The 60,948-nt window shown below is 43.0% G+C and overlaps 1 protein-coding gene across 1 annotated transcript; it reads right to left on the reverse strand.

The window, feature by feature from the left end:
* Positions 1-835: 835 nt before the first annotated feature.
* JTB (jumping translocation breakpoint) lies at positions 836-42,196 on the reverse strand. Its single transcript, XM_078669413.1, has 6 exons — positions 41,999-42,196; positions 39,871-40,094; positions 34,071-34,111; positions 27,578-27,663; positions 26,112-26,191; positions 836-1,588 (listed from the first exon to the last, which is right to left on the reverse strand). Exons 2-6 carry the CDS (start codon positions 39,990-39,992, stop codon positions 1,432-1,434), a joined length of 486 nt encoding a protein of 161 aa, XP_078525539.1. The 5' UTR covers positions 39,993-40,094; positions 41,999-42,196; the 3' UTR covers positions 836-1,431.
* Positions 42,197-60,948: the final 18,752 nt, after the last annotated feature.

Consider the following 60,948-nt stretch of genomic DNA (forward strand, 5'->3'; position numbering starts at 1 on the left):
GAACAGCATGTTGGCCTAAAACCTCTACAGATCACATTCAGCCAAATTAAATTTGCAAAGCCCTCCACATAACATGGGCACATTAATCACCCACTGAGTGGGAATTAACTGGAATGCACAACATCAGGATAGATTCCACCAAGATTATTGGACCACTTCTTATCAAGACTCCTTTCAGGCGCGGTGTCCGTATTAATACAGGTCTTTTAACAGCAACAGGAATAAAAACACTTGAGTTATAGCGGTGGGCTTTCATCAATGAACGGTTCCAACCTAGGGTTACAGAAATATTTTTCCATGCGAACGACGATAAATCTTCTGCATATGGAAACCATTATATTGGATTATCATTCTGGGAACATTACTAACTACTCCATATCTTCATTCCCTGCCAATTGCCTCCTTGCACAAAACTTTCTGAAAATTGAGGAATAATCTGGACCAGTGCAAAATTAATGTCTTTGTGGGCAGCTTCTTCACCAGGATTAAAACAAACCGGCACAGAAAACACCTTGTCGCAGTAGGAGGTGCATCAGAATTGCAAAAATAATTTTGCCTGTGGCTCCGAAAAACCTGGCGCCTTAGCTAGTGATATTATGACTGGGGATAAAGCGGGGTTTGCTTTTTTTTTTTTTTTTGCAAACATCAGTCAATCGACTAGAACCACACTGACCTAGCTGGCTTGCAGCACATACGTAACAACGACTCAGACACATGGTAAATGAAAAGGAAAGAAAAAAAACACAGCAATCATGGTCAAGAGACAAATGTAAAGAATATGTCCTGGACAAGCTTCTCTATATATCATTCACCCAAATGAAGCACATTCTACCAATTCTTTTCTTCACATATTTATTACATTACCAGCTTAACTGTGCAAAACCCTCTTTGAAATGTTGAGCAAGACAGATGCACAGCAGTTCATAGAGACTTGGTCCACCTAGAACAGGAAGGGAGAGTTACCAAACGCTTGGAAGAAACTGGTGAGGATTTCAGAACTATTGGGTCTTAAACCTAATGTCTACAAGACGCGTAGGGGTAGAGAAGAGTTAAATGTTGGACAAGGTCATTGCATGCATGTGACGTGATGCATCTATTCTTTCATCTAAGTCTCCATTATGTCACTGCACAGTAGGGACGGTGGCTCAAAAAGCTTATAAACAAGTGGCTCAGAGAACTAGTTGTCTGCTCTGTATGTTGTTGCTTTCAAAGTCCACATCCAAGGTAATCAGTTCAAACAAAATTTAAAATAACAGGTGGGAGAACTTCTGAGGAGGGGCTCCAAGTATTCCATGTGAGTTAGCACTTTCCGATAGCCTTTTTTTGGTTCCATGTGAACACTCCCAAAGGAGCACTGACGAGACAAAAGCAGCACCATCAGGACCACAGGGTTCGGCCAGCTGCCGCTGGGATTTGGAAACCAATCCAATCCTAAATGGATTCTATCTGCTTGCGCACCTTCTCCAGGGCCCGCCCGTCCAAGGTCCGCTGACGGTAGAGCACCACCAGGGCAAAGGCAACCGAGGCCCCCATCATTCCGCCAACAAACTTCCAGAAGATGGCCTTTTCCATCTCTATGGATCGACAGCTGGTGATAGTCGTGGAATAGAGGAGAGAGAAAAAACAAGGTATAAGACGAATAACAAGAAACAGTATTACAATGCAGTTTGTGAATTAAGGCGATGATACAATAAGACTACACAGTGAGTCAATCAACATTATTTGGTCGAAAGCCCATAAAAGTAAAACATAAAAACACATACACAGCTTAACAATAAATATACATCATTCAGCAGCTTGATGGGAACGTTACAGATTGTGTTCATGTTGTAATAAAATTAAAGCAAGAACAAAAGGAGCTCAGATGAGCATATTCAACCTAGCCCCCAGACAACAAAGTGCAGGCAGCCTAAGAATATAAGTCGTGAAACACATTTTCAAAAAGCAAAGGCATATTATAGCTAAAAACAATTTAAAAGCATGTGGAAAATGGCCTGGAGCAGGAGTAGATTCTATTATGATACAACAAGCGACTGGCCAAAAAACATTAGGATTAAATGGCCTATAAAAGTGGAGCTCAAAGAGAACAAGCATTTACAATGCAACGGTTTCGCTTTTGTAAAAGTTAGAGCTTTTGTTGTTGCTTTCGACAAATTTTTTTGTATATGTGGTTTTAGAAATCTAGTGAGTAAAAGTCATGCTGGTGGCATTAGCATTTTACAACATTCTATTACAGGCTCTCTCCGTGAACAGCAGTGATATCCCTCCTGATCCCAGACAGCACACATATCTCTCTAGATCTCATGGGCTCTCGCAGTTAATGGCATTGGTGTGCTCACAGAGTCTCATCACAGCCAGCAACCTCACACCAACAGATCTTACAGGCTCCTAACAGTAGTAGATCCATCTTTACTGCTCTTACAGGGTATAACTAAATACAACAGTGCTATCCCTCCAGGTCTCACAGGCTCTTGAAATAGCAGTGAAATCACTCCAGTCCTTACAGGCTCTCACTACAGACAGCAGAGCTACCTTCTCTGCTCTTACAGGCTCTCTCACTGTGGAGAACAAACACTATCCCTCTAGATCATACAGCAGTCAAAGCGCACCGACTCTTACAGGCTTCCACCATCGCTAACAGCTCTGTCCTGTCTGCTCGTACAGGCTATCTCACAGATGCCTGGTCAAGGAAACAGACACTGGGACAGGGAAACGGGCGCAGGAATACACAGACACCAGGACAGGGAAGCACAGACAATGGGACAGGGAGATGCGAACACTGGACAGAGAAACAGACACACAGGCACAGAAATACATAAACCTGGACAGTCTCCCTGCACCCTCAAACTCTGAGCAGTCACGCCCGGCTGCTGCTGGTACTCACATAAACTGGCAGCGGCCAGGGGTAGATGGAGGGCTCGGCTCCCACCGGGGACTTGAGCTTCAGTTCCAGCTTCTCACCCATCGCGCTAGCACCATAATACTGAAGATCCGAGGGGAAGGGGCAGCCAGAGCTCAGACACACATGGAGGGGGTGTAAGGGGCGGCCCGCGCGCTCACACACAGAGGAGGGGCGGTTCACATACCGGGAGGGGGGGCCGAGCTCAAACAGACACTAGGGAGGAAGGGATGGCCCGGGGTCACACTCACTCATACACGGGCGGGCGGCCTGCGCGCTCTCCTACACCAGGGCGGGGAGACTTCACTACTGCACCCTCCTCCTACTCGCTGTCCTCCTCCTCCCCCTATCCGCCTCTCACACTCGGCGGCTCCCCGACGCCATCTTGGAACCGGCGTGAGGGAGGCGACAGCACAATGAGCCAGGGACTCGGGCCAAACCAACGGGCGCTGCGGAGAGAGCGGGATCCGGCAGTTCCCAGCGCAAAATAAATAAATAATCCCGCCTCGATGTCCTCGCATAGCCCCGGCACAGACGTCACAGAAGACGCAGCGCAGGCCATGCGAGGTGTGGGGAGCTAACTGTGGGAGCTAGAGGAGAGAGGTTCCCCCCGTGCCTCGCTCCCCTACTCTTCGGCTGCGGCGCCGTTGGGTGACTCCAGTCCCTGACTGCTGAGGGCAAAAGCGGTGATCCAAAAGGAATGTTCTAAAGCAGGCGAAACCAACTCCACAAGGGGGTGTCCTGAACAAACGCCAGTACAACGAGAAATGCACGACATTCACGAATTATACAGTGGGCGGTTCTGCCTTATAACAATACAATGTGACAGAGAGCCCATAGTTTCCGAGCAGGGACTCGGAGGTAAAGCTTTGCCTTAAACTGCAGGTCAATTGCAAGCCGTACCAACTTATACACACGGGGGTGTTTCCTGTCATCGTGCGTTCCGTGCAGAAGCCTGAATTGAAAGCGGAGCCTGGAGACGAGCCAGGGACGTGGAAATAGAAGAAGGCAGTGGGAGGGGTGGCAGGAATGGGCTCACGGACAGCGGGAGGGGGGGCGGGAACGGACAGCGGGACATCGCGCAACCTACCCCTGCAAACGACACTTCCAAAATGGCGAAAACAAAGCTTTAAAAAAAAAAAAAATAAACACGCCCACAGCCGCATGACGTGGGCAAAATGCAAAAAACTGTCGGGAACGCCCACGAATCTGGTCCGGCCATGACGGACAGATCTCTGTTCCAATGGCTAGCCTCCATTTATGGAGCTAGCCAATGGAACAGAGAGGCGGTACAAACATCCATACTGTAACTCATAAGATTTTGCCTGCGCGAAAGTCTGCTGCGCAGCTTTCAGCGAGGCGAAACCTAAAAAGGAAAACAAAGCAAAATACAGGAGCACAAAAACCTCATTTAGGGGTAGCTATGTGCTCCCATCAATGGATTTGTTTATTCTCAATATCTCGGCTTCACCTAGATAAACACTGTTCTATTAATCGGGGTCAGCCAATATGGTTACAAAAGATAATCGCAAAGCGCAAAAGCTACAATAAAACATAAGGTCGTCCAAACTCGGTGCTCATAGGTAATTAGTCCTAAAAAATAATACAAATTTTTAACATTCGGTACCTTAATGATAAAAAAGCAATTAAAAACAACTCAGGTATTCTAAAAATCATCTATTGAAATAATACCTTGGGTTCCTTAACGTTTCCAGATGTAATAAAAAAGCTCATTTTATGAAATGTAATAATGAAAAGCACAGATCCCTTGAGCCCAAAGATTGCAAGAATATGAGCCCCTCTTCGAGGTTCATAAAATTTGACTTGCGGAAATTCAGCACTAAAAAGGAGCATCTAAGCCCCATGTATAAAGTGCAAAATAAGGTAAAGTGGCAAGTGCTCTGTATAGAAAACCTGTCATAGCCACACGGCGAAAGCTCCCATTTCCTGAAACCTGGAGATGAAAAGGCAAATTTAAGGTGCAGAGTGCCTAATCTTAGAGTAGTTAACCAGTGTCGATATGTGGGATTCTCAATCCACCCTAAATAGGGCTCAATGCTGCGTGTTGTAGAAACAGGAGTATCCCCAGTAACAAAATCCATGGCCTGGGCTCCTTCCATACGAATGTTCATAAAGTGATTCAGGTAAATTGTTTGACAATTTATGTTTGGGTCCAAGCAGAAAGGGATTGTCAAACAGGTCCCCAACGCCTAATGCTTTATATGTGTTTTTATGTAGGAAAGCCATATTATCTGGGAAGCTTTATCGAATAAAAAAAGCACACAGCCAGGCAAGTCCTGATCAAAACATTCTCCGGTGTAACCCACATTTTAATCCAGAGTAATAAAGGCCAATGAGGTCTCCCAGCTATGCCTGGAATAGAAAACAGTCTTCGAGTAAAACAGTTTTGAGCTGTTTGACGAATCCCAGCCTTGCTCAGACCCCACATCCTGGCACCATATAAACCAACTGAGGTGCACTTGGACCTGTAAAGGCTCAGCATTTCTACTATTGGTTTATTCTCTAGGTTTCTGGCAAATCTAAATAAAGCTTCAATGTTCCTATTAAAAAGCTGCAGCCTTAAGGTTAAAAGGGGCACCCAACTAAGAGAAGCGTTCAAAAAATTCCTAAGTAATCAAAATCTTTAACCTTTACTAAAGTATGACCACCCCATGCTAAAATTCTTATACTTAGTGCCTGGGCGACCACACATCATTATGAAAGACTTTCTGTAATTAACTTGAAGATCGAGGTCCCTCATGAATTCTAGGAATAGATTCAGTCAAATCTGGAGCCCGTTTGCTGTGTGGGCGATCAGCACCGCGTCGTCCGCATACAATAGAACAGGTACCTGCTTTTTTCCTACACACATCGTCCACACACATCACCATCAACAACAACAACAAAACTGCTATAACAAAACAGCCAATGGAATACAGTTTATCGATATACAACTTTGGCGAGCAGTAAACAAAGTCACTTAAACGTGTCTTCATCTCGACTTGTTTAATAGTTACAGATAACTGCAGTAGATGCAGTATTATCCTTCGAACACATGCAGTTTGCAAGCACTGTGCTTGCTCTTCATATGATTTTTTTGCTAATTTCCTGGTTGCATAATCAAACCAATGGCGCTTTACTCTCGCTAGATACGTCTTCTCCCACACGAACAGAAGCACCACAAGATCTGTGTTTTCTTTAGCTACAAAATAGTGTATACCTTTACCCCAAGCATCCATTTTACCATTTAGACCAATGTATGCATTGCGAGATTTATAGTCTGGTAACCTTTTCTTCAAAAATTTTCATATAATGTTTGTCGAGTGCTGCTGACTATTCCCACACTCGCTGAATATATACTCCTTATTTGGAGCTTAAAACAAGCATTGAACAAGTCAGAAGGTCTGACCTTGGCAAGTAGGCGTGCCTGTTAATTTAAACAAATATTGGTAAAGCCAATAGATTTCACCTATTCAAGAGCTATTGGCATTGCCAATGTGTTTTAGACATTAAGTACACCAACGTGCATTCTGTTCAGCATGGCTAAAAGTTAGTGGCATAAATGAGGGTGGTGTGAAGTGTCATGAAGTTGAGTGGAGTGGCATGGAGAGAGTAGAGGGGAAGGGAGTAGAGTGTTGTAAAAGGTCAGTGGAGTAGAGTAGAGTGGCATGGAGTCCTGGAGTGACGTTGTGTGTGGTAAAGTAACGTGGAGTGGTATACAGTGCGAGTAGATTGTCGTAGAGTGAAGTAGCATAGAGTGGAGTAGTGGAGTCGAGTGGAGTAGTGTAGTCGAGTGGAGTAGTGTAGTCGAGTGGAGTAGTGTAGTCGAGTGGAGTAAAGTATGTTCGAGCAGAGTTTTGCAGATTGTCAGAAAGTGCAGTGGCATAGAGTGGAGAGGCATAGAGTGGAGTAGTGTGTCAAAATAGAATGGAGTAACATGGCACAGAGTGGCGTAGAGGGAGTAGTGTAGAGCACCGCAGAGTGTCAGAGTGAAGTAGAGTTTAATTGAGCAGAGTGTTAGAGTGGAGTATTGTGGAGTGTCGTACAGTGGCCTAGAATAAAGTGATATAGAGTACAGTGCTGCAGAGTAGATTGGTATAGAGTGCAGTGGTGTAGAGTGCATTTGGGGTAGAGTACCTTAGCATAGAGTACACTGGTGTGGAGTGCAGTGACAGAGTGGAGCGGCGTAGAGTAGAGTTGATTGGTCCAGGGTAGAGTGAGGTAGCAGAGTGCAGCGGTGCAGAGTAGAGTGACAGAGTGCAGTGGTGTAGAGTGGAATAAATCAGAGGAATAAAGTACAGTGGTGCAGAGTAGATTACAGTGGCATAGAGTGCAGTGATGTAGAGTGCACTTGTGTAAAGAGTGGCATAGAGTGTAGTGGTGCAGAGTAGATTGGCATAGAGTGCATTGGTTTTGAGTAAAGTGGGGTTGAGTGCAATGGCGTACAGTAGACTGGAGAAGCGCAACAGTGGCTGCAGTAGTGTCAAGTAGAGTGGCATGGAGCGCAGAGGCATAGAGTAGACTGTTTCAGAGTAGAGTGAAGTGGCGTAGAGTGGTGTGTGCAGGGTAGTGTTCAGTGGCAGAGAGTGCAGTGGTGTATAGTAGAGTTGCATAGAATACATTGGCATAGAGTAGAGTGGTGTAGCGTAGAGGACGAAGAGTACACTGATGCAGAGTAGGATAGAGTGGCATAAAGTGAAATGGTGTAGAGTGACGCAGAGTGCACTAGCTTGGAGTAATGTGGCATAGAGAAGAGTGGCAAAGAGTTCAGTAGCGGAGGGTGCAGTTTTGCAGAGTGGAGTAGCGGAGAGTGGAGTGGTAGAAGGTAGTAGCATACAGTGGAGTGATTCAGAGTGTAGTGGTGTAGAGTGCAGTTGCATAGAGTAAAGTGGCATAGAGTTCAGGGGCAGGGAATACAGTGTTGTGCAGTGGCGTAGAGTGCAGTAGAGTGCATTAGTGTAGAGTTGTGCGGAGTAGAGTTCAGTCCTGCAGAGTAGTATTGTAGAGTGCCGTGGTGTACAGTACAGTGACACAGAGTGCATTGGCCTTGAGTGGCGTAGAGAGCATTGGAGAACAGTACAGTGATGCAGAGCAGAATAGAGTGGCATAGAGCACAATTGAGTAAAGTGTAGCATGCGGTTTTGTAGAGTGCAGTGGTTAAAGTAGAGTGGCTTAAAGAGCAGTGGTGTAAAGTAGAGCGGAGCAAAGTAGAGTGGTGCAGCATGTATTGCAGTGGAGTAGAGTGCAGTGGCATAGAGTAGATTGTTTCAGAGTAGAGGGGGGCACAGTAGCGTGGAGCGGTGCAGAGTAGAGTACAGAGGCGTAGAGTGGTGTAGAGTGCAGTGGTGCAGACTAGAATAAAGTGGCATAGAGTGGATTGGCGTGGAGTGCAGTGGTACACAGTAAAGTGCATTGGTGTAGAGTGCAGTGTTGTAGAGCAGCGTGGAGGAATCCAGAGTAGAGAGTGGCATGCACTAGAGTGGTGTAGAGTGCAATTGTGCAAAGAAATGTGGAGTAGAGAGCATTAGCAAAGAGTGGAGTGGGACAGAGTAGCGTGCAGTGTGGAGTGGTGCACAGTAGAGTTCAGTGGCGAGGAGTGGAGTGGTGCACAGTAGAGTTCAGTGGAAAGCGTAAAGTGGAGTATGCATGGTGTGGTAGCGCACTGCCATTGGAGACAATACATATTCATTTAAAATGATCATTACATTTGCACAGACATACAGTTTTCCTACAAAAAGTATTGTCATCACCTAGTGTATTTATTGGTTTTGATCATATTAACATATTGGTTTCCACACTTCAGAATTCCCCATTTCCTTATTCTGATATATTCTGAAATATCTACCCAGTTCATTTACAGACATTTAAATGTTGTTGATTGCTAGAGAAAAAAAAATGGTATAGCCTTCCTATGGCATACCCCCAGTAGCCAGCATGATTGTCAAATAAATCCTCTCACTGTGAATGCAAAGAAAGAAAAGTAAACACCAAGCTGCCTCGGAAGACAGAGCTGGACATGTGACCTATGTCGCCGGCCGTCCGATGTCACTGTGGGCGTGTGCGGAGGACGGCCGGGGGCCGTCCGAACCACGCCCACGCTATAAATCACCCGCACCGCGGCGGAATTTCTGCCGCGGTTAAAGGGTTAATACATGAAGCAGGCAAAACAATGAAAGTAGTCTCTAGGCACCTTGTCACACTGTAACCTTGATTTACATGTCGATAGACGTTTACAGGAGCTGTGAGCCACAAGTGAGAAGTAAAACTGTATTAAATAAATCCCTACGAAGAATTGTTTTTCTTGCAATCAAAGGCACATAAACAGGCTCAGGTGATCTAATTCCTAAAGTCTAAAACACTCATGCACTAGGTAGGATAGGGCATTTTGCCCTGAAAGTGTTCCTACAACAGTGTTGTAAAGATATTTTAAAAAAAACATTGCTCAAGAGTCGAAACAAACATGCACGACCACACATTTGGGATTGGCAAATGTTAAAGCGTACGCAGTCCTCAAAGACTGTGCACACCTGGGAGCAGTGGAAATGCCTTCTACAACCTTAGTGTACATCAAAAATAAAATTACACAAGTTGGTGCATTGGCGCCCTAGAAGCCAGTATCCTGAGAACATTTATTCGCTTTTGGTGTGGGGCAAGTGCCCACCCATATTTAGAGTCACTAATATTTACTGAGTCAACAATTAATACCACCTAATTTATGGCCAGTGTCCAAAGACACAATGGTTTCATAATCAGCCATCTTGGCAAGGGGAACAACTGATCCATACCGTTGCCAAAGTAAAAACAATGTACGCTATGTTGAATAGGAAAAAAATATCTTCCTGCTTGAATTGCTGCTGCAGCCCAGGGGGCAGGCCCATGGCCTGCAAGGCAAGGTGGAGCTCTTGTTAAAGTCCTCAGCATTGCAGGCATCTGAGCAGAAGCAAGAGGTAAGCTGCATTGATGCTGTGCATGCTTTTTGTGCCCCAACATATCTGCTTAGATCTGGGGTGCAGAATGAGAGCAGCTGGTGCCTTTACAACATGTTAGCGATCAATGACAGAGAGATTGGTGCACAAGGAACCCTGCAATGCCACCATTTCCATTATGGTACTGGGGTTACACATGGCACCAGCTTCAAACTAGACAGGGGCTGGTGAATAGGCGACAGGTGGACGATAGCGCACAATTGCACTCAACCTCTCCGAACCTGGGATGAATGCTTCCTCGTGGTATTTGATTAGCAGCTCTTGTGAGGATGCACACTATCGTACACATACTTTGTATTCACAGACCCTGCCTCCTTCAACATACGGGTCTAAGAGGAAGCCTCAAACTCACAGGAGACAGGGGCAGGTATGTATGCAATGTGTGTTCAATACAGCACAAGCTTATCCAATCTGCTTTCCAAAATCATCCATCCCAAGATTCAGAGAGATAGCAGGTGAGCATGCACACTGACATATGCATACCGTGTACAAGCCCGCCTCGATCGCCTTGTAATCAGTTATAAGAAGCCTCGCAGTATCAGAGAAGCAAGGGACTTGTGACAAATGAACATATGAAATGTGTACACGATACGCCACGCCTCTTTCCAACACCTAGGACCGATAAGTCTTTGCTGATGCCTGGGTTAAGGAGAGAAAGGATGAGTGAACATGGCACTCGTGTACAAATGCTGACTCTTTAATTTGTGCTGGCACCTCTCCAATTTGCGCCCTCCATAAAAAGTGATTAGGACTGGTTTTTGCTTTCCTTACAGTTGACCGATTGGTCAGTCCGAAGGGCAGACACATTTAGGCACTGGGAGGCGTTAGCAGGTAAGCTGAAGAGATGTCTATAGGGTTCTGAAATGATTGTATCAAGAGTAATGGCATCCCACCCGTGAATGACTTCGCGGACATATTTTAATGCTGTACCAGTTTGGCAGCAACAATCTTTAACGATGGGTCAAAGCTATGGCCGAACAAGGAATTTTTTAAGGTTTGAAAGGCAACTATTAAGGCGCTACTTTTTTGTTGCAACTCCTTTCTGTATGGAAAGAAGGTTACTCTGTCATCAAATGAGACACCCAGATATTTGTACTCCTTTGCATATTCGAGCTGTTGGTTGTGCAGGTACCCATAAAAGTTGTTCCCCTTGCTGTTTATCACCATGATCTTTGTTTTTTTGCAATTAATTGCCATACTGTTCTCTATTGTGTATCGTGAGAGTTCATCAATAAGGCATTATAGGCCGTCTTTTGTTTGACTAATAAGATTTTAGATTAGGAGACGTCCTAATTTTGGCAGATGTGCGTTGACTGCATTAAGTGCCTCGGACATGTCAGCCAGAAATAAGTTAACTAGGTAAGGGACCAAAACACATCTTGTTTCAAAGCCTCTTGGATGTAGATCTTCTTCGGAAGAGTGGAGCAGTCACCAATTTTTAGGCTTACCCATGTACCCGAGTAGAGACATTGTAGTGCTTTTAGTAATGTCGGTGGAATGCCCCAAGAAAATAATTTTGCCCAAGGAAGGCTGCGTCGAATGCAGTCAAATGCTAACTTAAAGTCAACAAAGCAGAGATGAAGTGATATTTGATTAAGTTTCATTTTATCAATTAGGAGAGAGAAAGTGTCAGGATATTTGTTGTGGTCCCTACTCCGCAGGCGAAGCGGGCTTAAGTCTGTGCTCAGCTGCCCTTTCAGTTAGCACCTTTAAAAGCAACCCGGTGAAGAACTTGGCCTTGTTATCAAGGAGGGCAATTAGTCTGTAGTTTTCTGGTTGCTACCGGTCACCTCCTTTGTAGATAGAGGTAATCGCTGATCCTCTCCAGGGGTCTTGGATTGATTGTAGTTCCTTGGCACAGTTGAAAACTGAGATCATTGCTTTGGCCCAAAGAGTGTGATTAACTTTGTACAGTGCCTGCAGGATGCCATTTGGACCTGGCGTGCCATCGCATCAACCGACCTATACCTCTTTTAGGACTTGGTGTTGAGTGAAAGGTAGCTTGTTGCCCGAAATGCTAGGTTCTAAAGCTTTAAAATTGATAAATGCAGAGAAAGGTGCTCCTGCGATTGCTTGTCTTCCTGAAGCTAGCAGTAGGTTGTCTGTTGTAGGACAAAAACAATGTGCTTAAATAATGTGCCCAACTTGATTCTGAAATAGTTGAGATTGTCACATTTGGAGCTCAGTTTAAGCCATTTACCATTCTCCAGACGTCCCTAGAATTTGACTTCCTTCTAAGGAAAAGAGTCTTACCTGAAAACGCCTCAACTGAGGAACAGTTTCCTACCACAGGAGTTTTTTGTATACATCTTTTTTGAATGTTGCAAACTTTCTAGCCTAGCTTTGTCATTTAAGCCTTGCCTCAATATGTGCAAGGTTCTTTGCAGCTTCTTTTTGGGCTCTAGCAGTCGGAGATAGGAAAATATTGTTTTTGTAAGCTAAAGAAGAGATTATAGTCCTATATTGCTCGAGGCAGCTGTGTTATGAATAAGAATCTAGAAGGGTGGTAATGAAAAAGTTCCCAGTTAATAATCGGAGATTGCTCATAATTGTGTGACCATTGTAAAATTCGTACCACAATACTTTCAAATGAGTCGATTGTACTCTCGCTCCATCGGATCCTCTTGAGGTTGATTGACTCCAAAATGCCAGGCAGATTATTTGCGGGCTCATGCGTGGAACAGTTAATGGCGAGCGTAATAACCTGTGGACGGTGGCCGCTTTCCAGCTGATCTTCAATTCAAAATGTATTAAAGAAAAGAGGGACAAGGATGCCATTGTGAAGTCAATAGTGGAGCATGTGGTTGATGACTGATAAGTCCATGCCGGGGTTGATCCGAGTGGAATCGTCGGTTTAAAATTCGCAGGCGAAGCGCTTACATTTCAACATTCAGTGTAAGTGTTTAATCAAAAGTCACACGCTTGTCAACACATTCCCTAAAAATCTCGTAGGTTCCACTCTGCCTTTATACTTCAGTTACTATTTTATCAGCCATTCAAGCCTACAGATCCAGGTGATTTTGATACAGAGGCCTACTTAGGCTGTCCAGTTTCAAACCTGCTACTAGTCTGACAGTGTACCCGCATGATTGTTCTTCCTCTAAGTCTACATTGCTTTTTTTTTTATTCTACAGATATGTGAGGAAACCATTTTTTTACCGCTGCGAAGGGAACCTGATTTTAGACACTGCAGACAAGCCATGCTTTAAGTACAATTGCTGCCTTCAATGAATGTTTGCCTGGCAGGTGTTAACTGTATCTAGTGTGCAATTAAATGGCAAAACATTTGGGGACTTTCTGCACTTCCCCAGCCAGGTGCACTTCAGCCCCAATATGACAGATATGTGACGATTTTACTATGCCTAATAATTGCGATCTGTACTTTATTTAGGAGATAGGTTTTTAATATCAAATTATTTGTCCGTTTAATTGTATTGCTTTTTATTCGTTGTTCTTACAAGATGTGGAATGTTTATATTACGTGTTTTTATCTTTGTGTCTTTTATGGAATATTTATGGTCAAATAAAGAATTGAATTAAATTGATTACCTTAGGACTCCACCAGGTGGCCCGCCGAACTTGGACCAATGCTCAACGTCCACCAACCAAGCTATAAACCTAGGCCTCATCCTGGACACCAATCTTACCATCAAGTCCCAGATCAACACCATCACCTCCTCATGCTTCCACATCCTCTGCATGTTACGTAAAATCTTCAAGTGGCTCCCACTGGACACCAGGCATGATTAGGGCCTGTATGAGAATACACGTAGATTGCACTCTATGCCAACATCTCAATCCACTTTCTTCACAGACTTCAAACCATCCAAAACACCGCTGTCACACTCGTCCTTGACATCCCATGCCAAACGCACTCCATACTGCTCTTCAGAGAGCTCCGCTGGCTCCCCATCCAGAAGCGCTGCCAATTCAAACGTCTCACACATGCTTTCAAGTCACAACAAAGGACCTGCATACCTCAATCACCACCTTCCTTTTCACCAACCTACCAGACAACTTCGCTTAGCATCACACACACACCGAAGCAGAACAGGAGGTTGATCATTCTCCTACCAGGCCGCCAAATCCTGGGACTACCTCCCCCAACATATCAGGGCCTCTCCTCACTTCTTGAATTCCGCAAGAAGCTGAAGAGCTGGCTTTTCAGTTAGTCTTCTTGCAGGGCCATCGAAGATTGCGTGTACTCTATCCCATCCTAAACCACATGCCTACACTCATTACTGAATACCCTCACTGGTGACAAGCAGCGCTCTATATATCCACCTTACATTACATCAACCTACATAATTGAAGTGTGATGCCAAAAAAGTACAACATAAAATCATAAAACTGGAAATGTTGCAGTGGATGGTGAAATTCTCAAAAGGCCCAAAAAGGATAATTTGGTCAATAGTCCATCACAGAAGAGCTACACATCTATTATCATCCATGCGATCTGTTAATGACAGAACCATTGTCCTGATCAAGGTGAGGTGTCAGGGAGAAACAGTAAATGACATAGAAAATAACGCCATTCACACAGGTCATTGGCAAATTTTTCCTCAGTGCAAGTCCTGGTCATATGAACTTCAGTGAGGATTCATAAATAGCTTTAAGTCATAGGCCATTAAAGACTCAAGTAATCAAGGAGTGGTGTGGCTCACTGGTGGAGTGGTGTGGCTCACTGGTTAGAGGCGGCAGACCCGTAAGCAGAGGACGGCCCGGGACCAGGGTTCGATTCCCGACGCGGCAGGGTCGTGGACCAGGGTCAGCGGGCTCGATAATTCTCACCTCAGTGCCTACTCCAGTCAGGGACCACACTCGGCAACTCTGGGCATTAGCTTGCCTCATCTTCACAACGGCCCCCCAGACCGCCGGGGATGCTTGGTCGCACCTTAGAGATACCCATTAGGGACCATCTCTCAGGGTGAGCCAGGACGGGTTCCCCAGCGGTCGAAGCGCGGAGATACTCCTCCGGGAGTTGATTCTAGCGCTATATAAACCCACAATTAAATTAAATTAAATTAAATTGTACACTTTCAAACCACAAAACGGCATCTTCAAATCCTAAGAACTTTTCACAAATCATATATTATAAATCATATATATATTTAGGGGAGAGGAGTTGGCCTAACGGCTAGGGTGGTCGACCTCGAATCTGGGGAACTGGGTTCGAGTCTCTGCAATGACGCCGAACATCCTGGGATTCTGGGCTAATCACTTAATCTCCCCGTGCCTAACAAAGAATGAATGTGTCCTCATGTAATGCAACTGGTGCTATGTAAAGCGCTCTGATACCGAATTTGGATCAAGTTTGCGCTATATAAAATGCAGTAAAAAAAATAATATATATATATATATATATATATATATATATATATATATATATATATATATATACATACATATATATTCACTTCAAGACCCCTGGTTTCCATCCATCTTAACACTATCACCTCCTCAAGTAAACTCCGGAAATCTGGTAGCACCCAAGATGGCATTATTGTGTGAAAGGGGATTTTCATATGATCGCCCTCAAAATCAAAACTAATTCAGACCACCGTCAACACCCCTGCCACATCCCGGTACCACCAGTACCCCCCCTTGACTACATGACCCAGTTCATGGCTTGTGGCACAACGTCAGCTTTGGCCCCCAGTGGCTGCAACCAGGGGAGGAGCCTGCGTTCCCTCACAATTAAGTCGAAGGACCTCTGGTACCTGGGATACCTTTGTGTCTTAATTGAATATTAAGGCACACAAACATCATCGGAACTGTGTTTCCAATAATATCTGCAAATAATGGAGTGATTGTGGACTTAAGACTAATGGAAATCACATTTGCTGTCAACATTACCTAAAGATGATCACAAATATCTCTTTATATGAACGCTGAATGTAAGATTGAGGAGGGGTGAGGTCCACAAAGAAACAACAGTTGTCCTATCCTACGCGTCTCCTTGTGCCTTATTGTTCATTTGTCCTCACGCCGTGTCTGAAAAGTGGACACAAGGTTTTTCTCCTAAGCAGACTCGGTGACTATCTACATGGTGGCAGGTAGGCACTGGCCATCACAATGCACCCTGGGCAATATTGCAAGCTGCTCTGTCCAAAATCCTCTTTGTGGATGGAACATCTGCTCCAGCCGTCTGATCTAATGAAATGAACTTGAACAGAGATGCAGTAGGCTGCAGGTCAACTAACTAGTACTGGAATAGCGACTAGAAAATAACCCACTCTGCGGTTCATAAACAAGGAACTGAATGTGGTCTTTTCCACAAAGCCAGAATGAAGCCCTATACTCTGCTGAAGCTCCACTGGTCTGCCCTGTTGCTCATTGTGCCTGGCTGAAAGCTTGAGCCAGTTAAAGGAGTAAACTGCAAAAAACAGTGTGCCAAGCGGCCTTCTCAAACCCCACCAAAAACCGAAGGTGGGCTGTACAAGACACACCCAGAAGTACAGATGAGCTGAGTGGCTACTGCTGGGTCAACATACTGCTCCCTTGTGACCATATTTTGCTTGTTCGGCTTTGTGAGATCCTCCGACATCCTTTTCCCACAGGCATCAGTCTGATGTAGCGTTGAGCACAGGCCCAACACTATCCTTGTGGCACGATGAGAGAAGAGCCACTGAGCCATATGTGGTGGTCCTCTGATCCTGCCTTGCTGAGTAGTAATCCAGTCCCTAACAGGGTTGCCTGCTAACCAGATCTAAAGCTCAAATAGATCCTTCGAGGTCAATGTGTGTGCCCCCTTGTGCCAGTGAGCCACAATCCAATTTCTCCCAAAAGTCAGAGTTCACTTTCCCCTCTACTGCACATAAACTGTATTCCCTAGCCCCGTGTTCCTTCATTCAATGCTGCTAATGCCATTGGATTATTAAGGAAAACAATGGTCCTTAGAATAAAGAATTACTAACAATTCAAATGGCATATAGACTCCAATCAGTACTATATCTGAGAGTTTTTCAGTACCCAGCCGGGCCTGAATTTTTATTCAAGTATAGGAATAAATACAGCGACCAACCAAGAGGTCTGATTTAGAAGTTGATAGGGTACAAGCCTGCACCTATCCAGAGCACACTCGAACAAGGTTCGGGGGTGGGAAATTAGGAAAAGAAAAAACAAAGGTAAAGAATTTCAGGCAAAAAGAACGTGGGAGCCAATTGTCCCTTGCATCATTAATACAGTTTTCAAAGCAAGTTAAGACAAACAATAGCTGCAACAAAAATAACATAATAGACAGGTTACAGAATTGTAAAAAGTGTCGACGGCGTTTCGATCCCCTGGCTCCTATTGAACTGGGATCATCATCAGGACTTTCTAATTTTTTGCCTGTAAGAACTTTTGTCATAAGCCTGTTTACAGTGGAAAAAGTGGGAGGAAAAAAGAGAGATTCTTTTTATATATAAAGCACTTTTGTCAGGTACTTTTTACATACAGACAATTGTATTTCTTCCTACTCATGCCATAGTCTTCAACCGACAGGGCACACCATTCATGACGGCACCCCGTTTAAAGTGTGTTTTCGCCTCATGCACTCACGGTGTGTGTCCACAGATTTGGATATCGCATCAATCATAAAGGATTTAAAGGATAAAGGTGAAGTTATCACAAGATCGCGTCAGTGAGACTGAAGTGATGGTGTCAGTTATGGATCCAGGAATGCTACCGCGTGTGCATACAGACCGTGAAGCGACCGTGGAGAGATCGGGTTAGACTGGCGTGTGCCCCGTGAAGTATCTAAGTGCCTATTGTGATACAATTCTGTGCGGATGCAGGACCAACCTTTCAGAGCCTTGATTACTCTGTTTCAGCGAGTCAAAATCATGGGAGAGTACGATGCCTAAAGAATGGAAAAGCGGGTCAGTTCCGAAGTGTACCGTTTCAGGCGTGCCGGGCAGTGTGTTTTTATAGTGCCTATAATTACCTCGGTTTCTACTTGGTAAACATAATATCACCAGTCTTTTAGTATTCTTCCATGCCACAATGGTACGAATTAGTTCCGGTCTCACGAGGGCGGATTTTCAATTTTGGCACACTCTGTGAAAAACGAAGGTCTAATTAATTAATTAAATGAATAGCATGCTACGAGCGATGCATGGGGAGCCTAATTCCGCTCTTACCTTTCGTGCGCAGACGATGCTGCCTTGCTCCAGAATCGAGCAGGAATCACCCGGCGTGCTCAATGGCAGTGAGCCGACTTCACAATGGTCCGGAAGTGAGGTGCTAGCCGGTTTGGAGTGTTTAAGTGAGAAGGAGTGAGGGCACGTATTTCTATAGCGGCCATCTTGGAACGGTATTCGGTATATACAGATATGGGCTGTCGGAGTGCCTAAGTGCCCGTCATCATGCATTTTGAGTGACTTTAGATTCATTGTAAAAGAATTCACATTTACAATTGGGTCATATTATTTCACCATCATTATACACAGTTGAAAACTTTCTGAATGGTTCTGATTTAAGGTACAGTGTCAATAACTACCTGAGATCTTCAGTATTGTGAGCAGTGCTAGGCATTATTTCAAAACATCGTGATAGTGATTTATCTGCATCATTCATTGATTCAATACTCGTGCATTTATGATTCTGTATTCGCAAAAAGTTTTAAGTACAAGCTGTCCAAGCAGTTTTAGAGCAATCCAGCCCAGTCCTCAGTACGATTCAGGCCGTTCTGTATCGTGTCCAAGAGTATGATGCATTTAAGTTCCTCCTGGTTGAGAAGTTGACTCATGTTACCTCCTCTAGCCGGTAACTTCAATGACTTTAGTACAGTCCAGCGGAATTCGTCTTCCTTGTGCTTGGCATTAACAAAATGTTCCACAAGTGGGGCATTGGGAGTTTGGCAGCGGATGCGGCTCCTGTGCTGGCAAATCATTGTTTTTACCTTCTGCGAAGTTTGGCCAACATACATTTTGTTACACGGACATTGGATCATGTATATAACATTACAGGTGTTACAGTTTGAAAGAGAAGAGCTAGTGAAAGTGATATTGTTAAATACTCTTGTTTTTCCTTCAATGGTTATGTCACACACACTGCAATTACCACATTTCACATGCCCAACAATGGGGGACAGGCCCCAAATAGCTTCAAGCGTGGATGATTGAGTGGGACTTGGCAGTGCTGCTCGCACTAAATGGTCCTTCAAATTCTTGCTTTTCTTAAAAGCAAATAAGGGACGTTCAAGTTCAAGTACGCCCGCATTCACCACCGGCCAATGCTGGAGTACCATTTTCCTCATTTTATTTGACACAGGAGAGAAAGTAGTAACACAGGCAAGTCTTTCCTGGGGTGTCTTTTGTGTCGGTGTGAGTAAGGTTTCCCTGGGTCTGTACCATGCTCTCTGGAGGGCATTTTTGACGATTCTCTTTGGATAGCCCCTGTTTTTGAGTTTGTCAGCTAGAATGGCACTTTCTTTGAAATAATCCTGCCTACAGGAGCAATTTCTCCTAATTCGCAGGAACTGGGAGAATGGGAGTGAGTCACGCAGGGCTCTGGGATGATGACTAGAGTAGTCTAACAGTGTATTGCGCTCTGTAGTTTTTCTGAATAGCCGAGTCAGAAGGACTCCTTCCTGGTGAAAAATAGTGAGATCCAGGAAGTCAATAGACGATTTGTCAGATGTTAAGGTAAAATGGAGGCCACAGCAGTTATTATCCATCCAGTGTAGGAAGTGACGTAGATCACTGACTTCACATCTCCAAATCATGAAGATATCGTCAATGTATCTACGCCACAACCCTATTCCCGAATAGAAGGGGTTTGAGGGTGTTAATATTGCCTCATTTTCTATCTCATTCATGAACAATACCGCCAGATTTGGAGCAAAAATTGCGCCCATGCTCGTCCCCTTTATCTGCTGATAGAACAAGCCATTGAATGTAAAAAAGTTCCTTGTCAGACAGATTTCGAGAAGTTGTAAAATAAACTCCGTTGGTATTGTATGTGGGCGTGGACGTGTGTCCAAAGTCTTTTGAATCACCTTTAGAGCTGCTACCTGGGGAATGTTTGTATAAAGGGACTCTACGTCCATGGTACAAAGGGTGTCTGTTACTGGGTTGAATGGTAAATTTTCAACCAGTGAAATCATGGACATAGAGTCTCTTATGTAGCAGGTCGTAGAAGGGACAAAACCTTTTATGAAATAATCAATAAAGGATCCTAGTGGCTCAAGGATTGATCTTTATCAGTTCCTGTATCTCTTTTGTTGGATTAGAAGCTAACCTTTGGTAATGTTCCCTATTGTCTAGCTGTCTCTGTATTTCTTTGGTGTAGGAGTCAAGGTTTTGGAGAACAGACACCCTTTGTACCATGGACGTAGAGTCCCTTTATACAAACATTCCCCAAGGAACTTTTTTACATGATTTGGAGATGTGAAGTCAGTGATCTACGCCACTTCCTACACTGGATGGATAATAAATGCTGTGGCCTCCATTTTACCTTAACATCTGACAAATCGTCTATTGACTTCCTGGATCTCACTATTTTTCACCAGGAAGGAGTCCTTCTGACTCGGCTATTCAGAAAAACTACAGAGCGCAATACACTGTTAGACTACTCTAGTCATCATCCCAGAGCCCTGCGTGACTCACTCCCATTCTCCCAGTTCCTGCGAATTAGGAGAAATTGCTCCTGTAGGCAGGATTATTTCAAAGAAAGTGCCATTCTAGCTGACAAACTCAAAAACAGGGGCTATCCAAAGAGAATTGTCAAAAATGCCCTCAAGAGAGCATGGTACAGACCCAGGGAAACCTTACTCACACCGACACAAAAGACACCCCAGGAAAGACTTGCCTGTGTTACTACTTTCTCTCCTGTGTCAAATAAAATGAGGAAAATGGTTCTCCAGCATTGGCCGGTGGTGAATGCGGGCGTACTTGAACTTGAACGTCCCTTATTTGCTTTTAAGAAAAGCAAGAATTTGAAGGACCATTTAGTGCGAGCAGCACTGCCAAGTCCCACTCAATCATCCACGCTTGAAGCTATTTGGGGCCTGTCCCCCATTGTTGGGCATGTGAAATGTGGTAATTGCAGTGTGTGTGACATAACCATTGAAGGAAAAACAAGAGTATTTAACAATATCACTTTCACTAGCTCTTCTCTTTCAAACTGTAACACCTGTAATGTTATATACATGATCCAATGTCCGTGTAACAAAATGTATGTTGGCCAAACTTCGCAGAAGGTAAAAACAATGATTTGCCAGCACAGGAGCCGCATCCGCTGCCAAACTCCCAATGCCCCACTTGTGGAACATTTTGTTAATGCCAAGCACAAGGAAGACGAATTCCGCTGGACTGTACTAAAGTCATTGAAGTTACCGGCTAGAGGAGGTAACATGAGTCAACTTCTCAACCAGGAGGAACTTAAATGCATCATACTCTTGGACACGATACAGAACGGCCTGAATCGTACTGAGGACTGGGCTGGATTGCTCTAAAACTGCTTGGACAGCTTGTACTTAAAACTTTTTGCGAATACAGAATCATAAATGCACGAGTATTGAATCAATGAATGATGCAGATAAATCACTATCACGATGTTTTGAAATAATGCCTAGCACTGCTCACAATACTGAAGATCTCAGGTAGTTATTGACACTGTACCTTAAATCAGAACCATTCAGAAAGTTTTCAACTGTGTATAATGATGGTGAAATAATATGACCCAATTGTAAATGTGAATTCTTTTACAATGAATCTAAAGTCACTCAAAATGCATGATGACGGGCACTTAGGCACTCCGACAGCCCATATCTGTATATACCGAATACCGTTCCAAGATGGCCGCTATAGAAATACGTGCCCTCACTCCTTCTCACTTAAACACTCCAAACCGGCTAGCACCTCACTTCCGGACCATTGTGAAGTCGGCTCACTGCCATTGAGCACGCCGGGTGATTCCTGCTCGATTCTGGAGCAAGGCAGCATCATCTGCGCACGAAAGGTAAGAGCGGAATTAGGCTCCCCATGCATCGCTCGTAGCATGCTATTCATTTAATTAATTAATTAGACCTTCGTTTTTCACAGAGTGTGCCAAAATTGAAAATCCGCCCTCGTGAGACCGGAACTAATTCGTACCATTGTGGCATGGAAGAATACTAAAAGACTGGTGATATTATGTTTACCAAGTAGAAACCGAGGTAATTATAGGCACTATAAAAACACACTGCCCGGCACGCCTGAAACGGTACACTTCGGAACTGACCCGCTTTTCCATTCTTTAGGCATCGTACTCTCCCATGATTTTGACTCGCTGAAACAGAGTAATCAAGGCTCTGAAAGGTTGGTCCTGCATCCGCACAGAATTGTATCACAATAGGCACTTAGATACTTCACGGGGCACACGCCAGTCTAACCCGATCTCTCCACGGTCGCTTCACGGTCTGTATGCACACGCGGTAGCATTCCTGGATCCATAACTGACACCATCACTTCAGTCTCACTGATGCGATCTTGTGATAACTTCACCTTTATCCTTTAAATCCTTTATGATTGATGCGATATCCAAATCTGTGGACACACACCGTGAGTGCATGAGGCGAAAACACACTTTAAACGGGGTGCCGTCATGAATGGTGTGCCCTGTCGGTTGAAGACTATGGCATGAGTAGGAAGAAATACAATTGTCTGTATGTAAAAAGTACCTGACAAAAGTGCTTTATATATAAAAAGAATCTCTTTTTTCCTCCCACTTTTTCCACTGTAAACAGGCTTATGACAAAAGTTCTTACAGGCAAAAAATTAGAAAGTCCTGATGATGATCCCAGTTCAATAGGAGCCAGGGGATCGAAACGCCGTCGACACTTTTTACAATTCTGTAACCTGTCTATTATGTTATTTTTGTTGCAGCTATTGTTTGTCTTAACTTGCTTTGAAACTGTATTAATGATGCAAGGGACAATTGGCTCCCACGTTCTTTTTGCCTGAAATTCTTTACCTTTGTTTTTTCTTTTCCTAATTTCCCACCCCCGAACCTTGTTCGAGTGTGCTCTGGATAGGTGCAGGCTTGTACCCTATCAACTTCTAAATCAGACCTCTTGGTTGGTCGCTGTATTTATTCCTATACTTGAATAAAAATTCAGGCCCGGCTGGGTACTGAAAAACTCTCAGATATAGTACTGATTGGAGTCTATATGCCATTTGAATTGTTAGTAATTCTTTATTCTAAGGACCATTGTTTTCCTTAATAATCTATTGCCCAAGGTCCTTGGTACTTTTTGGGTTCCCTTGTTTTTTTGAAAAGAGCTAATGCCATTGGGGCATGAGGAATCCACCTTAAAAAAATTACTGTACAGTGGGGGGGGGGGGTGCGGGTGTGCATATGCAGCTATTTTTCTGTGCTATAGTGGTTGGTTGTAGGTTGGACTCTGTGGACTTGGTGCGACTCTGGGGGGAGGGTGTGTGGGCGCGAGTTGGGGAGTGGGGGGAAGGGTGTTTGGGGGGGGGGGACCGAGAGTTTCATATGCATAACTATGCCATTTCTTTGCTCGTTTTTGTTTACAACAGAAAAGTCGATTGCCTTCCGGCTGATGTAATGAGTGATACTGCAGTTGTCTCTGGAGTGCAGAGCCCTGCAACATATGTGCAGTCTGACAATAAAATATGTTTTCAAAAAAAAAAAATGACTGTACAGAGTGAATACTTTTGTACAGTAAACACAGAGACTTGATTTTACTGTGTTTGGATCTCGTTCTCTTTCCCCACAAGTGGCCTCCAGCTCATGGTTGGTTGTAATCGTGAACAGTGATCTCAAAATGTATACTAGGGGGTATCACTATTGGCAAGAAGATTATGATCCTTATTCTTTTCATAAAAGTATTAAGTCATAATTCCAGTGTAACATCTTTTTTTTTGTAATTTGTTTTTATTAACAGCAAGAGAAGTGGAAAAGAAAAATATATAAACAAAGACAAGACAGATCATATAATTACTTAAAAGGGAAGAGTCATCTTGAACATAATACACATAATATGGCAGAATGAATATGTTAAGAATTCTTTCAAAGTCACATTGTAATAATAAAAAAAAAAAAAAAATGGAGAAATATTACAAAGGACGCCAAAATAACATATTGAGTTATAAATCTGAAAAGGTTTAGTACTATAGCATTCTAAATAAAATTACCCCAAATTTTTTTAAATTTACATAAAGATCGAACCCCTCTGAGCCTAGCCAGGGCCACCTCCATGTTATAAATTTCATTGACCAGGGCCCACCATTCCATTATGTGTGGAGGCTGAGGGGAGATCCAAGCACGAGCAGTGGTCAATTTTGCACAAGATAATAAGATAGTTATTAAGGACTGTTGGGGAAGGAGAACATCATGTATATCTAATAATATTAGAGAAGACGAGAGAGAAGGTGGTCTGGCCAATTTTAATTTCAGAGCTCGATCAAAGGCAAGCCAAAAATCATTTAGAACGGGGCAGGAAAACAACATGTGCTCTATATTAGCACCTACCAGAGCACATTTAGGGCATTTCGTGCGATCGCTAGTTGGAGTATTTGCCGACTATTTGAGGATCATTTCAGGGGTATAGTATAACATACAAGTCGTTTTGAATTGTTGCAATCTTAGACTTGATGACTGCACCAAATCATTCAAATTTGAGAGAGAATGAGCGATCTGGTTGGAATTAATCGGAAGTCTCAATTTCAGGCTCCATTTCTCCGCCAATTTGGAGCAGTCATCAATCTTATATGAAACAAAGCAACTATACCCTTCCCTGATCAAAGATTTTGTTTTGGATGAATATAAATAATTCCAAATATCCGAATCTACAACCTCTAAGATTTTCATCTTACGAATCAAAAAGTCATAAATCTGCATATATTTAAACCTCATATCCTCGGTCAAGTTATATAAATTTTTAAGTGCAACAAAATCTAGAAAGCCCTGAGCACCGTAGAGATCCCCTAATGTAACAATTCCGAAAACAGGCCATGATTTTGCTTGACCATCATTAAAAATCCCAGGAAAACCCGGGTTTCCCCAGAGCGGTAATTTAGGGTGAAAAAAAGAAGTTTTAAAGAAAGACAAAATATTAAACCATATTTTCGAAATATCCCTTACAGTCTTGAATCTGACCCTTTTAAAATAATTGGGGTCGTTCAGTCTTAGCATAAACATTCTGGCGTCTGATTTTAACAAAATAGTATGATAGAAAAGTTGCATTTCTGGATTAAGCAAAGAGCGCAGACGACTAATAAAAGTAGCCCAAAAGTATAATTTGAAATCTGGAAAGTTGAGACCTCCTGTATCTAAAGAACCTTTAAGTAGCATTAGAGATCTACGTGCTTTCCTATAACCCCAGATGAAACTGCTGAACATTCCATCAAGCTTCTTAAAAAAAGAGTTGTTTAGAGCCAACGGTATAGATCGAAAAAGATAGAGAAACTTTGGTAGTACTTTCATTTTTATCAGGTTAATTCTACTTATGATATTTAAGGGTAATTTATGCCATTTTTTAAGTAAGAGAGCTGTTGATTTCACTAAAGCAGCGTAATTTACTGTAATGATATCACTAATTTTAGCAGAGATTTTGACCCCTAAGTAATTGGCAGCTTGACAGATTCCAGAGACAGAGGCCGGAGAGTGTAACATCAATGCAAAGTGTTGCCACATGTATGTTTTTGAATAGCTTGTGGCATTTCTGAATTGTGCAATTTTTAGTATTTGGATGTACTTTTCACACCACACATAGCTACATCATTAAGATGCAATTTATAGGGGGGTTGTTTTTTAACCAAAATAACTTTGGCTGGACATTTTATTTTCACTTTAACTATGTAATACTTTTTTATACTTCCTACCACTTCATTAAGGGCATCTACCATTGCTCAACATACCTGCGACAGAGTCAAGGATACACAGGAGATAAGTAAAGTAAAGTAAAGTCCACATTTGTAAAGCGCACAATCACCCGTAAGGGTCTCTAGGCGCTGGGGGCCGTCGGGAAGATTAAGCGAGCTATTGCCCAGAGTCACATGGTGCTGGGCTAACCTGCCGCCGGAGCCGGGGATCGAACCGTGGTCCCCAGATTCCAGCGTCAGTCGCCCTGGCCGCGGCGCCACCCCTCAATGTTTCGTTGAATTGCAGAGAGGTTCCAAAGACTTCAAGCATCATGGACAATGTCTTACAACCTGTAAGCATGAGAAGCGTTCACTCATGACATAGACTGGTTAAGAAGCTAGTATGGGCGGCTTGTGTCTAGCATCCCTTACCTCTTATACTCCTCTCTCTTAGACCTTGGACAGTTCACTTTCTCCACAGACCCTGTGGGCATGCACTCAGGCCTGATTTTCTGTAATGAAAAACAAATGGATTTAACAACGGTCAAAGCAGTGTTTCATCTGAACATATCTTTTAATTGAACATTTGCGCTGTGGAAACACTGAACAAATAAATATACATTAGGGTGGAAAGACTGTATCTGCCATCACAATGCCATCCCAGGCACCGCCCTAACCATTGTGCCCCCACAAGACTGCCATGTCACCTCCCAGGCAGCACTGCACCCCTGTGAAGGCCTGCGCACGTGTTCTGTAAGACCCCATTATCTGCCCCTAGCACTATGCCCTGGGTGTACTATCTTTTTCATTAATGTGTGAAGTGTTTTATGTGGGATAACAATTAGGGCTGCAGGACTCAATTATCTCGCACCCACAAAATAGCCAGGCCTATTTTTTAGGTCCTAGGTCACCATATATATACACCCGACTCCACCTACTGGTATGCTTCAGTACACAATTTCTTGCGTAAATGTAGCATTCACTGTGTACAATTGCCTGCCCATATGTATAGGTGCAAATGTGGATTCTGTCACTTGTTTTTTTATATGACCTCACATGAATGTTACACCACAACACAACTTCACCACTTGTAGTAGGGGTCTGCACCAACACACCCCATTCCGTTTTCAGTAACAAAAAGGTACATGAGAACTGTTCATTGTTATGTTGTGTACTTTTGTTTCAGATTTCTCACCGCTCAGTGGTAACCGTAAGTACGGTACAGTCACTGTATTACAGCACACCTTAGCGCGTGTGCTCACTTTTCTGTACCTTGATTCGGTCCTGATGAAAGCCTCAGTACTATTTTGTTGAGGCTGAAACATGTAGACCAGCTACTGGGATAATAGAAGATCAATTTTTGTCTTCATACGTATCCAGACTCCATTTTTTAAACGTACCCCAGAGACTAAGAAATAAAATTTAACGATTTGATACTCTGGAGGCACTTTGAATTTGTACTTGCCCTTATCACGCCATCAGTCAAGAAAACCCGCTCTGCTGTAGATCAGGTGTCGTAGCACAGCTGGGTTGCACTCGGAAGCCCAGCTGTGAACCCTATGATGAAGCATGCCACCAACTAGGTTGGTGGGTAATGGTTCTTTTAAAAAACCAAAGGGTTTTTCAACATTCCTGTGAATTACAGGGAGTCATTTTCTCCTACTTTGGATCCCTCATTGGGTTCATCCACATTGTTGCTCATCTACTACTTTTCCGGGAGATGGACGTTCACCGTATTCCTTACTCTCTTCTCGTTACCATTTGGATAACAATTGTGAAAATGTCTTTTTTTTTTTCAACGTGGTCATTCAGTTTGAAGTTGTAAGTTTGGCAAAGGCCATTGCTCTTTTAAACCTCCATTGTTCCTTGCGAACCTGGTAAAATGGCCTGTTACCTACCGACTGTAGCTCATCGCAGGGTTTACATTCATCAGATACCACAAACTCCTCCACATGCCAGCAAGGGGTTGTCACTAGAGTGTCATCTAAAAGGGAAAAAAACAAAGCTATTCAGAAGCATACTAGTCACTGGTGAAGAATATTGAACTACTGTAATTGCCAGAGATGATTCTGAGATATCAAGACTAACTCCGCAAACAGTACAACACTTTCAGCTCACCACTTAATTACCCATCTCCGAATTAAAACTAGTCTGTAGTGCTGCAGTGACAGAATACCTTTCCTACACTGTCGAGATCAGGTGCTTTCAGGGTGGTATGGCCGTGTTCTCATCCTCTCTCGATTACATGCATGTTAATGCTACTTCCAGCTACTAGCCACTTATCTCACTTCCACTGCTTCCCAGTAGCCCTGTTTCCCTTCAGACTAGATCCTTACTACGTGGATGAATGTCTACATACTTATACATTGGATGTATGTTTTCTCTTGCAACTATTCTACGGTATATATATTTATTAACAAATGTACATTTCATTAACGATAAGTAAACCCACAACTCTGTGTAATAGTGTCCCCGAATATTAAGATAACCTTGTTAAATCACAGTGTGAGGGGTCATGCCCTCAAGGGGATACATAGACACTCCTTAAAAATATGACTTTAATACAGCATTTTTCAGTACTTGGATCTGAAGACCTCAATCCTAGCAGACTAGTTGCTGGCATGTTTGGAGGGACTACACCCACAAGGCCAATGCAGACTTTGGCTTCCCAGTCACAGCTGCAGACTCTTTTCCCCTACCAAAGTCTGTAGCTGTCTCCGACATCTTGTCTGCCAATTCCTTTTTTAGTCACGGTCAAGGAAGCCATATTGTGCTGGCAGCCTTTGTGTTTTTTGCCCTGTAGCCTCATTCTCTGCACTCTTAATTGTTTTTCTGAACACTGAGGCTGTCATGTAGTGCACACAGAGGGTTTTTTGTTTTTATTGTCACCCACCCCAAACTCTTTATCTGTCGATTGCTATCTTGCACCCTCCTCATGGACTGCCTTTGCCTCATCCTACAAACAAACGTCACAATGGTGTGTTGGTGATAACTGGTTTATATTGTTTCCCCAGTCACTCTTTGTTTATCCCAAAACACAGACAAACATGGTCTCTGCGCCTTCCTGCACCCTTTACCACCATGTTGTGTAAGCAGTCACTTGCTGTTTTCTTCGTCGGGTAGCTGCCCATCACCTACACCCCACCACCCACTTTGCCACGTTTCTTCCTATCTCTTTGATAAATGCTTCTCTGGAATTATCAGTTCTCATCACCGAAGTATACAAACTAGGGAGAAACCTGTCCATGGTTATTTGCGTTCCGGTTCAGAAATACCTGGCTTAGCAGATTGGACTGGACTGTTTCTATTGGAGCAGGGATTTTGGAAAAAGGGGGTGGTGATGGACAGAGTTTCTGAATGATGCAGAATACTCTTACCAAGTCAAGAGATCATGGTTTTAATCCATCACCTGTTTTTTAGCTCATTGCACCATCCCAGCTCAGAACCTGGCTATATGCAAATTAGTCTGTTCCTGTCCCAGTGCATGATGGGAACAGGGCAAACCAAACTACCAAGCCAATTCTTATACTGGGAAGGAGACAAGCTTCTATTGGAGCAGGGTCAAGACTGATCTGCAAATAGCGGCGTCTAATCGGAGGTGGCGTTGTGGGCAAAAAAAAACACCCAAAAAAAAAAAAATAAACACACTATGGACTGGGATGCAGCCCCATTTAATTGTCAGTGAGCTCAATTCAAACATCCCTCCCATCACTTTTTAGGTTTCCTACGTTTTCATCAGTGACGTATGGCACCAGTAGAAGACATGGTGAAGTATATTTTATCAGCACTAAGCTCACGTTTTTGTTTCAAGAGAGTGCCTTATGAAATACTTCCCGAGGCACTTAGCCTTTGTACTGGGATAGATGAACTAGAATCCTGGACATTCACCCCCGCGCCCCCCTACACCAAAAGCAATGCTCTAGCAAAGATCTCAAGCCCACAAGTTCTCAGAAAGGAATACACAACTGAGCTCATGTCAAAGGAGCCATTAAGATGGTCTTAGAATCAGAATCTGCAACAAAAAGTGAGACTCACTCACGGAGTGATAATGTAATCCAAGATACACATTTCACTCGAAATAAATGAGCTGGTGCCCCAAGGTATGGAAATAGGATCTATTTTGTGACAATGTAATCCAAGGTGCAGGATTCACATCAAATCAATGAGACAGTGTGGGACTCATAGCCATAGAGTGAGACCGAACAGTGTGCTTCACATCCAGCGAGTGACACCAAGGAAAGGAACTCCCCCACAATGATAAAGACAGTACTTTGGCATGTAAACTATATTCAGTGCTCCAAGAATGGACACTTGTAGGAAAGTGCCCATTTTTTACATGGTCACCCCCACTTTTTGCCTGGCATCGGATAAAATTTTTACGGAAGTGCACTGGGTGCCTGCTATCCAGGTCCCCAGTGCCAGATCTCTTGCCCTAAACCTGTACAATTGTTCCCCCAATTGGCAATACCTTTAGCACCTTTTGTAAGTCCTCAGTAAAGGGTACCACTGGGACCTAGGGCAAGGAGGCTAAAGAGGGTCCCTAAGGGCTACTGCATGTATTGTTCTACCACAAGAGACTCCTCAGCACCAGCATGCAAACTGCCATTGCAGGCTGCGTGCCATGGTGAAGACACCTCATAGCACACTTCCTGTGTGCCATGCTGATTGACACTGCTAACAGTATAGGTAACCCACCACCACAGCAGGCCTTACGGCCTTATGCCAGGATGCTCTATACAACATGTGCAGACAAATCTCCTTGAGCAGATATGTCCCTGTGATGTCTAAGTAGATTCTTAGAAATTGCAAGGGAACAGGGAAGCTATTTTGAGTACGTGCTGGACACACATATACACAAATGATAGCTTCACTAAAACTAGAGATGTTTGGTATCAAACATCTCATATTAATGATCCCACAATGATGTATTTATTAACACAAGCACTCAGAGGGCACCTTAGAGGTGCTCCATTGGAAACCTACTGACTACTGGTGCTCTGGCTGACTTGTGTAGACCAGCCTGCCACCAGACAGATTTCTCACCCCCTGTATGTGAACGTCTGTGCTCTCTAAGGGCAGAAACAATGCCTGCTCCAGCAGGGGATGTGTTGTCAACTCCTCCAAGCAGGATGGCTAAGTGATCAGCATATTAAGGCAGGAGGCGTGAAAAGACTCTGCGGCCTTTGATATGCCCAGACACAAGAAATGCCACCCCTGCCCCATTTGGCATTAGGACAGGTGGGAAAATAGCAAGTCAGGAGGCATGTTCCCCTTCAGGCCGGTACCACCCCTAAAGTGGGCTAACTGACACAACTTTTAAAATTCCAATATCTTAGTTTTGGCAGAATTAGGCTCTCTGGGTCAGGGTTATTTCCACTTCCCAAAGGAAGTGGTCATATAGAGGGTGTAGACAATCTTAAGGTACGTATCCCATTGGCTACTACCCATCATTACCCTTATCGCCCCTAAATAGAGTATTTAGGTGGCACCCCTGACACAAGGAATGTAGATTCAACAAATCAAGAAGATAAGAACACCAAGAGCCGCAAGAAAAAGTGAAAACTGAAGACGGCTGTGGACGTCTGGTGCCAAACCCGGCCTGCAGCATTAAGTCTCGACAATCGCAACTCATCCTGCAGCTAAACTCCTGCCAAGAACCCCGGTAAGTTGCCAGCACTTCATACATTGCCAAGCAATCTTCCTTGGAATAGAGGAGCTACTTCCCTGCAGTCTGCAGGCACCGAAATGCAAAGTACGGTCTACCAAGTTGCCACTTCCCGGACAGCCCAACGCAGCAGCCCCCCATCAAAAGGGCTCCTGGCCATCCGATCTGTCCCTCCACCAAGTGAAGGACACCAGGACCAACTGGAGCCGCACAGGACCACTACCCGGGGTACCGGACTCCTTGCAGCAAGCAGAGACCCGGAGTCTAGACAGGTCTCCAAGACAACACAGCCCCTCCCCCAATACCGAACGCAAATAACTGTATGCCATACATGCCTTTTCTTCCATATGAAAGCATTGTGCATAAAGAAGCATTTCAGTAAACATTTAACTTACCGGCTTAAGTCGATATTTAAAAAAGTACTTAGTTGATAACGAAGTTCTTGGTATCAAAATCTATATAAAAATACAATTTATTTTTCTAAACAGGTCATGGATATATTATTGTGTGTCTTATTTATTGCCTCTGTGTGTTTGTCAACAAATTCTTAGCACTACCCTCTGATACTCCTAACTCCTCGCCCACACTACTACAAAAGAGAACATTTGGGCTATCATTTGCGCCTCTGCAAACCAACTGGGGTTTGCCTGGACTACAGAGTGTACCTCTTTTTGGTCCACTATATAAAGAGTCAGCTTCCTACAACACTCACACTCAATGAGTGACTGCTCCAAGACATGGGTCACACCCACCACAAGAGATAACATCTCGAGGCTTTAAACTTATGTCCAAAAAAGCAAAAATGTGCACCAAAGTTTAGCTGTCTCTGCTGACTCATGTAACAAAAATGAATATTCATAAATCGACAAACAGATGGGTTTTGGGTCGTATTATTCAACCCCTGGTTGGTTAGACGGCCGTTCACGTTTTTCTTACGCTTAGCAAAGCGTACAGTAAGGGGCAGCTGGTCAGACCAGTTCAGTCACTGGCTCTCTTCCATCGTCATGTATTACATTTTGAATAGTCAAATGTTTATAAAAACAGAAGTGTCCTGCCGTTCCAGGGCTGGAAAGCCAATACTATACTTTAGCAATGCTTTGGTTTCTTTCCATTCTGTGTTCTTTTCTAATCTATTTTATTAAGCATTGCGGTTAAAATAGGACTTCAAGATACTGTAATTCAAAGCCAGTAGTACACAGTTCATCATAGTGGTTTTAATACACTTAGAAAGGCAATGTCTTGAGCTGGGTTATACAATTTGTTAATATTTCAACAGAAAAAAATAAGCTCTATGTTTCTAATAACATGAAAAATGTAAAGCTAAATAAAAACTGCATGACTAGCTACCCCAGAGATATGCTATGCCGTACTAAACTTTATCAGTAAGGCTCTTGAACTGAGGAAAAGATATGAAATGTTTGCACTATGAATATACTGTACTCAAGAATTTTTCGAACTTGTGCATCTCTGATGTACCCCTTTTTTTATGTTTTGCGGGATCGTGTTTTAGGTAATACCAGAAAATATATTACTTGGTGCAATATAAGATTGTCTGTTTTATAGCAAATTGTAAAGGATTTTAAATGCTTAATATCTAAGAACTTTTATGTATGTATATTTAATGACTTTTGTGACCTAATATCCGAGTAAAGTGCACTCCGACTAGCTATCTTTCTAACCAAAATCAAATCCTGCTTTCTGTGTAGTTTGTTGAATCTGTACCAAGGGATCAGTCACATGCTAGCTACCATCTTTACTTTTGATCGCATTCCCAGCCCAGTGTCCTCTGTCGCGTTCCTGCGGCTTAATCCTCTTTCTGTGTTTTTTTATTAATAGACCCAAACATTGGAATGGTAAGTTCTAATCCATTTTAAACTTTCTTACTTTAAGCTCCCTCCCATGTTTTTTCTAAAGAAAACACCTCTTTTCTCTCTCCATTCCTTGTCGTTGATCACAACTATTTGGATCTGTCTAAATAATAATGCTCTTATGAGAAGCCCTCTGGTGTAGGTCTTGCACAATTCAAAACTAAATTAAATGTTACTAAAAATTAACAAACTTTAAGAACCAACTACTCAGGCTCTCTACTCCAACTCACAACATCTAGCTGTTCCAGAAACCCTAAGTAAAATGAATGCTTAAACTACGGAACAGCAAAAAAATAGTTCCTACTTCATGGAAGAGAAGTGGCCAATATTAATCAAAATAGTCTTCTCTGGAAGAAGGGACAAATTGATGTTCCCCTAATACACTACACCAGCAAACATTAGGGTCATTCAAATCCCAAATTTATGCACAGGAAATAACTTCTCTGTGAGCAAAACTCGACTTCATCTAATGGGAGATACTAGAAAAGGCTAACTACAAAAAGTGACTATGCATAAAATGAAACATCATGGTTCCCATATACTTACTGTGGCAACCCTTTTTATGCGAATATTATATAGTAAATGGTCTTGGTCATTCCCAGAGCCCTTTAAATGAGATACAATGCCTCACTTTAGCCAGACCAGGGATGCTAACACTGTTATGGAGGTTTCACAATAACATTTACTGGGATGTGATCACCCCACTCTCAGACCCCACAGGTATAAAACGCTAGCTCACACCAGGCAGATTCAACAAAACAAAACAACATATTGGAGACCACAAGGGAATGATAGCCTCAAGCATAGCATCATGCCCTACTAGTCTCATGTGAAGCCCCAGTCTGATCACATACTTACCGGGATTCTTCTCGGCCTTGGAAAGAAAGCCATCTGCTGATCTGCAAGAGAAGTAGATGGGGAACATGTGCATTAAGCTCAAAGCATTATATTGAATCATCACACATTTCGATGTAAAGGAGACTGCTGTAGCCGTGGATACGGACTACAATACGAAATGATTGTTCCTGTTCAGTGTCACGATAAAAGATTTTTTACTCACTATATCTGAAAATTGGTATTGAAAAAAACAAGTCTTCATTAAATCATGAGACTTCTATGGGTGCACTTAAAATCACACCTAGCACTTACCATACCTGCCCTCCCACCAACATGAGACTCCTCATCCACAATAACTGTACTCACCCACAATACTTTCCTCATATGTGCCGCTTCCCATGCCAAACTCTACTGCAATGCAACACTCCAGATGTAATTAGCCCAGACTCCTTTACCCAACCACTTACGTCACCCACCAGCTCCATTATTGATACAGCCATACTTTCATAGCATGGTTAAGAAAAATCTTCCAAGTAACCACTTCCATCTCAACCATACCATATTGACAGGGCAACATTATCCAACACTCCTCTCTTCTCAATTTCAATTTCAATTTATTTGTATATGATTTGGAACTCAGCAGAGATCCACATATTTACAAGAATACGAAACATAAAAGATTTTTTAGCAAAAGTTACATACAATCATAACAATTAATATAAATCCAAAAAGCATTTGAAAAAATTAAAAATTCTGTAGCAGGACATTTCATTGGGCGGATTGCGCATAGCGTCCAGTAGAGATTTTGAGGAAGAGATGAATAACTTTAGGCATATTGGTCTCAACCACTTTCGACGATGGGCCCTTAAAGCAGGGCATATAAAAAGGATATGGGGAATATCCTGCGTTGAGGAGTCAACACTACATAGGTTGCATTTATCAGAACAACCGTGCCATCTAGCTAATAGTTTGTTTAAAGGGAGGAGGTCGTATCTCAGAAGAAACCAAAATCGGCGTAAACCGTGAGGGAGGGACCAAGATGCATAGGGTTGTATCTTTTTAAATAAATAAGAATTAACAACTTCGGTGACACCTTTTTTTATACAAACAACATCTCTATCCCTCTTAAAACTTAGCTCCCATGTAGCCCGTTTTAGAAATAGCTTTAGCTGATGCAGGGATAAAAGAAAGAGCGATGATTCCTCTAGTTCTAATAACGTGACTGCCCTTCTAAAATTCTTTATAAGTAAAGAATATTCATTCATAGGACCCAATAATTCTTTTTTGATTAGGCATCTTAATGTATCAGGGTTGCCCTTGGCTAGATGAAAAACCCAACGTATTACTCCTGCCAGGGCTTGAAGCCAACTGCTTCGTAAGCCTAATTCAAGTCTAAGGGTTTCTACTGTACATGCATTATTGACTGACAATAAACTACGCAAGAGTCTACCCTCAATGATATCCAAAAAAAACCATTGTCTTAAATCTATTAGTTCAGTACCATAGAGCAGGGAGGCGGGAATTTTTGCTCGGAAAGCCTCCAGAAGAATGGCAAAATGTCTTCTACCGGTGGCTTTATAAAGAGCGCTCAATCCCTTTCCCTGGGACATGGCTTTCCTGGTGTTACCGTCTATGTGTGCCTTGTCACTCAAATTGCCACAAACTATTTTTCCCAAAAAAACATAGGTTTTTACAACCTCCAATTTCTCATTCCCTAAGAGCCAACAATAATTACACAGTTTGGGTTTTTTCTTCCCCGTGAAGCATAATACTTTACTTTTTGACATATTAATTTTCAAATTATGATTTTTAGAAAATAAGTGCAAAGCATGCAGGCGACTATTAAGACCCTTAGGTGTAAGGTCAAGGAGGAGTATGTCATCTGCATACATTAAACATGCTACCTGTTTATCTCCTAAAGAGGGGGCAATTCCTTCACTCAGGGAAAGGATCTGTGGAAGATCACAAACATAAAGGGAAAATAGTAGTGGAGCCAATAAACAGCCCTGTTTAAGACCATTGGCTGTCGGAATTATTTGGGAAAGGCCTCTCTCCCCCCCCAACAATACTCTACACCAGGTCTCAGAGTGGAGTTCCCGAACTAGATTTAGTAACTTGACTGGCATACCCAGGACAGATAATTTCCTCCATAGTAGTAGGCGGTCAACTTTGTCAAAGGCCGTGGAGAAGTCTATGAAGGCAGCATAGACTCCCCCACCTCTGACCTTGACGTATTTATCCGTTATCACTTGGAGGGCAGTTAAATTGTCCAGGGTACCATGATTTCTTCGGAATCCAGTTTGTTCTAAGGGAAGAACTTTTGCCTGGACTACCCAATCATTAATTTGTTTTAAAAGACATCTAGCGAAGACCTTACCGATAGCATCTAACAGAGCTATTTGACGATAGTTTTGGGGGGCTAATCGATCACCCTTTTTAAAAAGGGGAACTAAAATACTTCCTTTCCATGAGGGAACTATCTTTCTGCTACAGAAACAGGCGTTAAACACTGGGCATAACAGCGTGCTCCATTTTTTACTATTATGTTATAAAACCGATATGGGTAATTCATCTGGCCCCATTGCGCCAGATGAACGCATTTCCCTTATAGCTATTCTAATATCTGTTTCAGATAGGGGAATCAGAGGCGGATCCTTATCGTTAACTGCTGCATGAGGAGACAACATTCCATTTATTGCATAAAGGGATGTAACATAGTCCACCCATATATGCTCGTCTATGGGAATAGGGAGTGGACGGGTTCTAGATCCACACCAATCGCCTATAAGTGACCAACATTTTCTCATGTCCCCTTTAAAAGCAGCCTCTCTTAATTTAATCCAAGTAGCATCCTCCTCATCTTTCCGTAATTTTTCCTTCAACCTTTTCCTCCTTCTTTTTAATAGGCTTACTACACTAGCTCTTTCTGCCGTTTTATTCAAGTATTGTTTCCTTACGAGCTTATTTATTTCTATATTAATAGAACGTAGGGGCCATGAGGTAGTTGCAAAGCACCTATTCCTATTCGGCTTTTTAGCGAGTAAGGTTACTAGCGTCATAAAATCTTGGAAGCACATCTCTTCTCTTTCAGTGATACAATCAATTTCTCACCCCTGTAACTTATTCCATACTACTACACACAGGCTCCCCACCACCTACTGAATCTTCTTACGATTCTAAATGTTTAATGCTTTTATCACTTTCACATGCTGTCTGACTTGTATGGAGTTGTAGACTCAAAACAGAAGGAGGGGTCCTGCGAACTAACGGGGGCCACTGAAACAAATCTCTCTGCCCAAAGACACATAACCGGAGCCCTTACTCATCCTAATTTGTAGTATGTATGTGTAAAGTTTGTGATGTCCATTGGAGACAATGTAAGCATGACCGCACTAGGAAGGTCCTACCCATGCTCAGGAAATGTCTGTATCTTTACACTCGCGAATTTCAAGGAACTGTGGCCAGGGCGTTGATCTTGTTCCAATTGGATTATGTCAACGTTCAGTATTTGGGTCTTCCTAACTACTTAAACATGGTTCTACAGACAATACAGAATGTGGTAACACCTTATTTTCAGGCTACCCACATATGCATCGGTATCTCATTTCTGTGAGAAACTTCTATGGCGGAAATTCCACTGCACAAGCGTATAATGTTCAAAACTTTGACTCTGGTCCACCAAGCCCTCTACAATAGAGATCCTGCTTACTTAAATGAGAGAATCAAGGAGAACAGACAAGGAAGACTGCTTCGATATAGTAGCGCTGGCCTGTTAACAACCCCCGTTTCCGAAAAGATCGAAGAGGGGCGTCCTTCTTTGTGGTCAGAGCAGCAAGTATGGGGAAACAGCTGTCTGATCATGTGAGATTAATAACCGAGGAAGCATTCTTCAAGAAGGCCCTGAATACTCATCTTTTTAAGCTTTAGGACTTGGTAAACTTTTGAGGGCTCAGCCCTTCGCCTGTTCTTCGATGCTGAGCACCGGGACACTCTCCGAGTAGCTGTGCACTATATAAAAGACATTTGTTCATTCGTGGTGATCGCCTTGTGGGAAGCCCCTGTGCACAGAGGATAGGACAGCCTGTTTCTTTCCTTTTCTGTGATGGTGCTCTTAATTGGAGTTACCTGCTGGATGTTGGATAGTTCCTCCTCTCTCCGTTGGGGAATAGGTACCCACTCCGATCAAGTGAAACTCCCCCTTTCTCTTGTGTTGCTAGTGTTAGCTTGCAGTGTCTGCACCCATTTCAATCCAAACCACATTTTAATTTGATCAGTGTAACCCGTCTAAATTAAGACTTTCACTTGCAAAAGAGCAAACACAAACAGGATGCAGGGACAAGATGCACTTCCTCAGAATTGCAGTAATAAATTGACCTTTGAAAAAGGGAAATCTTTGGTGGGCTCAGGGTTCCCATTAGCACCTCAAAAGTGGGACAAACAATGGCCCCCTCCAGCTAAAAATGAGTACATTATGTAGACTTCACTAAACCCTTTACGTCAGTGGCGGGAAGATGCTGTGTTAGAATGTTTTCTTATATTTCGTGTTAAATTTATGTACACATATATTTCTCTGTACCGACCCCTTCCTTGTCTTTACCGGTTGCAACTCCCAGCTTACGTCTCTTCACTTCCCTTGCACCCCTTCCAGTCCTTTCCACATTTAGATTAATTGCTTTGCTCCCACATGTGTCTTTTGGGAGAGGAAGCTGTGATGCGGCAGGGAGTTTCATGGCCCAATGTTTTGTTTTTGATCATCATTCATAGGTCGGCAGCTTGTGCCAAATGAGCCAAACAGAAAAGAAAGAGCGACAATGCACCTTGTACCCATCATCATCGATTCAACCTTCAGATTATATCTTTTATGTATTGTATGCAACTCCAACATGTTATTTTCCAAGCACTTCAGAACTTGACGACACAGAAGAGTGAAGTTGGGAAGAAGGATGAAGACATAATGAGGGGGTCACAAGGTTGTGGAGAAGGTTATTTTCAAGTACCAACAAAAGACAGCACAAGAATAATAATGGCAAGAGTGGGAGAAGAGGAAAGGTGAATGAGTGGGAATATAAATGGGGGAAATGGGAGAAAAGAGTGGGAAAGTATAGGGGAAATTGGGATAGAAGTAGAGAGATGGAATATATGACAGATCGGCACTTGTAACATTCACAGTACCCGTTGTTTTGTCTAAGCAAATATAAATATTCTACGGTGGTTTTCCTTTCACATTTCAATGAAAAAGCACAAAAACCTATTGTGAAGTCTGCATAAAGGGGAGAGCCCAAGACAATTAAATGTGCCACACAACTTTTGCTCGTCCCACTTAACCTATTAACAACATCAAAAATCATCCTTACTATCCGAGCACGAAGATTACAACTAAAATACAAGCTTTCTTAGTTGATCTCTAGACTTTAAAAAGCCTGCTGCCGTGATCTGCACATGTTGCTATTAAGTAATTTCTTCTTAGTGAGGTAGTTGCAAATCCCCATCTAAACATATGTGGGGCATACTGGCAATTCACGGGTTCAGCTATAATGCAGTGGCTGAATGATGACAAGCTGGTAATTTCTTGACAACTAGCAAATTGCTATAACATTAGCAGAGCAACTACATTTCTGAACGTCTAACATTAGAATCAACATTGCACACAATTATGTTCATGGTCCATGTGAAACACTGCAAATCTCACCTCTCACAGGGGAGAGACCTCCTTTTCACACCCTTTGAAAGTTACAACTTTCTTTCTTGCAGATATTGAATACCGCCTGTAGGAAATCATTCAACAGGAGAGGTCCAATTGAAAATAGTTTTTCTGCCTTACCTCACACCAAAAATTGACACGCTGAACACTGTACACCAGAAGAAGTAGGGAAGAACCCCAAAGCCTTGAGATTGCGTAGTCTTCCGTGTGTGCTTCCAAGCATCCATCCAGCAGACAGGCATGGCCAAACCCTTTACCAATAGGAGGCGGTGTTGCACGTTTCTTTAGTGGCCAACCATTATCTTCTAAAAACGTCCACAGCCATTGCACCCCTCAAGATGCACCTGTGCAAAAAAAAGTGGAAGGAGAAAAAAGGCTGATCATCCGGTGGTTTATAGCCACATGTGCATAGACTGGATTATGACTGGGAAATTAAATTCCGATCTCTACGCAAACAGGATTTCGCACAGGGATCCAACTTTAGAGCTGTGTGATATTTATCACAATATGTTGTTTTGCCCAAACAGATTCCTCCACATAGAACTGGGTCATATTTGCATGGAGAAGTAAAAGCGTGAATTTTAGTGGGATAAATAATGAACTAAATGTTATGCCTTACTTTCAGGCCCGAAGCAAATTTCAGGAAACACTGCATCAAGGATTATCTATAGAGTGCATTAACTATCCCACTCTATTCTGATAACGGGAAGCTGGAGATACCCCAACCTATTTTGAAACCCTCTGTACTCAATCTTAAAAGGTTTATAATGTATCTAATATACAGGGAAGCAGCCTGCTTGCAGGATCACAACCTCCTGCTGATCATCTTCTGAGGAGCCCAGAGTGAAACTAAAACAGTTTGCAATCAAAAGCCATTCTTTTAGATCATGCAGTGGAGATGTTGCGGACCATGTAGTTGAGATGGAATATGATAAGGCACCAATTTCAGAATGGAAGGTTTAACAGAATGCCCTCACCTGCTCCCACAATATACTCAACACATTTAGGAAAATGCAGAAGCACTAGGATCCAGACAGTGATGGATTTTATTTACTGCTGGGTATATCATTTATTAGTGTTGCTAGGGTATGTTATTGATGCATTTTTGTTTGTATGTTTTTACTGTGATATTAAATGTTAGCCATTATCATGATATTAATTTATTGAATGACGTCTTTAAGTTTGGTTGTCCATGTAGTGATCTGAAAACAATGTCTTAGTGCTCCGGCAGTATTTCACAGTTATTAATTCAAGGAAAGCCTAACTGCCACCCTCAATTAGAGGGAATTTCCATCTTTCTTGGCCTTAACTGGCCCTGGGAATTTCCTCTGGTCTCCGGCGCAATACACTGGAGCGATTACTCTGGACCTTACAGACGTTTTCTGTTGAGGACTCTTTTTCTTTACCCAAGACCCTTGGCTTTGGGCACTGCTTAGCCCATTTGTGTCCAGCACTACATACTGGAGCACTTATTTCAAAAACCTACCTACTTGCTGTCATTGAGGTTTCGACAAGTCTTAATTTAGCCCTGATGAAGTTCTTCTTGGAGAACGAAACGGGTTGGTTGAGCTGAAATTGTTATTATTATCTGCAAATATTAATTCTAAATAAAGACCTTACATACTACAAGATTGCCTTGGACTTCTTTTACCTGGTACTTTACATGCAATGATATTAAAGAAGGATGGTATCAGTGTAATAAAATTCCCTATGTGAGATATGGCAGGTAGCGTAAAACAGAAGCTTTTTTGAAACATTATTAAAATGAAAGCATACAGACTTTCCACATACAGGAAGTCTTTACAAAGAAGTCAAGGGGGGCGGGGGGGGGTCTTCCAAAACAAAGAAATACAGATCACATCTACAAGCTGCATACACTAGCAGGTCAATATACGTAACCCCCCCCCATAAAGGAAAACACTGCTCGTGCTGTATTAATGTAAAAAGCGTTCGACCATCTTGCACCTGGGGTGTGATATTAGAACGTCCTGAACGTAAGCTGCCATATATATTATCTAATTAAGGATACATACTCCAGACACTGACAATGTAAACAAAAAACGACAAGGAAACATGTGAAACAAGGAGGATATCGAAGTCATGTTTTAATATATCGCGTAATACTTCATAGAGCTTATCAATCGCAGACTTACTTCCGAGGCCTGTGAACATAAACTGATTGCATTACGTTTATGATTCAAGCCCCAGGATAAAGGAAAAGCTAACTCTTAATACTGTCAAATCAAACCTGCTTAATATGATCCCATCTGTGAAACGCCGGCTAGCTCCACTTCATCATTACGTCATAAAGCCAATAGATTTCGATAGAGACCAGTCAAAACTAAATTGGCCACCTATTCAATACTCAATCCACCGGCCGTGAATGCAGAGTGGTGTTATTAGCCCGTTATTGCTCTTTAAACGGACGTCAGAAGTCCGAAATGTTATCTCTTCCGGGTCGCATAACAACTAGTCTTCACTGAAGTCGGAAGTGCTGCTAATACATACAGTGATCTAGGAAGGAGACCGGCAGACACGTCAGCCAATAGAAGTGCGCAGCACACAATTCTGAAGGTGCTGATTGGCTGTGGAGGCGCTCGTGCCTCTGTTGCGTCAGTCTCAGTCAGCCGCTTCCCAACCAGTCTGGCTCGCCGGGCTTGGATTGTAAGAAGCCGGTAGGCACAGACCGCCCTTCGCCCGGGTCGGCTACTGTCGCCAGCTGTCCTGGATGTGGCAGTGGCAACAACTTTTTGGGCTGCTGCTTACTTTCCTTGGGCGGGGCCGGTCGAGCTGGAACAATTTATTGACTGGGGGGGGGGGGGGGGGGTGCTGTCCAGGGGCAGCAGCTAAAAGTTAAAGGCTGAAAAAATCCTGGTGTTACTGATTAAGTAGTTGCACACATGAGCAGAGACATCAATGTGGCGCGTTTTTTGCTGGTATTAAAGAGGTGAATGAGATAATAGTCCAATACATTTTTTTATGAATATGAAGTTCAATTATGCTATGTTCTTAAATATATATACATACGTCTATTGTATGATTGAACAAAGATTCTTGAATTCAGTCAATTACTTTTAAAAACAAGGATTGAAAATGCAATAGGTCTCGCCTTTGATTAAGTTAAAGCCATTTGCTTTGCTAATGGAACAGTATAGCAAAGCCAAATGGCTTTAACTTAATGAAAGGCCAGTACTATTGCATTTTTAATGCTAGTTTAAATTAGATTTAGACCCCGAAAAAATTGACAAAGTCATGAAAGGGGAGAGGGAAAGGAAGAGAATGACGGAAAACCAGTGACAAGAAAGAAAGCAGGGATGAAAAAGAACCTGAAAGAGTGGACAAGAGGTCAGCGGGCGTCTGTGTTGGATTGGAGGGACATGGAATAGAATCAAGATGAGAGGCCCCGCTGTTCGGTACCAACTGCCCACCGGTCCATAGTAAAACCCTGGTGGATACCGGCACTTGTTCTTACAAATTAAGCAGTGGGTAAGTCCATCCCAACAGAGTAGAAAGTGTCATATGCTACCCACCCCCTCAGTGTGATGACAAGCCGGTGACGTGAACCCCTGAACGATGGGGCAGGTTTGTTCGCTACGGTTGTTTCAGCTCCGCAAACTACCATCCATGCCAGGTTTGTCGAATGTACCAGGTGGAAAATCACCAGAGCACGGCTGGCCGCGATGCTGTCCACCTGCATTCTCTTGTCTGTGAAGGGTTTATGAGAAAATGAATAATAATACAAAGCAGAGAACATTAATTACATCTGACACCTAAAAACCTGACCGGTTGGCTTTGCTAATATTTGTCCTTTGCTGAGATGTCTACTACATGAAGAGTGTGAGGGGTGTAGAACTTTGACGAGAAGAGCTGGAGTCTCTGCAACAAAGGTTAACGGTAAATAAAGTTTTTTTTTCTTCGAATGAACAAAAAGCATTTACACCAACTGAGTTAACTCCAAATCCAATATACTTTGTACACACGTGAATTGGCATACCACCCCCCATAAAAAGCAGCACCGGCAATCAAGTGCGCTCACAGCCCAGCCACCCTGTGGACATTCTAACACTTGTAATAGAGCGCATCCAAAAAGAGCGCACATATTTAGGGAAAGCATGAAAGCCTGAGTGGGACGTTCAAAAACGATGCAAGTAATAAGTACTATTATCCTTTTTACGCATTAAGGAAATCTCAGTATGCACGATCATTTATTCGTTCAAGGCGATTTCAATTTGTCTGAGTCTCGATCCAAAATATCCCCAAACTATTAATTCGGCAAAAAAAAACAGTGCATGAAGTAGGAGAGCGGCTTGCAAACAGAACTGAGTGCTTCTGCGGCTGTGCCGGGAGCAGGCACAGTGCTGAAACATGTTTACACTGTGGGCAGAGGCGCTGCCCGGGGCCAGCCTGTCATCTGCGCCCCTCACCACAATTTTCTTAGAAGGCAGGGATGGGAATCCTCTAGTAGCCGCTAGGGAGACCAAGCTCGCACCTTCACCCCCTCTCCCACCCTCCGGCTCACCATTAAATAAATAATTTAAAAATCTGTTTGCAACACCTGGGTTAAGGATTGAACATCAAGGCCGAGGCTGCACTAAACTCGTAGATAACGGAGTCTCTATGGAAAATAAATCAGGTCTGAGCTGCTTCTGGATGCTTTGATCTATGCAGTATTCTCTATATTAAGCCTTAGGGTAAAACACAGAAAACAAGGAACGACGAAAAAACCATTTATGACAAAGTACAATATCTTAATATTTGCTCCTGGAACATCCGAGGGTTGACAAAAGAGAAAAATGAGCAGCCAACCAAGGGCCTCCTGAAGACTCAGGACATATTTGCTCTTCAAGAAACCCGGGCCCTGGAAAACACCGTCTGAGAGGATTTTACTGTTATTGAGTCCCATGCTATCCCTTCCGTCTTAAGTGGCCATGCCTCCGGAGGTGTGCTTATCGCCATTAAGAACACACTGGTTGCAAAGGTTGCATTGCTCTTTACGGGCCAGGGTGATTACATTTTTATCAGCATCGAGATTCAGTGCCGCAAAAAGGAACAGCTGAGACGGCGAAATACCATTCTCGGCTGCGTCTACTTGCATCCGTCTAAAGTAAGACGAGAGGCCACACTGAGCAAAATGCTCCCTGACAAACAACCTCGAGGCTCATCACCCAAATGACATATGGCTGATAATGGGCGACTTTAACACCAATCTAATGGAGGTAGCGCCCACTCTCTCCCTTCAACCATTCTCAACCGACGAAATGTGGTCTATTCCAGAGATAAAATCTCAGTTCCAACGCAAGGAAGGCAAAGGGATAAAATTGTCAACCCATCTAAACCAACTAGGCCTTCGCATTCTAAATGGCAGAATTGATTCAGATCAACCAGCGGCATATACTCACGCATCTTCCTCTCGAATGGCCACTTTGGATTACATATGGATCTCGCTAACTCACTTCCAGTTGGTACAGCAGTTTTTGGTAACTCCTTCAATGGAAAGCGATCACGCAATTCTCACGTGCAAAATCGACCTCTGGCATTCACATTGCCCAAAAATTCCCTTAATTGGAAAATAATCTAATTTAGAGATCATCAAAAAACTAAGATGGTCTGGTGACGATCGGGAAATAATGGAAGCAAAGGTGGATGATCTTCTGACCAAATGGGAATCTGACTGCAATTGTCTTCTGACAGCACCATCATGGGAAATCATTGTGGCCGAGTTCAGAGAACAACTAGCCTTAAAGTTAACAAAAAATCAAGGCAAAGGCCTCCCGGTTTCACCCTCCGTTTCAGAGCAAAAACACCTCATAACTACCACCAAACACAAACTAAATAGGCTACAGCGTAATTACGCCAACAACGAAAGTGCTTATAAATCTCTGCGGGGTGAAATAACAGTTGCCCGAAAAGAATACAGGAAGGCAAGGTTCATCCTCAAGAGAATAGAAGAAGAACATCATTGGGCAACAGCCCATGAGATCATAAAATCAAAAGATCATAGAAAATTCTTGAGTTGGATGAACAAGGCTGCTAAAACCACTAAACCACCAAGTGCAACAAACATCTCTCCAGCTGACTGGGAGGTTTGTTATGTTATGTTAAAAACATTTATACCGCACACGGACACCAAAAGGTTTCATGGCGCTCAAGACAGAGGCGGAGGAGACAGTGCTGCAGGATGGCTCAGTAGGCTAGCTTGAAAAAGTGGGTCTTAAGTAGTTTGCGGAAGCAGTCGTACTGGTGGCAGAGTCTAAGAGGGGATGGGAGGGAGTTCCACAAAGTGGGGGCCAGAAAAGAGAAACATAAACCACTGTGTTTTATATCAAAGCACTATACACAGAACCGAATGGCACAATCTGTAATGGCCTCTCCACCCTCACCCACTCTAGTTCCTACGATGACACAAAGTTGGCTGCTAAGATAACCCCAAACCAAGTTGTGCCCATAATAAAGAAAATGCGCTCGGGGGCGCCCCAGAACCTAACGGCATTCCCACCCAAGTATATAAAGCCGCTGCCCAGAAATGGGCCAACCTGCTGGCTCCTCTTTTTGAAACAGCAATACTGGGTGGATCCATCCCGGTTTCCTGGCGAGGATCGTTACTCGTCCCCATTCACAAAAAAGGCTCTCGCTCCAGCCCTGATGATTATCGTATGATTGCTCTTCTTGATGTAGATGGAGAGGCGTATGCAAGTGTCCTTTTATCAGAACTAACAACCTGGGTGGATAATCGTAACTTAATTCCCTTCACTCAAACCGGCTTCCAAAAGGGCTGTCATATTGAATACAATTTGATCTGTTTATCCCTTATGATTGAGTCCACTCTAGCCACAAAAGGCAAATCATTATACTTGGGCTTTATTGACTTTCAGAAGGCTTTCGATAATGTGATTCGCCCCAAACTGTGGGAAAAATGGGCAAAATGAGGTATCCCTCAGCCCCTACTGAATGCTCTCATAGCTCTACATACGGATACCTGGGTGAAAATAAGAGTTACCTCGAGATGGTCAACAACTGATAAAATCTTCACCAACAGAGGCCTAAAACAAGGATGTATCCTTGCACCCTTACTCTTCAACCTGTATCTTGCAGATCTCCCTGAATGGCTAGCCGGATGCCGAGCTTTCCCCCGCGAATCGAATCAACAAAAATCCAAACCTTGCAGTATGCGGACGATACCATCCTGCTTGATCAAACCCAGGTGGGCCTTCAAAGATCATTTGACTCCCTCGTGCAGTATTGTAATATCAACACATTGGAGATTAACAAAACCAAAGAGATGACAGTTTTGCACTCGAAAACAAGAAAGAGTACTTGGTTTATTGAGGGGAAGGCACTGGAAACAGTTACTGCATATAAATACTTGGGTGTTTGGATCGATCACAAGGGGAGACCGGCCGCGCACATTACCGCAATGCAGAGTGTCGGCCGCAGCTTGGAGGGGGCTTTCATTAGAACAAATAGAGCCCTCCACTCCCCAGATTTCGCCACACTAATAAGACTGATGAGAGTAAAACTCTTGCCGACAATAGCCTTCAGTGCTACAACGTACAAAGACAAATTGTCCACCTGGCTAGATAGAGCTCCGTCAGCATGCTTCCGCAGAGTGTTCCATTACCAAACTCGACCTCTCACGCTCAAATCCAAATGGAATTTTCCTTGTCTTCCCAACACTGGGTCATGAGTGCAAGATTTATTGCTTATAGTCTAAAAACAAAACTAGCTAGCCCCCATACTCTAAAGAGCAGTATATGGTCATTGCTTAGCAATCCGGACACATATTGGAATAAATATTTGTCATACTGTTTGGAATCACTAAAGGCCCAAGACATATGGTCAGCCTCACTACCCATAGAAACGACATCCAAACTTTTGACCAAACAAGCAGAAATTCTGTCCTATGAAAATGATGCTCAATCAGCATTAAAGCTATCCCATGGCAGTTGGGCTTCTAAACTCTAAGCTACCAAAACATTACAGCTCTACCTTTCATCGCCAATGAAACCATATGCTAAGCACCAATTAATGAGGTTTCGTTTTGGCCTAATTCCACTGATGGCTTATAAGTTCGGACAAGGATATAAGAAAGCAACTTCTACGCAATGCCGTTTCTGCAAACAAGAGGAAGAAAACCTAATTTATATCCTGTGCATTTGTAGACGCTTGATTGCCCTACGAATCTTCTGGCTTCGTCCGATCTGGCTCTCTTTTAATATTAGGACATGCCATGAAGCATTAGAACTGCGCATAAGGGGAGACTCACCTCAGATGGCCACTCGTTTTGTAAAATTCATGTCTGGAATTAACAATTTATTACCACGAGGTGACCAAGAATGACCCCTAATCTCTAAAATCAACTGCCCCCTTTTTCCTATGTGCTCACTGTTTTTTATTTAAATCTGATTAATGCTTCTCTTTTAATTTGTAATTATTATCTGTACAAATTGAAACGATTTTAATTAATTATGCAAATAAAATACTTACTTACTCTCTATATTAATGCCAAGTGGTTGAAACAGAGCTGCAAGTGGTCTGGTGTTTCAGACAGCCCCGGGGCTTTGTATACCGTAGCCCTGTGCATCCATGTAACTATATGCCCAAAACACCACATGCGAAAGCAAAACTACATGTCCCAGAAAGCACAGCGTTACTGGCGTAAAACCAGGAATGGCTGCACGAGCGTGTCACATATGGCGCCAGGATACCTGGCAGCGTGTGGGAGGAGCCAGTGGTAAACATGAATTGATCAATTTGTTGAGCATGTAAAATAGGGCGTTGTCCGTAACTGTTTTGAGACACGTAGATAAACTTTATGGGAAAATCTGGGTTTCTATAGTGCTAAAAAGAAGTCAAGACTTTAGCATATGCGGGGTACCAGGAACGGAGCACTGTGCTGCGGATACCAAGAGCCCCAGGGCTGCGTGTGGTGGGGAGAGAGGGCTGTTTGGTCGTGAATAAATCACTTGGTAAGCACAAATCACTAGCCAGGAAGGATTTGTCGATCACAAGTCAGTGCAACATTACAATGTAGTGCCCCAACCAGACAAGCATCACCGCGCTGCACGCACAATACTTTGTGAGTTAGCATTCATTTAATCGGGCACGATCAAAAGTGAGCAACCGCACAAAGAAGTTCTTCACCAGCATTGCAGAATGGAGGAGCGCTGCATCACTACACAATAGCACCGCACCACGAGTGCAGATGTACAACCCACATCAATGCACCATCAACATCAGCTAACAGGACGCATAGGGTGTCTTAGACGGAGGGCCTCGTCTCTGCGGCTCAGAAGCTGGGATTGTATTTCGAAAGATCCGCCATTTTCATCTCGTTATCCCTCGCCACCGACCTCATCGGAACCAGCTCGGAGACACCCCCAGAGCAGGGAGCCAAGGCGACCAAGACTCACCCTACGCCCCGGCTCATCTTAGTACACACTTTCCCACACGCTCTCAAGTGTAAGTAGAGCACCCCCACATACACCCCTGAGACATAAATATTCATCGCACTATAGAACTCTGAATGGTAAGGAGGCAGCGCCCTTTGGAAACGCTTGAACATGAGACAGCGAGTCTACAGCCTGTCTTGATCACGCTGCTTGCACGCGCCTGTAGGCTCTCTAATTGGTTGACAAGCTCCACCAACACAAAGCTTATTTGATGGTTGCCAAACAAAAAGAGAGCCAACTAGCCCGGGCAGACAGGGTGAACACGCCCACTAAGATAAGAAAACCTTTCACGGCAGAAGGAAAGCAGGCGAGTCGGTCCAAGTGGGCCGTCTCAACAAACCAAAAGTATACGTCATAAAAAGCTCTTTTCCAATGGCTGGCCACGTTTAGCATAAACGGTGACGCCAGCCAATGGGAAAGAGGGTGGGGCTTGAAGCCCTTTACTGAAAGTCCTCAAAAACATTAAATCTCGCCAAGCGAGGTGCGCATGTGCGCAGCCACGCTAGCCGAGACCTAAAAAGCGTTATTTTAAAAAGAGCCCAATAGTAAATCAGAGCGGATTTTAGCCATGCGTGCACACAGGGGTTTGATAAATGTGTATTGGTTTGTTTTTTCACACCATTTCACAACTCGGCTCGGACTGCCACCACGTTGTGCAATTGAAACACCCATAAGCTCTTCGTGTGAATATTTTAAGACACATAACATACATTTAGATATACATGGAAAGGGGATGCTCAATGTTTTTTTCTTTTAAGTCCCCTTATTTCTATTTAACTTTCATAATTTTTTAACAATAATGCTGCGAAAAACTGCCCGCAGGTTTGGTGGTGCTGTAGCGCCTGCTACACAGCAACTTCAAGCGCCCCTGGCATACGGAGCGCAAAAGGGAAGGCATTTCTCAAAGGCATGTGGCATTTCTAACGTTTACTGGCGCTGGATATTCTTTTCTTCCCTTACGCTGGTTCGTTTCACATGCAGCTGCTATATTGACTGCCTTCTGGCATTTCAGGCAACATCAAACCGTTGTGGCATGACAGACTGTCAGGTTCCGTGCCACACGCCACCCAAGCAAGTGGCATTCTGTATCGCACCCATACCCTTGAGGGGCCAACATTTTGCTGACATTGAGAATGAGTATGTTAGCACTAGTAAATGGGGCGCCATATTTATCATTCTTTGTGCAATTTCTGTAATAAAAGGTCAGTTTGTATGTGTTAAAAACAATAATTATAGAGCTGTGATGCAATCTGTTTCTTAGCTTGCCAATATATTTTATTTTAGAATAGAAAATTGGATAATGGTTATATAATACATGGGATTCTGTAATATCCTGTACAAACGTCCGTCTTGAATTTCTTTATGATCAGCGACTTATGGCGTACTCAGTTGCCGATTATAAAGAAAACATGCCAGAACTCGACTGTTATAAGTTATTACATTCGAGTTCTGATATCACAATGCCTGCTGCATTAATCAGCAGTTGAGGTGAAAGACAGGTCAAGTCACGGAGCATAACTGAAGCAGCTGTTTCAAATAGCAAAACCTGAACTTTTCTTCTTTTCCTTCTACTCCATTTTAATAGTTTACATTGACAAGCAGAGAGAATATGTTACATTTTCCACTCCTTAGATAGAGAAAAACTAGAATTGTTCTGTATCTTTCTATACATTCTGAGCTACTGCAGCTTTTTTGTTTTAAAAAAAAATGACTTGGATTAAACTGCTTCTAATATCCGTTTGCAACAATTATCTAACATTTTTGATGTGTTTAATCATGCACAAAAGGTTTAATTTTTATTCTGCATGTTTGCAAACATGCTCGCTCTTTCATATGAAAGAGCTACGCACCAAAGTTTTAAGTGGTTGGTGGAAAAGGTAATTGTGTGACCTTGTAATATACGAGATAAAGTACCCGGTGGCGTACATGATAAGGATATTGCAAGTCACCTCGGTGTTCCATAACCTTATAAAGGAACTCGGCCTTCAGCTTCGTTCCTCTATATGGTGATGGAACTTCTCTTTGACTTTCAATAACCTTATAATGTACAGTAGGGGGTCCTTTATCCCTTTGATTATATGATAATACAAAAATGGCTTTGTTATTTAATTTTCACAGGTGGTGAACCCGAAGTTTTAATAAACATGAATCTTATGAAGATCACACAATGTGAACACACACAATTTCAGGTCTTTGAGGAAATCCAAAGGTGGTACCTTATCAACTAGGTGGGTTTCACAACTAGACTCATCGCTATGGTGCCTTCATCCATCAAATAACTTAGACATATCAAATTGCGTGTTGGGTAGTATAGTACCTACTAACATTTCTGATTCAACCTTTAGGGGTAAGATTTAATGCAATTATTGTTGATATCACCTATGTCATAATTGGTCTGTTTAGTCATGTATTATAGAGAACTTTGCGTGTGTAACTAACCTCAGACTTCTAATGTTCTATTATGTTCAGTAGAGGGCAACACTGTGTTGTATTTTGAGAGTTTCAGGAGTAGTACTATAGTTCTGTAAAAATATTGCCCATACTTGTGTTTTCCGTATAAGTATAGTAGCAGTGTTTTTATTGAATATTTTCCTACTGTTTCTGTTATGCCTCATGTCTTTTCCACCAGGCCATATTCTGGAATTGTTTTCCTTCAGAGCCTCAGTCAGTTGTTGGTTAGCTGCTCCTTTGGGTAGTTCGCTCTCCGCCACTGGGGACACTCACCTGTAAATAAGGATTACGTTACTTACCCTGTAAGCATCTCTTCTTGGCATGTAGTGCTGTAGATTCATATGCTTAGCATACGTCCACCATCGAGTGTTGGCTCGGATGATTGTAAGTTGTTTTTGTTTGAAGATGTTTTTGGAGTCACAAGGCTGTGTGACTCCTCCCCTTGGTGATATTGCACATGGACATCAACTCCATCGTTAGTGTTAGTAATGTGCAGTCCATGCAAGTAAGTTGAATGAAAATAAATATAAAAGTAAACGGAGACCTGCACAGGTGCCCGGGGAGGAGGGTACGTGAATGTGAATCTACAGCACTACATGCCAAGAACAGATGCTTACAGGATAAGTAACATAATCCGTCTCTCTTCCATAGCGGTGGCAAGCCTGTGGGGGGTATCAGTTATTTAAAAAAAAGAGTAGATAGCACTGCTTGTCCAGCAAAGGATTGTTGACGTGCTAATACATCCACACAGTAATGCTTTGTAAAAGTGTGTGGTGTGGGCCATGCTGCTGCTTTGGAAACGTCAGCAATGGGTATGTTCCCTGGGAATGTCATAGTAGCTCCTACTGTGCAAGTTGAGTGTGCCTTAGAGGGAACATGTAAATGTATTTTACCTTCAGCATAACAAGTATGAATGCCTTTGACTATCCATCTAGATATCCCAAGTTTTGAGATTACATAGCTGCCAAGGTTTCAGATTCCTATGTGTGACATTTTTATAATTTCAGTGTAATTATGAGTGACATTTCAACAACTATGACTGAGGGAAACATACATTTCAGACATTAAACCCATTTGCTCATCAAGATTGTCTGAATCATACCATGTGTGCTACTCAAGACCATTCATTAAAGGGGCCATCTGGTAAATGATGTCACGATAGGTATCAGTATCCAAGCAGACGTCACCAAAGAAAAAACATTCTGCAATGCTTACTGGTGGTGTCTGTTAGTGGTGCAGAAGAGGCCTATTGCTTTCTCTTCAGTGGATGCCCCTTTAGGAGAGGTCAATCTCTCAGCCATGCATCAGTTTTAAGAAAGCGATTAGGAGGTATTAGTTAATGTTCTTGCGTTTACCTGGCTGCACAGGTGGGCTTATTTTGACAGTTCTATTCAGTTTATTTGCATTATTATCAAGTTATATGAGAAGTCAGCAAAGCTAAGAGAAGCCTGGAGAATGTGGTTTGAATTCTTGTAATATATTGAACTTGTTTAAAATCAAGTCATATCTCACTTAGGCATCAGAGGGGTACTTCCATAAGGTAAGTTTCCCATTTTTTAGTTAAAAAGAAAATCTATGGCATAATTCCATTACAATCCCTAAAGATATGACTTTTTGCATGAATAACATTTCTCATTTAATTCTGAATTTGCAAATTCGACACTTCCTTTTATGCTTTGTTGGAGCAATACTAGACATCTATTTGCACTGATTGCTTTGTGTCTGCTGAGGGATTGTGCAGCAAAGGTGTTTGTTAAAACCCAGTGGCTGCAACAGTACCTCTAAAGTATTATATCAGCCTAGTGTTAAGGACACCCGGGCCCGCATTTCAAAGCCAGAGGATGGTTTTCACAAGCGGGACCCCTAAAGTACTCTCAGACGAAGCGTGCTCCACCCCAGCTTTAATGTGACCGTGAAAACATGCTTCCCAATTGCAAAAATGCAAACAGGCAATGCATCAGCAGGCACATTCCACCTATATGTCTTTCAACTCACTGCTTTGGTGAGAGTAACCAGCTTCTGGAGAACAGAGCCCAGCGTTTCCCAGCTTGAAGGAAATTAATTATTTAGGCTGCACTACATTTGTTCTCACCAACTTCGCTTGGAGCGCAACTCTGGCTGTGCTGCAACACCGGTGACTCCAGTCGGTCTCTGTCCCTCTCTCGGTAATTGGATTTGCTGAGACGCGGCCTGGTGTCAAATTTACTGCAGCTGCTCCTCAAACTGAGATAGCTGAGCCACACGGATGAGGCGGCAGCCGGCAGTGCGAGCAGGCAGCGCTACCGGTGCCCACCATGATGATTTGCTACAACATCTGCCTCCCACAAGTTAACTCCTGCAGTAGGACGTGATGTCCGCTCCTCGCGGCACTTCATAATCATTTTAAATACATTGTTGCAGAGCGAGCGGCACACAAAGCCTGCGGGTGCAGCGTGCGCTGCCACTCTACCGTTTTATTTAAACGGCTTGTCGAGACAGCTGAGGCGCTATGTATAATGTGTGACAATACATTTTAGTGCGGTGATGCGGAACACCACACTTAAATGCGTTAATCTAACGCCTGATGCGTGGTACTTGGCAGGACTGAGATCAGGTTTCCATTGTGGGGAGGTAAAAAAGCAACGTATAATTGCTTGGTTTTCTTAAATGTTTCGGTTCTGTTGATATAGTACATTAAAGCTCTTTGTACATCTAGAGTAAGAATAGCTCTTTCTGCAACTGTTTCAGGTTGCGGAAAGAAGACAGGTAATTCAATTGACTGGTTAATATGGAAAGCTGAGACTACTTTGGAAAGGAAATTTGGGTTTGTTCTGAGCACTACTTTGTTTCTGTGGAGCTGGAAGAATGGTTTCTATAAAGTTAGTGTCTGGCGCTGACTGACGGGTCTGAGTGAAGGGATATCTATTAAAAATGCTATTATCCAAGATAAGTATTGGAGTTGGCAGGAATGTGGTGGCTCTACTGGTGGACCTGTGAGCCTTGTTCATACAGTGTTAAGATTCCTTTAAAAAAAAAAAAAAAATTATTAGTTTTTATGGCAGAGGTAAGTTACATTTACAAATACTATTACAACAATAAATGAATAAAAAAAGATAGAAAAGAAAAAGTGAGAAAAAAACCAATTAGTATTGCCTAATAAAACAATAAGGCGCATACAAATTCAATAGAATACTTCAACTGGGGGGGGACCCCTCCCCCCATATCCCATAGTCAAATGACAAATATTTAATACATCAATAGCTTTTTCAAATCCAAGTTTCAATCGGAGACCATAATTTTTTAGCAAAAATCTTTCTTTTCCGTCCCTTAAATTTATAAACAGCCTTTTCCATCCTATATATATTTAACAATTTAGATTGCCAATGACTAAAAGTTGGGGGGTCCTTATCTAACCATCGTGAGGTTATGCAAGATCGAAATACTGCCATAGTTATGAATAAAAAACCTTCTTCAGCTGCTGACAGCACTTCAGATTCAGTTTGAACACCCCAAAAAAAATTATAAGTGCAGATGATAAGATCACATTAGTTTTCATCACAATATTTAGAAATTCTTGAACTTTAGATACAAATTGAATCAATTTCGAGCAACCAAAAAACATATGATTTAAATCAGCAGCAAAAAGCCCACAACGACTGCAATTTGTACCTTTTAGTACTTTCCATTTTGCAAGTTTTGACGGTGCATAATACAAGTCTAAAGCAGACATAAAATGCTGACTTTTAAGAGAGCCATTAACTAAGACCTTATTGCATATCTCAAAAGCCCTAGAAACATCTATTTCCGTAATTCCCAAGCTTTTTTGCCATTTCTCAGCATAAGAGACTAGGTCATCTTGCATCTTATCAAGCAACAGTTGGTATACAACACCGATTCGATTTTTCTTTCTGCAGCTCTCTAACACATCTTTTGTCTGCATTAAGTCAGTATGTAATAAATTATTGGTTTCCAGAAAGCTACGGATCTGCAAGAATTAAAAAAAAATCACCCCTTGTAAGTCCAAATTTTTCCTGTAATTCTGCAAATGAAACAAAAGACCCATTTTGATATAATTGCCCCAGCAGATAAACCTGCGAGATTTGCCACCGATACATGACGGGATCCACAAAGATCCCAGATAGAGAACTATTCCCATAAAGCGGCGTGTAATAATTGAACTTAGGTAAAAGGTGAAACTTCTTATTTATTTGTTTCCATATCTGAAATACTGAAATCATTGTCTTAAACTTTGTTTTCTTGTAATAGCTCGGTTCAAAAAACTTCACCAAGCATTGCCGCGCCTCTTTCCCCAGCAGCATTTCATATATGGATGGTGTCATAAATATTTCTAGGTTGAAGTCATGAAATAATAGAATCCCCATAAGTTTAAGTGTAACTGCCCAATAATAAAGTCGGAAGCTCGGTACTCCCAAGCCGCCACGTAGTTTCGGCAAAATACACCACTTTAAAGCTCTTCTGGTGCGATGGTAACCCCATATAAACCTAGATACCATTCGATCAGTTTTGTTAAAAAAGGAAGAAGGAAAAAGAAGTGGTATAGTGCGAAAAAAATAGAGAAATTTTGGAAAAATCAACATTTTCACCACATTTGTACGGCCGTAAAGTGACAAATGCAGATTGTTTAGCCTTTCTGATGTCCTATTTGTGGAAATTAACAATGGGTCCAAATTTAACCCAACTATATCCTCCACCTTAGCTGAAATAGTTACTCCAAGGTATGTGCCTGTGGGAGCGAGAGCTATGCCTGTCGGTTGACCGGCAGATGAGTGTAAAATTTGAGTTTTAGAGATGTTAAGCTTATATCCTGATAATAGACCAAACTCCTGTGCCATTTCTATAATTTTGGGTATAGCTAAAGCAGCATCTGAAGTCACAATGGCAACATCGTCTGCATAAGCAAAAACCTTGTGATCAACATTATGCACTTTTACTGGTGGAATCCCTGTCTCTTTAATAAGTTTATTCAAATATGGTTCTATATAGAGTGCAAACAATAAAGGGGAACAGGGACAACCCTGCCTTGTCCCCCTAGTGATCGAAAAAGAATCAGAAGTTTCTGTACCTATACGAATCGCTCCTTTAGGACTAAAATAGAGCGCCTGTATGGCCGTAATAAACTCTAGCGGAATACCCTTCCAGGCCAAAACAGACCACAGGAATCTCCAGTCAACCCTGTCAAAAGCTTTTTCAGCATCCAGCAAGATAACCCCGACCGGAGATTCCGTGGCCTGTGCCCAGTCTAACAATGTGATGACACGCCTTATATGATCTGTCGTGTCTCTATTCTTGATAAAACCATGCTGAATTTTAGATACTAAATCAGGCATCATATTATTTAATTGGTTGGCCAAAATTTTTGAAAAAATCTTACTGTCTGATGTGATGAGGGATATTGGTCGGTATGAACCTAGTTCTTTGGGATCCTTACCTTTCTCAGTGTTAAGATTCCAAGCTAGTGCTGGTGGTTGTTTGGGTGTAATTACTCTTTTAAGTCCTTACATAAATGTTTTAATGACTGGTATTTTAAATGAAGATATATGGTGTCAGATAGACTGCAAGGGGTAAGCATATTGCAGTGTAGGCAAAACCTGTGTTTTGGAGATGCTGGAGATAACACATGATAGTTTGTACTGGTGCATCTAATTAGTTTACCTTTTGATGCTGGCAGTAGAGGACAAATTGTTTCTATTTGGCAGTGTAGCACTTTCTGGCTGTAGGCTTTCAAGCTTCTTTAAGAATATCCATGCACTGCTGAGGCAGGTTTAGATACCCAAATGTGTTGACTTCAGGAGCCATATGGCAAGGTTCTGTGTGAAAAGGTCCAGGTTGAGGGAAAGTTTCTCGTGTGGAACTTGTGAACGTTCCAGAAGTGTGGTGAACCATGGTTAAAAAGCCCAGATTGGAGCTATTAGTAATAGGATAAGGGAGGTTTGCCGTAGCTTCCTGACCACCAACAGAAGTAGTGGGAGAGGTGGAAAAGCATGGGCAAATATCCCTGACCAGTTAATCTATAGATCATTGCCCTTGGATAGTGGGTGTGGGAATGTAGACACGAAGTTTAAGCATTTTGTGGGGTTGTAGGCACGTCTATTTGTGGCAACCCCCACTTGTGAAAGTATGGTTGGAGGACTTTGGGGTGGAGTTCCCATTTGTAGACTTGTTGTTGCACCCTGCTGAGGAGGTCTGCAACTTGATTTCTTGTCCTGGTACGTGTTCTGTTAGGAGATGAATGTTGTGATGTAAAGATAAACATCAGATGGTCTGGGCTAGGCAGGATAATTGTAGAGAGTGGGTTCCCTCTTGTTTCTGTAGCTAGTATATGGTTGTCATGTTGTCCGTCCGGATCAGTACAACCTTGTTTATCTGGTGAGTTAGAAACGCTGTCAATGCTAGGTGAATAGCTCTCAGCTCTAGGTAACTGGTATGGAGACCCTGCTGTTTGGGATCCCAAACACCGTGAATTGTCAGATTTTGAAGATGAGCTCTCCAAACCATCAGAGAAGCATCCACTGTAAGAATGGTCTGGGGAACTGGGTCTAGAGACTGCCGCCCACTAGACAGGTTTTAGGAGTTCCACTACTGCAGAGAGTGATGTGTGCTGTTGTCTACCAACACTAGATCATGCATTTGACCCTGTAACTGATTCCATTGACATGAGCGGCATTCTTGCAGTGGTCTCTTATGGACTATTGCGATGCGGGATGCCTAAAAGTCGCACGCCACTACAACGCATGCCACTACAACGCATGCCACTACAATGCATGCCATTACAACGCATTATAAGGTAAGTAATGGGAAATAGAAATGTTTACCCCTACACTATCCAACACTTACCCTACTGTTGCACTCACTGGAGTGGGAATAGAAATTGTTATCCCTACACTATCCAACACTTACCCTACTGTTGCACTCACTGGAGTGGGAATAGTCATTTTTACCCCTCCACTATGCAACACTTACCCTACTGTTGCACTCACTGGAGTGAGAATAGTAATTTATACCCCTTACACAATCCAACACTTACCCTACTATTGCGAGAATAGTAATTTTTACCGCTACACTATCTAACACTTACACTACTGTTGCCCTAAAAGTATTAAGCATTGTAATGGAATGTGTTGTAAGTGTAGTTTCTAAAAATGTGTTGTGATGGCATGCACTGTAAAATCATGCGTTGTAATGGATGTTGCGATGTAAAAACTGCGTTGTAAAGGCATGCATTGTAAAAGTTTGCCTTGTAACGTGTCCTATTCGCTCCAGACAGTAACCATTTTGGATAATATCCAACAGCCATTGATTTGTTGTAATGGATTCCCATTCTGGGAAGAATTGTTGTAGACGTCCCCTGACAGGAGTTAGATGGTCGGGGGAAATGTTAAGGGAGTCATTGTTTGGAGGTAGTGTTTGCAGTACAGGTAGCATTTCTTCATCCGCTGCCTTTGAAATTATTTAATCTAGAAGTACCTCTGTAGAAGCATCTAGAGTTTGATGTTTGGCCTTGGTTTTTATATGAGAACTCGGAGATGTCTGTTGATGCAGATTTAACGCCCTGTTTAAAGTTGGGGTGATGAAAGGACCCACAAAAGGAGGGATATTGGAGGGCACCCATAGATTTTGCAACATCAGTGTCCTTTTTAGGTCGAGGACCTAAAGGCTGCGCTTGCGCAGTCTTCGGTCGGAGATTTAATGATTTTTAGACGGGGCTTGGAACCCGCCTCTCTCCACTACCTCTTTTCCATTGGCTGGCTTCCTAAACGGAGGCCAGCCATTGGAGGAGAGGGGAGTCACTCCAATGAAGCCCCGTCTCTTTCGGATTCGGGGGCGTGCTTTTGGCGTTCTTTCGCTCTGTGACGTCATCCGTCACTCAGAACGCCTAAACACGCCCCCGAATCCGAAATTTTCGGATGTTTGCGGCCGCCATTGTTTCTTGCATCCCCGCCGCCGCCTGCCAGAAGACTGCAGTGTGCTCTGTCTGCCTGTTTTATTTATTTAAATCCCGGATTGTAAATGTTTGCAATAATGAACACACATCTTAAAAAAAATAGTAGTACGGCTTTTAAGAATGAAGTCAGGATTTGTCTGCCTTTGGGCGTGAAAAGGATGTATCGTTGAGGATTTTAAACGGTGTGAGAACGGTTCTACTGCTAGATTTAATGTGGCTTATGCAATAGTAAGGAAGGATCGTTCAACGGGTGGCGTGGTTCAAAATCCAATTCAGTAGCTATAGTTTGCTTTATCCTCTTTCTATAGTCACAGATCTAGTAGGGCCTATAGCGAAGCGCGCTCCACTCTTCCCCCCCCCGGGTCGCCGCGCTGCCTGCGACGACCCGGGAGTGCTTCTGTACAAAACCGGAAGCGGACGGGAGCCCACCCCGCGCTCCGGTGAGGGAAGGAAAAAAGAAGAAGCCCGCAGCTGGCGCCTCCCACGGGGCTCACAGGAGTGAGGGAGAGCCCCGTGCTGCCCCGCAGTCTCATCGGTGAGTGCCTTCTGCCCCCTGATTGTGCCGCTTGACGTCAATGCTGTGTTCTAACGTTGGTTCCTTTTTTACTGTGTCCCCAATGTCAGTGTAGGAGGGATGTCACTACTAAAGACTATAGGTTTTAAACTATTATGAACGTGTCACAAACAGAAGACGGCTACAGGCCCACGTGACATGGTGCCTGCGACCTCACCATTACCCCAAGTCATACGATAAATGCTCCCTTATGCATTTGGAAATTAATAAGGAGCTGAAGCGAGGGCGTTCCTGCTCCCCACCATCCTCTTCAGGTAAGTTGGAGTTGAAGCTAAAGGACTCGACTTTGCAAATGAAGAACCTACGAAAACACCATATATGGCTTCTAGATGTTCCCGTGGTAGGTCATGTCGTTTGCATCCACGTTATCCGACTTGCTTCATCTCCTTCGTCTGAGCCCGTTCCAGTCTTGAGTAAGATCTGCTTGAGCTCCCCAGGCTGTCTTCAGATCGGTGGCCTGTTTGCCGCATCCAGAGTCGCCTTGCTTAAAATTTTCAACATTAGGCGGCTCCCCTCTCATGTGTCCTCCGTGCCTCCAGTCCCACTTCCTCTGGTGCTTTCATCCTCTATGGCGAATCCACCTACGCCCAGAGCACAGACGTGTCCCTCATCCTTTGCAGAAGATCTCATCACTTGTTGTCCCAGTTACTGTCAGTGGCTCTGGTTCCAAGTCCACCGGTGTCAGCAGCAGAGTTGGATCTCTTTTTCCCAAGAGTCTACCCTCCATCGCGGTATCCATAGCACATGTGCCATCCTTTTTGGAAGGTGATTGACCGGTGACC

This window comes from Lissotriton helveticus, chromosome 12 (assembly GCF_964261635.1).
Source record: "Lissotriton helveticus chromosome 12, aLisHel1.1, whole genome shotgun sequence".
In the NCBI taxonomy this organism is placed as follows: Eukaryota; Metazoa; Chordata; class Amphibia; order Caudata; family Salamandridae; genus Lissotriton; species Lissotriton helveticus.

What these genes read in the sequence shown, in the direction of transcription:
- JTB (XM_078669413.1), bottom strand. Translation starts at nt 39,992, where the DNA reads ATGCCTGTCTGCTGGATGGATGCTTGGAAGCACACACGGAAGACTACG. An exon ending in GTGTCAATTTTTGGTGTGAG is followed by an intron (nt 34,112 to 39,870) that starts GTAAGGCAGAAA and finishes CTTCTCTTGCAG; the next exon opens with ATCAGCAGATGGCTTTCTTT. An exon ending in AAGAGAGAGGAGTATAAGAG is followed by an intron (nt 1,589 to 26,111) that starts GTAAGGGATGCT and finishes GACTATCACCAG; the next exon opens with CTGTCGATCCATAGAGATGG.